The sequence below is a fragment of the Uranotaenia lowii genome, chromosome 2 (genome assembly GCF_029784155.1).
Source record: "Uranotaenia lowii strain MFRU-FL chromosome 2, ASM2978415v1, whole genome shotgun sequence".
In the NCBI taxonomy this organism is placed as follows: Eukaryota; Metazoa; Arthropoda; class Insecta; order Diptera; family Culicidae; genus Uranotaenia; species Uranotaenia lowii.
Window position 1 is genome coordinate 408,727,931 of NC_073692.1, and position 72,089 is coordinate 408,800,019.

The 72,089-nt window shown below is 38.4% G+C and overlaps 4 protein-coding genes across 5 annotated transcripts in view; 1 reads left to right on the forward strand and 3 right to left on the reverse strand.

Annotated features, from left to right (window-relative positions):
* Nucleotides 1-1,819: 1,819 nt before the first annotated feature.
* LOC129746088 (uncharacterized) lies at nt 1,820-50,519 on the reverse strand. The gene is made up of 5 exons (XM_055739549.1): nt 49,766-50,519; nt 5,567-5,761; nt 4,444-5,503; nt 4,223-4,371; nt 1,820-4,114 (listed from the first exon to the last, which is right to left on the reverse strand). Exons 1-5 carry the CDS (start codon nt 50,012-50,014, stop codon nt 3,992-3,994), a joined length of 1,776 nt encoding a protein of 591 aa, XP_055595524.1. The 5' UTR covers nt 50,015-50,519; the 3' UTR covers nt 1,820-3,991.
* A 3,771-nt stretch (nt 50,520-54,290) lies between these two features.
* On the reverse strand, nt 54,291-56,913 carry LOC129745475 (cysteine--tRNA ligase, cytoplasmic). 2 transcript variants are annotated; one of them, XM_055738580.1, is made up of 4 exons: nt 56,773-56,913; nt 55,921-56,695; nt 54,921-55,856; nt 54,291-54,855 (listed from the first exon to the last, which is right to left on the reverse strand). In XM_055738580.1, exons 2-4 carry the CDS (start codon nt 56,692-56,694, stop codon nt 54,358-54,360), a joined length of 2,208 nt encoding a protein of 735 aa, XP_055594555.1. In that variant the 5' UTR covers nt 56,695; nt 56,773-56,913; the 3' UTR covers nt 54,291-54,357. The 2 variants fall into 2 exon arrangements, with proteins under 2 accessions (XP_055594555.1, XP_055594556.1); XM_055738581.1 differs by having other exon boundaries at nt 55,921-56,718; nt 56,773-56,902.
* A 4,198-nt stretch (nt 56,914-61,111) lies between these two features.
* On the forward strand, nt 61,112-63,251 carry LOC129745361 (eukaryotic translation initiation factor 3 subunit M). Its single transcript, XM_055738387.1, has 4 exons — nt 61,112-61,269; nt 61,388-61,671; nt 61,739-62,220; nt 62,321-63,251. The coding sequence occupies exons 1-4, from the start codon at nt 61,225-61,227 to the stop codon at nt 62,653-62,655; spliced, it is 1,146 nt and encodes a 381-aa protein (XP_055594362.1). The 5' UTR covers nt 61,112-61,224; the 3' UTR covers nt 62,656-63,251.
* Nucleotides 63,252-72,031: 8,780 nt separating this feature from the next.
* The window catches only part of LOC129743378 (uncharacterized), a 726-nt gene continuing 668 nt past the window's right edge, over nt 72,032-72,089 (reverse strand). Inside the window, exon 1 of the mRNA XM_055735373.1 lies at nt 72,032-72,089. This exon is cut by the window's right edge and continues 668 nt beyond it. Within this exon, the coding sequence (XP_055591348.1) occupies nt 72,032-72,089 (58 nt within the window).

Genomic DNA, 72,089 nt, shown 5'->3' on the forward strand with positions numbered 1-72,089 from the left:
CACTTTTTATCGTTTTCATGCTCGTTTTCACGATAAGTAGTGCACTGGTAGTGCACCATAAAGTTGACGGTGGAACACTCTGAAAATATTTGGTGTTGCTTGCGCTCTCACCAATACTATCATGAATTTTGAAAACACGTGCTTCCCGATGTAAACAAATATCAGCTGGTTGGTTTATTTCTATACCGCAAAAATTGTGTTCGAGCTGTTTTTTTCTCTTTTCATCCCCAAGAACGGAAACTTGTTCCGGATTCAATACCAGTGTCGTTTCCAACAGAGGCGGAGAATTTCACCTGGATGGCACGTTCCAAAGCAAACAACGCTCCCAAGAAGAAATGTGTCCAGAAGGCTTGCTGCAATCGGCTCCAGGCGATGCCGAAAAACAGCAGCAAATCAGAGTGCAATAAGGCCAACCCAAAGATCTAGTGGAATCGCCCAAACCGAAAAGTATTCTTGTTCGGGAGGGTCCTATAAGTTGGTCTTCACAGAAAGAAGCGTTCAGCTGCATCGAAGCTACTCTGCTACCAGCCAGCTTCGAGCTGTGCCTTAGGGTGACGATGCTCGGTTGCGCCAAGTCCCGGATTCCCACCCGTTGCCCTTCAAAAACGGTAGTTCGATACTACACCCGCATTGGGAGCTTAAATTTCGTTAGTTTCGGTCTGTTAGCAAAATTTTCTTCCCCGACTTCCGCGATCCGAGTTCCAAGATTTTTTTTTTGTAATCTTAAATGGAAATAGGTACTCGAACGAAGGATTTGCGAGAAATAAACGTTCAAAATACCGGAACCTTCAAGCTGGGGTAACTGCAGTCTAGCAGCAGCAAACATAGACCGCCCAGAATCAGCCGGTATTGCAGTTCATCAGAGCCAAAGGCGAATCTACTAAGCAAAATAAATCTGAAATCTTAACAATTCAACATAATACATAAATTCATGCTAAAATTTTCATATTGTTTAAAAGACAATTATCAACTAAAGTAAATTTCATTTCAATTTTCGAAGTAAAACGAAAACAAAATACCAGCTGTAATGGATTTTTGACAGCTTGATGTTTTTTGTTGACACTGCCGATTTCACGCACACCTACAAAGGTGAGTGCAAAACTCGATTCATGCTCGTTTTCAGCGTGGATGGTGCAAAACTTTCGGGTGGTGAAAACGAATACGGTATAAAATAATTCAATGGGATGTGTTTCTTGGATTATAAACTATGCATTCTGGTCGTTAAACTTAACAGATATTGTGTATAGTTGAAAATATTTGTACATTAAACTCAAGTGACTCGAAAAAATGCTGATGGCGTTCAGTTCGGTCTGGTCGAATCCCGACCATTTAATTGACTAAAAGTTTTTTTTTTAATAGGGGCGACTAAAAGTTTGTTATTTTGTTTTGTTTACATTTCATTTTCTTCTTGACAGTTCTCTCTGGTGTCCTTGTTGACATCTGGTGGCTCAACCAAAAAACATAAAATTGATTCAAAACGGTCGTCGGGACTTTACACACTTTTCAAGGCTTAGCTTGTACATCAGTTCATCAGTGATTTTAGCTCAGAGTGTCCAGATTTTACAGACTCACAAAATTAGGCGATAAAATCAATATTCATGTATCTAATATGATCCCTAAAAACAAGTCTCAGCAACCAAAATCGCAGTCCAAGTTACCTAGTGTGGACTAGGCTTTAGGAAACCGTAAGTTTCAACATATCATATCATATCAAAAAGGAGTTATGGAACAAAGAAAAAAAGTGCCCCTAGATACCCCACTCTCTCCTATAAATTTCTCAATTTTTCTATAATTTATTATACGAACAACGGTCAACCGGTTTTTAATTTTCAAATAAACATACATATATGTATTTCTTTGTCTTGTCCACCGGCACATGATGCGCGTTCGCCAAACACGTATTGATGCTCTATCAGTATCAAAAAAGACACAATTTCTCTCATGTTGATGATCACAATCTAGGTAGTACTTTTTAAACTTGTTTGTTCAATTTTCCTCTCTCTTACTTCCTCTCTACAATGTAGGTTGTTTGCTAGACTCCAATGAAACAGAAAAAAACCACATCCGAACTGCTTTCTCAGAAGGATTTTCGACAGTTAATTTTTGTTAGTTTGTTGTTACAATGTGTGAATGTCGATGCTCTCGACCTAGTGAATTCAACATCATTACCTTTTAGCGGTTATTACTGTTCACTGATAATGATAATAACACATCAAATAGCGGTTAATCGTTGCTCTGTTTTTTTTTTTATTCATTCCGATCAACTTCTCGTATCATGTCGACTCGTTTCAATATTTAACTTTATCAAGTACCTAGTAGTTTCCAAATTGCTTTGCTTTCAATTAATTTCTTTTTTAGTGTTGATGCCAACCGTTGGTCCGTTTTTCTCATATTTTATAGCTTCGTAGAACTTTAGAAATCTACTCAAAGATTGAATTGGTGGTCGCCGATCACTGGTTGGGTTGGAAGTATGTAGTACTTATGAGTAGTATATATTTGATATAATCCGGGTTAGTATTCATGGATTTGTATTGTTGCAGTTAGAACCAACTTTACATGTTTATAATATTTGGAGGTAGTTTAATAACTGAATGGATTCATTTATTTAGGACATATTGATTTTTTTCAAAAATGGAAAATCGAAGGTTGAAATTGTCTATTAAATTTCAAAGCTTATACTTTGCTCGAAGAAATCTGTGATAATTGTAAGCTGGTAAATAGTGAATTAACGAATTCAATATTAACAAAGCAAACGAATGATAGGAATTGTTTGACATCCTTATAAACCTCTTTCCTGTTGATATTTTTCACAACGTCTTATAGTGTAGCTTATATTGTTTTGCAACTAGCATTTCGCTCTAAGTTTGCTTGATAGAAATCCAACATATCATCGATAACTCTTGGTTTGATTGCATGCTTCATTGATTCGAACATAGTTTCTGCGAATGCAAAAATTGGAAAGCAATTGTTTATTCATTACAGCTTCATGCTTAAGATTAAAAATGTTACCATCATATCGTCGAATCTATATTCTACGCTCCTTGACGCCCACATATGACGCCAACGCTATTTTACTCGGTGTAAGTATATGTCGTAATACAATACAAATATGGGCAAATTGTGCTCCTCCTACTTTTCTTAATGACTACAGACGTAGCCTGATGAAAACTTTTCTGACAATCTTGCGTCGTTAAAAAGGTGAATAAACGTACAATCTTAAAACAGTATGAGATATAAGAATAGTTTCAAACTTTTTACTGACCTTCCGAAATGCTTTGAGGAAAACAATTCTAATTTAATCGAATCGACACTTATTGGTTATATAATCAAAGAAAATGGAAAAAAGAACAGAAACTAAACACTAGAATCTACTCCCATGGGAAGCTCGTTAGCGCGGCTGGCTTTGGAGCCGCATTATTTAAAGTGCAAAGTCGTTAGTGAAAAAGTTAAACGTGTGCCCATTTTTGTCCAAGTATCCTACTACTCCTTCAAATGGACTTTCAGTTGTTCTTCTTTGCAATGAGAGCCAGACAGCAGAAATTCGGAAACTTCTGGTAAAATTTTGAATGCTAACAATTCTCACTTAAACATTTTAAGAGAATCTTTTGCCTTACAAACTAAGAGAGGATTAAAAAACAAAAAAAAAACCTAATAGTGGTCCATCATAAGCTCAGTTAATAGTAATGATTAAAATTATCTGCATAAAGGTTAATCGTAAGAATCATAATAACTGAACGCAAATGAAACGTTCAATTGCTTGCGCAGCTTAACACAGCCAGATGAAGTTGTTGTTGTTGTTGTTGCTGTTCTTGTGTTGGAATAATCCCAAGTTAGATTTCAAGAACAGAGTTTGATAAAAAAAAAAAGTGGCTGTCCGTCCTGCCAGAGGTCACAGCTAGCTGGTGACATTCATTCGCGCATGACACAAACTTACTGTCATCGGTGTATTTCTTCTGTAAATTTTCCAGTACCTACTAGAAAACCTGCAGCTTTAGATTTGAGTGGTAAATCGTTGAATCTGAGGTCTCGGTAGATCGCCGAAAACGGTGTCCCCGTGTACGCTTCGGGCCAGAGCCTTAATACTAGCCGCGATGTCCACGTTGTCCTCATTCATCTAAAAAAATTTAAAATTTAAAATTAAAATATTTAAGAAACCGATGAGAGTAAAATTCAACATTCAGGTGTTTTGACATTTTTTCCACGAACATCAAAATCCACTTACCTCATCGAAATCTTCTTCGTTGGCACGGTACTGCGCCATGACCTGGGGCATCGAGATGGGCAAACTCTTGGCAATGGAAGCACTGTTCTGGCGGCCGAGTTGGCGCGATGGAATGTGCATTCCGTCATCATTATTGTTTCCAATGGATTCTGGAAAAAATCAATAATTTTGTTTAGGATAAGATCTACCTCATTTGATGTTAGGAAAAGCTTTTTGCATACCATCGAATCCGAATTCCTCCTCATCGGACAGCGTGGTCGAGAGCGGCGACCGGTTGTTGTCGTTCTCCATACCGTCGATGTCGAACATGCAGTCGGATTCGAACGAATTGGTGGCCGCCAGCCGTTGTTGTTGTTGCTGCTGCTGCGTCATGCCCAGCATCACCGTGGATGTCGAGTTTGTACTGGAATGTTGCTGTTTGTAGCTGCTGCTGATGCTGCTACCGTTGTTGATGGCACCTCGAGTGTTGTTCATACTTATGATAGTGTTATTGTTGTTGCTGAAGCTTATATTTGTCCTATTATAGAGAGATCGGCTTCCGGCGATGGTGGTTGTCATTTTCGTCGATTGTGGCGAAAGCGATGACGATGCAGACTGATTTTGATCCACCGGGGTCATCGAGGAAGCATGTTGAGTATGGTTATGTGGGTGCCTTAGATTGGCACTGACTGATGTCCGGATGCCGCCGTTGTTGGGCGTTGTCGTCATCGGTGGACTATTACCGGTGGACATTGGTTGATATTCCGGAGTAGGTGGGGGTGTTTCTAGCTGACTTCCGGTTGCAGCGACATTCGGGACACTGGTAGCCATCGGACTAACGCTGCCACTGACGATCGAATTGGACCTGACGGCAGTGATCGGTTTAGCCGATCCCACACCCTGTGGGATGTCTTTGTCCCCGCTATTGCTGCTACTGCTGCCACTCCGATGCAGCGGTAGCTTCTGATGTTCAGGTACTCTAGTAACTAGTTTCGAAAGGATTAGACAATCCTGTTCTGCGCGTTCTCTCTTCAGTTTGAGCACAGCAAATTCTTGCTCAGTAAAGCGGTGGATCCGCTCGTTGGCCGCTTCCGTTTCACGCTCCATGTAGGCACGAAGAAGATGCACAAACGTTTGCTGATGCTTATTCTCACCACTGAGGGTAGTGGCCTGTCCAAGCGCTTTGGCTTTGTTCGCCTGCGTCAAATCGCTATAGTTGAGACTTGAACCGTTCAAAACCAAACCAAACACCGGAGAATAGTTGTCCTCCGCCATTCGGGCATTCATTTGGCTTTCGGTGATCTGAAAAACAAAAATACATTAAATTAATTTTAATCGATACAAACTTGAAAAAATGAATCATACCACTAAATTCGAATTGACCAAACAGTTCAGCAGCGACGAAGGCGAATCTTCGGTGCTGTTCGATACGTTCCGAGCATAGACGTAACAGTCGCAGTTCCGGCACTGGCTAAGATCCCACTCGTCAAACAACCGTACCTTCCGCTGCAGGCCATCGAATTGAATCTGCACTCGGGCGAACGCTAGCGGACCGAGGGCCTGTGTGTGGGGCAAGAAAAAACAAGAATCATGGTGTTAATAAACTGTAACAATACGAGAGAACCCTTAACAATCGATTCATTATTATCGAGGTGTAAAATGCATCGGACGACGGGCCCGCGCAAGTGCGCAGTAGCAACTACCCGACTTGTGCGATCAGGTGAACGCCAAGAGTTTTGCAAATGGGGTCAGCGTATTGTCGTTCCTTTTGTTAATGTACTGCCTTTTTCTAACTCGTTAGAACTGGATTCGATACTTAGTGTTTATATTTTTCTTGTGACTTAGTTCCAGCAACTTCGATCGGAACGGATGGTCAAACGAAGCTTGGAATCTTCCAGCAACTATATCTTTGCTGAACGGTGATCAGATGTTGCGTTGGGTGTGAATAAATCGATCAACAAATCTATCAGACGGTTTAAGAAAAATAGGTTGCATTTTTGTTGCCAGATGGAACCTTCGTGTAGTATAATGTACCTGTATTTTATATTATCAATGACAGTATACAATTTTTATGAGGTTCCTGTGAATGTTTGGATCCGGTTCGAAGGACCAAATATTCGATAACTATGTACAGGTCGATAGTAGCAACATGCTTCTAATTCCAGCATGGTTATACGAAGGAAAGTTTTTATTTTTATTTTCAAAGCTGCTTGATTTTTGAAATTCTGATAATTTAATAAGGAAATGTATTATAGACAGAATCAGATCATTAGATTTGATTTATTTTTTCAAATTATCTTACCAAATACGTAAAGGTGTCTTAAATATAAGCCAAAGTTTGGATTAGGTGCTCATATAATTCTCTTAAAAATTTTGCTTCGATGCATTGAAATTCACCGACCACTATATATTAATGATTTCAGACATTTCTAAAACAGTCACAATTATTGAAAAAATCTTGGACATCATTATAAACATATAAAGTAACTCTTAGAAATGTAATCGGTTAAATTGGTTTTTATTGATACATATTTGCATAACCTAGTTTACCATTTGCACTCGTGTTCATGTTGGTTTTCTTTCCAGCGACAGAAACAGAAAGAAAACGACAAACCCATCTAGTTTTATTGAATTTGCACTTCTGTATGAATTGCAATAATTAATTTAACGAAACATAACAACTTCGACGACAAAGCGGAAGTTAGTTGCTGTTTTCTTGTTTTTTTTTCTTTCTCGTATCATGCACTTTTTATCTTCCCCTGTAATATCAAAACAATAAAATCAATTCTCAACTGGCTGCTAAAATAAACAGTTATTTACAGTTTTAATTTAACGACAGTAGCAGCGATAAGCATCAGGTCCGTACCCTGGGTTCCCATGGGTAACGGCGGCGGTGTGCATGCTTGTGATAATGATGGTTTACTATCATTGTCCTGAGAGGGTCGTTGCACACATCTTGTCAAGCTTGGATCATAATATGACTCAAATTAGAAGGCGTGATGGACACCTTTATTTAAATTAAATTAGCGGTAGGTTCAATGGTGTCCAAATTTTTCATGATCCATGCTGATAAGATGAATGGGAGTTGAAACACTTGCCCTCCCTTCCGTTGAACAATGGGAAAATTTTGTAGTGAAAATATCACATTTTGCCGTCATAAAGTGATACTTTTCAATAGGGCATAATCTGTTTGGTAAGGTAGTTAGCTAGTTTAGTTTCATAGAATTAGGATGTTTCAAGTATTGATAGGTTAGGTAATGGTATTCGCCTCCCCAATGCTCTAGAAAGTGTGCATTTGCGGTTTTGTGAATTTCGTTGGCTTATTCTTAAATCAAGCATTTTACAAGAACTAGGGGCTCATTGGACGGGAATGCTGTTTTGACAAATATGATATTTCAGTTTGTAATAAACTTTCGACATTTGTTTTGATTTATTTATTTACTTTTGGTAGATCTATACATTTTTCGGTTAGGATTGAAATTCATAAATCGAAGTTTAAAATAGAAAATATGATTTCGATAAGCAAGAATGAGTAGATAGTTTAGATCATTTATTTCGGGCATTTAAAAACAGGCACACGGTTTATTTGAATTGAACCCCTATCGTGTAGATTGAGTATAAAAGTTTGTTTGAGTAGTTGACCACAATTAGTGACAAGGTTTTAAGGAACAGCACTGTTATTTTCCTGTACCGTTGATAAGTTGACGATATAAATAAAGCTATTGCTATTTAAGCTTACAGTTCATTGTTGATGAGTTTAAGAGACACCTTTTCTAGATTCTGTTTTTATGATATCCTAATTGAGTTATCGAATAACCGTGTAGTCGCGTAGAATCAATCACTTGAATATATCTTTTACTTAGCAAATCTATGATTATTTCTAAATCAAACTAGGAAGAATCCAAATTTATGGAAACGAGTAAGGTAGATGACAGGTAGGGAAAATTCAACTACGGTAAGATAGTGAACCCTTCTGACAATGATATCGAGGCGTTAGCATATGATATCATATTATTTGATACCATACTGCTATTGCTCGGTTGAATTGAAGGTTGGGTTAACTCGAAGTTCATATGGGGCCCACCAACCGTCCTAGTCCGTCGAGCACTATCTTAACGCTTCCCTAAACTGGTGCTTCAGAACCCTCGGGCTCTGTTGCCGCTATCCTTTTCTAAGCTATTCTACTCTCATTTAAAATTTTCCTCTTCTGTCCCCCGTTCTGTTTTTCCTTTCCGGGTCAGCCAGGCGCTCATAAACCCATAAACAAAAAAAAAAAAAAAAAAAAAGTAGCAGCGATAAGCATCAGGTCATACATATGTAGCTATACACACATTCATAGCTCACAGCAGCAGCTGGTCAACAACGAACGGCCAAACAACTTTTTCAACAACATGCAATACCCACTTCCACTTTAAATGTATGAAACGAGACAAACAACAGAAGAACTATAGATAGATAGGCAGATACCTCCTAAAGCCAAGTACCCATTCAGTAGGTACGTAGTAGCTGTATTTAGTTTGCTGATTCTAGCTGGATTTCCATAACGACGACGATATTCTTTTTAGCCGGGACAGCCAGCAGCGTGCTAAAATCAACACCCCAAGTGTCACTTACTACTCCCAGGATGGCTCAATATGAAACCTACTCGCCAATTCTGTTGCTGAATTTGCATTTGATATTAAACCCGGCAGAAGAGGGTGCATTTGCTTATTGTTCGATTCTCCATTTTTCCTATCAATGATGTCACCTGAGATTCGATAAACACCTGTTCATGTTACGCCTCTCCGATTGCTGGGAACATCAAACTGAACTGTAACAGTAAAAGCAAACTACAGTAACGAAATTGGTGCTCGCACAGTTAAAATTCAATTTGACTTAAGACTTTTGAAACATCATCTCTCGGTTACAAATTTTAAATTACCAAAGAACTGAGTGCCTATCATTTACCACGGAGAAATCGAACTTGTTCTTACCGAGGGTGTTTAATGGCAGAAAAAAAAACACCTGTCTGATTCAGTCGGGCAATAAAAGGTATAATTTTGTCCTATCAGCACCTTCCGTAGACGACCGTTCCAGACAACGTGGTGTCTGATAGCCAAGTTTCGAGTGTTACAGTGGAGTAGGGTTGAGAGCGACTAAAGTTAGGTACAACTTCAGCTAATCCGGTTCAAAAAACAACAAGATCGGCTAGTTCTATCGCATTGAATATGTTTTTTGCCTTTCTTAAAGAAAGGTATAGTTATCGATCGATCCGGAGATCATTATTTAATTATGGGTCTTATCAAAATGAATTTTATCTTAAAAAATGGATTTTTTTCTCTTCAATCTATAAAAAAAATAGTTTGAATTTATTTTATTCATAATAAATATCATAAAATGATCACTCCAAAAAGTGTGTCAATTTGGCTTGCTAGCAATATCCAGCAAATCACTAATCAAGATGATCAAAATTATGACGTCATAGGCACAACAGGCGATTGGTTCGCTTTATTGGTGTATAATTTCTTTTTTTTTATTTGTTTGCGCATATATTACACGACTTATGCATAAGACCACTATGGTCCAACTTGGCTCTGTATGTTTTCTATATTACAATGGTATTGTATTCAGATATTGTTTGTTGATCAATCTATTTTTAGAATTCGAGTCTACTTTATCGGTAGCTATTATTTGTAGTCCATTGGCTATGTGCCCTATCTTCTTCTGATTACTCCGTGGAGTTTACAATTGTTTTGTCATTCGTTATCATCATTATCTTGAGTATGAGTTTTCTTCGCGGTTATTATGGGCGAGGCCCGATTGTGTTCTTGTGTTTATACTCCGAGGGAGTTTACAATGGTCTGTTTTCTTGGCCGAAGCCTTCATCTAATTCTGTTTTTTACTCATAAGAGTTTACAATTTCTTGTTTTCGTCCGGAGACATTCATAATTCTTGTGGTTTTATCCGAAGACCTTTATTCTGTTAAGCCTTAAGTTAACTTAACTTAAGACTAACTTTTTGTTAGGGGGGGTGAGGAATCGAACCTCTCATCGTCTGATTGAAAATCTGACCGGCTAGCTGACTGAGTTAACCAATGTATAATTTCCCGTGAGTAAACGAGGGAAGAGTCTTCAAGAAAATGACAAAGTTGTCAAGATTGCAATTTAGCACTTTTATTAACATTCGGTTTGTATCCCCGGTTCAAAATTAGGGGCTGAAGCCCCGTTTTATAATAAAAAGAACTGGATTTCATCAAGGGGTACAACGCCGAAGTTGATTTTTCCTGGGAATATAACATTTTTAGGTCATTCTTCCCTAACACCGAAGTTAAATAAGTCAACCATAGAGACTTGATTCTCACATCGTATGCTACGATAGCGATTGTAATTTCCAGACTTCGGCGAACGCTATAATCGTAAGCACAGATCGCTCTTAGAAGGGGAAAAAGATCCACACCATTTCATCTCCTAACCAGCGTTGCCACATAAAAATCTGTATATTCAAGCTAAAAAATCTATTTCTAGAGTTTGTTTTGATTAGGTCGTATAAACGAATATAAACAAAATTGGGTTATTGGCTGCAAATGATTTAAAAACATGTATTCTATGTCTGGTTAAAACTTGGTTTCATTTAATGAATGAGTAACTTTTAAAACATGATTTGAATTTAAGACGTATGATGACTGTTTTCATTTTCGAGTGCAATTTGGTTTTTGCGACGTTTCGTACTGCACTGGTTTGTCGTGCAAAACAAAGGACGCAAAATATCAGTTTGGCGTGTTGGTTTATGCGTCATTGTGTATTGTTTACAAAATTTTCGGTGGTTTCTTCTGTGGGCTGAATTTACATGAAAAGTTTAGGAATATCAAAAGAAAATCGTTTGCTGGAGTAATTTTAGATTTCTTAGCATGATGGATGGCCTTAATTTGTCGCTTTGTAAGTACAATGTAGGCTTCTATTGCGACTGTGAAAATAAATGCCAATTTTCTTATTTAGAAAGGTGATAGCGAAAGATGCGTATCACGCACGCAATGAACGGTCGGCGGAAACACAGATAGTGGCCAGCAATATTAAGCCAAATTCCCAGTGGATAGTCTCATACAGTACCGTTCATAATTGTTTAGAAATTGGAAGCACGCGCACTGTCACTTCGACTTTGAACTTCCATAGCTTTTTACTCTGATGATATTTTTTGATCAAAATTTCTGCGTTAGATAGATCAACTATCACACTATTATATCACAAAATTTGAGCTTTCTGGAGTTTGTGTGGCCTGAGATACAGTAATTTTACGAAAATCGGGCTTTTTGTACTTTTCTCATTCAAACTGCAATATCTCATAAACTTCGCTATGCTTTCCTTTGAAATTTTGCAGAGTGATTGTTTGAAATATAAAGTTAGCATGTCTGAAATTTTTGAAAAGTTCTAGCGATGGGATCAAAAGTTACGCGAGGTACAATATTTCAGGCATGAACCTAGAAATGCGATTTCTATAGAATTATGGACGATTCCTTAGAACAATATTTTTCAATCTACAAATCGGTCAAAAAATGACTGAAAATAGCATTAAAGAAAAGACAAAATTGAATAGATGATCCATTTGTGTTTAGAAATCAGAATCTCACGATATTCAATTGAGTTTTTGATTGAAATAGATTTACTGGTTGTTTAACATAAAATATGATTTTTCTATGGAAACATTCGTCCAAAATTCTATAGAAATCGCATTTCTAGGTTCATGCCTGAAATATTGTACCTCGCGTAACTTTTAATCCCATCGCTAGAACTTTTCAAAAATTTCAGACATGCTAACTCTATATTTCAACAATCACTCTGCAAAATTTCAAAAGAAAGCATAGCGTAGTTTATGAGATATTGCAGTTTTAATGAGAAAAGTACAAAAAGTCCGATTTTCGTAAAATTACTGTATCTCAGGCCACACAAACTCCAGAAAGCTCAAATTTTGTGATATAATAGTGTGATAGTTGATCTATCTTACGCAGAAAATTTTATCAGAAAATATCATCAGAGTAAAAAGCTATGGAAGTTCAAAGTCGAAGTGACAGTGCGCGTGCTTCCAATTTCTATACAATTATGAACGGTACTGTATCTGAGATATCAATGACAGCTTACTTCCAGGTATCGTCGTACTATTTATTACCTATGATTTTTAGCGTTACTTTACAAGCATTTCCAAATGAGTGTGCGAAGGATGAGATCAAATCAATCGATTTCAAAGATGAAACTTATCGATTTACAAAAAGACGTTGACGCCAAATCAGTAATGCAAAAGGTCGCAAGAACTTGTGCACTACCAAGAACATTCCTAACACACATTTAAGTTATCGAGCATATTCTTCTTCTCTCTCTGAATTGGCTACCGAGTCCACAAGCGTTTATGAGCCTTATTCTTAAAATGGGAATTTTAAAGATAATTCAAAACTTCAACCGTTATTTTCTCGAAACACATCAAGTGGCTCATACGCCCTAATCAAAACAAACTCTAGATTTAATCTTTATAGAATCTCAAAAATCTGTATCGTTCATTTGGATGTAGAATGTATCAAAAAGGTAGGAATGAATGATGAAGCTTTTTGGAACATGAATTTTTAATTCAAGCTCAATAAGAAAATTGGGTTTAGGCTAAGGTTACTAGATTGCCCGGATTTATCCTGGTTTGCCCGCATATTTAAAACAATTTTTTTGAAAACTTCCAGCCCAGTTGCCTGGATTTCATTTAAAAAAGCCCGGATTTGCTAAATAAACCGAAAAAAGCAAACTGTGCGGTACATTTTTTCATGTTGATTTTTTAGTTTTCGTTTAGTTTTTTATCTTTGCTTCCAAAACGAAATTTGTTGAGCAAGTTTTATAAAAATAACCATGAAAAGTTTGTTTGGAAGCCTTAAACACGATTTGAAATCTGCTGAAGATTTTTGCTGAAATTTTTTTGTCAAGTATTTTTTTCCTGATTTTTGTTGAGTTATTCCTGGGTTTTGACCAAATTTGTTTGACAATTTCGTTCGACAATTTTTAAATGAAATGACTGGATTTTGCCAGGTTTTTAGAAAAAAATAGCCCAGATCTGTCCGGCCCGGATAAGTGCTGATTTGGTTTTTATAGGCCAATTTCATACACTTGTTTGGCCTTCTAAAGCATGTTTGGCCAAGATTTCCATCAAACGAGCCTCATTTTGAAGCTTGTGGACAGCAGAATACGTTTTTATTTTGAAACACTTTCGCATCTTAATTGGATATGCCTGTGGGAAGATTGTTGACTGCTAGCGAAATCTGTTATAGTAAAGTATAGTTATAGTAAAGTGTATTAAATCTGTATGAATCCGCATACAGTTCCAAATATGGTTCCAAAAATCTGTTTATGTGGTAATGCTGCTCCTCATATGCCGTTCGTGCTCAGGAGGATTTTCTCTGAGAAGGAACGACAGGAAAGAATTTGAAAAAAAATCCAGAAAAATGCTACTCATTCGTCTCGAGCTTTAAGCTCTAAGGCTAGTCATTTCGTTCTCTTTTCTCTTCCTCTATTCACATCTTAAGCCCGGTTTACATTTCTTGTGAACTCGGACGCGAACGTGAACGTGAACTCACCACAGTGAAAAAATATTCCGCAGTGGAATGTCAAACCAGTCAAATCTCCCAAATTGGCAACAAGTTTGTTCAATGACAGACCGAAATTGGTTTCGATCGGTAAATGATAGATCATTCAACCAATGTTTTGATCGATATAGTCGAACCGGTGTTCAAATTAAAATTCAAATTTCTTAAGAAATATATAAAGAACCAAAATTATAACCTATTATTCTTCAAGCCATATTCATCTTTGAAAACGATTGATTTAAAAAAAAAATAATCTAAAAGTCTTTATCCGTGAATACAATGAATTAAAATTTGAATTACGAATTTTGAGTACTCTCAAAAAATTTTTATCGATCAAAGAGTAACTAGCTTAAGCGATTTGTTTCTTTTGAAAAACTTATTGAAAAAACGTTATGAATAACTTATGCAAAATAGCCAATTTTTTGTCCTTAATTAAAAACTTTTTAAAAAAAGTATATCAAAATTACTTTTTAATAAAATGAAACAATCGAAAAATTATTATAAAATTCAAATGCATCGGTTTACTTTTGCTCATGATTTTGCTGCTTTTCAGTTTTTTTAAACATTATTTTTGAAAAATTTCACGAGTTTTCCAATCATTTCCATCCTTTTCTGAAGCACACATTTGAACAGAGCTGATTCTACTTTTTTTTTATTTCAATGAACTCTGGCTATTCGCATGGTTCTTGTTTACATTAGTTCGTTGAGAAACTCCTCCACCAGGTACAATTAAATGGTACCCAAGCGAGTTTTTAACATGAAAAAAAAAATTATCTAATGCAACTCATTTCAAACTCGTAGTATTTTTAAGCCTTTCATTGCCTTCTAATGTGCCTGCAATTTAAAAACTTATTTGTATGGAGCAAAAAAATTTTCCGTCATCGGTGAAATTTTTTTCAGAATGCACATTGCCATTCGGACGTGAAAATGAACGCGGAATTTATATTCACCACTCTTGTTCGTTTTCCGTTTTCACGTTCGCTCAGTGCGTTTACACTTCGAGCGGAATGTCAGTGAACGCGGAAAAAATATTTCGCAGTGAAAATCGGGGGAATTGAAATAAAATTAATATTAAAGGGCTTTGAACAAGGAAATCAGTTCAAAAATAATCGTTCAACCATTCCGCATCTATTCCACCTAGTTTCGCAGCCATGAAATGCAGCATAGTCGAGTTTTTGAAGAATATAAGTTTTTTCATATTCACGTTCAAAAGAACTGTAAATGCACCTTTAACAAAAAAAAAACAGGCGGGATTTCAATAGCAAGAAAAGCACCAATTTTTGAGACGCATTGTACCACTTAGTAGTTATCAATTTTTATTCAAAAAATATTTTAAATTCAAGAAGAAGATCTAAAAATTAATTCTACTTGCTTTTTTCGAGATCTCTGAAGGAAAAAGCCATAGTAAAATGAAATATAAATTCATCGAAAATTTTAACCTTTTTGTTTACATTTTTTCCTACTAAAAAAACGTCAAAGATTTTTCTGGCGGATCGAATCGAGCATTGTTTAGGCCCAAGCATTCAATTGCAAAATGAAAAAAATGACACAAATAACACGAATGACAAAAATGACAATAACGAAAAAAAATTTCTTTTATCAATTATGTCAATTTTGTGTATAATGTCAGTTTTACCAATTTTGTCTATTTTGTTGGTTTTGTCAAATAAGTTAATTTTATCAAATTGGTCAATTTGGTTAGTTTTGTTGGTTTTGTCTTTTTCTTTAAATTTAGTCAATTTGGTGATTTAAAACAAATGCATTTTATTATTTTTTTTAAATTGATGAATTCTGTCACAGTCGTCTTTTTTGTCAATTTCGTCAGTTTTGTCATTGATGTTTATTTTGTCAATTTGGTAATGTTAATGTTAATGTAATGTTATGTTAATTTTGTTATTTTTTATCTTATTTTGTCAACCTTTGTTGTTCTGTTTCAAATTTTCTCAAATTGGCCAATTTTAACAAAAAATCATGCAATTTACGAAAGTGAAAAAATAAAAATATAAAATTGACAAAACTGTCAATACTAACAAAATTGGCAAAAAATACAAAATTGAAAACTTAACTAAATTGACAAAATGCTAAAACGACAAAATTGAAATTATTGACAAAATTTTCAAAATTGTCATAATTATCAAAATTTAAAAAATCATTTTACTCCAGCGATTGTAATTTTACCCAACTATGTTTTCAATATACTCGTTTTCTTCACCTCAGAGATTAAACACGTTAAATTTTTTAGGTATCACTTTTTTAAAAGTAGGTATTCTTAATTTTTATTTTTAAGTTATCATTTGCTGTATCTCCTAAAAGAGTTCACTGAGATTATACTTATTTAAAAAAAAATCATAGGATATTCTAGGATCCAGTAATTAAAAAATCACCATTGAATTGCAAATCAAGTTATTTATATGAAAATTATGATAAATTGAAACAGAAAGTTAATAATTGAACATGTTTGCAAATTTCATCAAACTTAGCATGCTTCATAAATAAAACAATAGTTTTGTAGATTTTGTTTCGTTCCGGCATAAACTTTCATCTTGAACGATTACAACTCTTTTCGAAAACTGATCAGTTTTTTGTCGAAAAGTAAAAAAATGCTGCAGCGAATTTCTATTTGCCTCACTCAGGTCATATGTATGTAGTGTCTTCGGTAAAGTTACCTCAAAAACCGTTGGCTACAACTTTGTCTAATCACTAGTCACTAATCACTAATCGTACTTCCATAGCCAGAACTTATGTCTGAGTCCCAAAGAATAATAAAATTGTCTTATTATTCTTCTTGCCTTTGTTCATGTCTTTGATTATTTTAACATAAATATATCAAAATGATCAAAAACACATAGGGTTGGGCCTACAATGGAGCAGAGAACGCAGAGACATCTGGAACACAGGAACAGGAAGAAACGTGGACCACTAGTACCATACAAAATTTGACAAATTTGGTCAATTTAAAAAAGTGCACTGGAAAGCGGTACAAATCTCGCGTGAGCAGTTTTATTACAAAAAAATACAAAAAACTGACATAAATTAGTCGCAATTTTTTCCCATTTAGAATATTTGAGGTCTGGAAAACATATTCTATATATGAGATTCTAATTTTAAAGTTGTTTTGATAACTTTTGCAACAGTTTTCTGTGATTTTTAAGATGGTTCATATGACGTAATGAAATCTCGATAGATCAATCAAAAGACCTTCGGAACAACAGATGTCCATCAGATCAGATCAAAGTCTATCTTCAACTTCTATTAGGTTTCTTCATTTTTCAGTTCACTGACCCGTAGGTAGGTAGGTAGGTATTTAAAAATTTCAATCCATAAACAAATCTTGGAAAATCAAAATGCGAACAGCTGTTTCACTTCGTGCAAACATCCTCACCGAATCTGCGCAAGCTAGAGGGAAAAAAATCAGTAAATTTCAAACAAACAACAAAACACACTTACGTAAACTGCCGATATTGGTGTAGTGGAGTGGAATCGTCAAAACGAATTCAAATTTTCATGACAGAGAAAAAAAATTAACAAAAACATCCGTTCATGACCAGCTTGCTTGGCTTCTTGTTTGTCACTCGATTACGGTGTCTTTCGCACTCTGGTTGTTTTTTTTCTGACGTTTGCTCCCTCCCCCTTCCGAATCGGATCGAAAATACGGCAGAACTGCTTGCTTGAACTGTCCAATTGACCAATCGGTCGCGAAAGGTTCAAGGTTGGCAAAACGCGGGGAAATTGCCAAACTCAACGAGAATGTTATTTACGTTTTTAGTTGATTTTTCTTTCCTTTAATTTATTTTTATCTTTTGTGTTTAGATAAGGAAACATAGGATTGATGTATGGATCAATAACCTCATTTGATAAGGTAACGGGTTGTGATTTTTGCTTTCTCCAGAAAGTCGTTCAATGTTCAAACAAATAGGATGGTTAGAACTTTCGCAGAAACCTATGTTGTTTTCAACAACACGTGTAGCTATTAGAGTTTTCTGTAATTTGAGATTCTGATCTTTTTTTTTAAAAAATATTAGTTCAATACATGAGCTTTTGAACTACCTACTTCAACCTTATCAAAATTTTAAAGTAAGACACACGGAAAATAAAAAAAAAGGTAAAATTAACCTTTTTGCGAGGTGAATTTTTTCCACCCCTCTTTCGAGGTAAATTTTACCTTTTTTTCATTCACCTAGCAAAAAGGTAAATTTTACCTTTTTTCAATTCACCTAGCAAAAAGGTAGATTTTACCATTTTCTCATTCACCTAGCTAAATAGTAAATAATACCGTTTTCCCATTCACTGATTTAAAAGGTAAATGCTAGTTTGTTTGATTGGTTTCTTCAATTAAATTAATTTAAAAAAAAAAACACAATTCATGAAAAATGGTATTTATTTGAAATAAATAAGGACTGTTACCTAATATTTATTTTTGAAATATATCACCGTGTTCTTCAAAAAATGTTGAGGCAAGTCCAAGCTTGTCAGGTCCGGCTTTTCCGGAATAATATCTGAAGGCTGACGGGAATACAACACGAAGCTCTTTGGGCCGATCTGAAACAAAAGCAAAGTATTATGAAGAGAACAAGCACAACTAAATGAAATCTTAGAAAACACTTACCATTTTGTTCCGATTTTCACATATTGTGCACGAAGCAAAACTTGTTCCTAAACGGCAAAACAGCTTAACCTCAATAAACGGATTCGTCAAATAGTTACTTTTTTTCGAGATGATTTGTACCGATTTGTTTAGCTCAATCCAGGTCAACTTCACCTCGCTACGAGGTAAGTTTTACCTTATTTGGATTTACCTTTCTTTCTAGGTGGATTATACTTTTTGATTCAGCTCAATTCAGGTGAACTTCACCTCGCTACGAGGTAAAATTTACCTTTTTTGGATTCACATTTTTTCTCGGTGAATTGTACCTTTTTTCATTCTTCGTTTCAGGTATATTTTACCTCGCTGTGAGGTGAGTTTCACCTCGAAAAGGTAGAAGTTACCTTTTTGGCTTTTGCGAGCGTTCACCTTTGCTGTCTCGGTAAATTTTACCTTTTTATTATTTTCCGTGCAGGATTGCACAGCTCAAAGCTGAAAGCAAAGAAGCGTAATAAATGAAAAAGTTTTATGACATAAAACTTACGGCGGAGCCAAAAAGCTTCCTATTATATGGCGACCGTTGAAAATTTATTTATCAAGTTGTAACGAGATCGAACACTGAATAATTAAAATTTTCCCAATCCCTTTTTAGACAATTTCTTGCTCAATTTGACCAAATCGAACATCAGTCCCAAACAGCACGTTTTCAGAAAGAAAGTTCTGTTCAGAACCGCATGCTAACTAACCATATCGGCGGGCAGCCGTACGACACCAAAACAGAGACGGTGCGCGGATGCGATGATCGTCACGACGACGTCAAAATTAGAATACATGGCAGCATCATCCCATTACCAACAACCAGTCTTTACCAGATGATAGCAGAGAAAGGGGATCATCAGTTGGGTCAGCAGAGATATTGAGCTATATTTAATTCGGTTTGATCATCCCGCGCTACCGTAACGTAGCGACGATTCTGGTTTCGAACGGTTTGCTGAAGATGGGTTTGATAACGTCCATTGACGTGCAACCAACCGATTTAATAGAGTTGCGTACGGATGCAAAAAAAAGGAAATGAGGCATCTAGTTTCTTAAGTTGCAAATAACAAAAAAAAATGGATGGTTTCTTCGATAGATTGAAAAAAAAACAGTCTACATTTCTGCAACTTTCTAGAAGTCTAAACAAACCAGCTGGAAATCAGATCAATTCTACAGAGTTGTGTCTTTCGGATTTGACATCTGTGACAGCTGCAGCTGATAAGGCCATTACATAGTTGCACTTTCTGAAGTCCAACTATTCGACCAGGCAGGGGTGAATTCCACCCAGGACGACTGTGCGGTAATTAGCGATCGAAATATGGCAAATCATCATTCATGCTAATCGTAGCGGCCGCCGCTAATGTGTATTCAAGTTTGCACGAGTCCACTGATAAGGAGGAAAGGGTGGTGATTCAATCATCATAGTTCGAGCCGATTGCGGATTGAGGTCAGTTCGATGAATCAACGAATGCAATATCGTGCACTTTTTAATTTCGAAAATTTCTATCGCACTGTTTTGTATTTCTGCTACGGTAATAATCGAGAACCTGGAACGAAATAATCAACAGCAGGAAGTAAACGTCTGTGGAAAATAGAATAAAAAAAGCGGTACAGAATGTGAGCCTTATTTGTACACTTCATAAACAGTTATATAAAGACGGTTAGAGTAAGGTTGCCAGAATGCCCGGTTTTTTTCCGGGTTTGCCCGGATATTGAATACCAAATTTGGGAACAGTCCAGCTCGGCCCGGTTTCCCGGATTTCATTTAAAAAATGCCCGGATTTATTCACTTTATTTGGCAATCCAACCAGTAAAAAAACCAAATTGTGTTGTAAAAATTCAAAAAAGAAATTTTATGTGCAAATTCTATAAACAATCATAAAAAGTTTTTTGGAAGCCTAAAATACAATTTAAAATTGGATTTTTGGCCGTCAATTTGAAATGCCCGGATTTTGCCAGGTTTACATATAAAATTGTCCAGATTTGTTTTGCCCTGATACGCGCAAAACAAATTCAGGCAACCTTAGGTTAGAGTCCCAATGCTTGTTTACCTGTATCCCAAGTTTTTTTTTAATAAAACGGCAATTTTACGTTTTACTTTTAAAATAGCTAATTTTACACGTTTTACACAATAAGCAAAAAAACACACAGTTTTCGCAATTAGCACGGTATCTGGAAGAAAATATTTCTTTTCAACGGCAAAAACTTTGAAATTTTTGAAGTTGAAGGAAGCTTAACTCTGATGCCTGAAAGGTGAGACATGAGACATAGGACATGGGACTTGAAACATGAGACATAGAAACATGAGACTTGAGACATGAAACATGAAAAACTTTGCTACTTGAGACTTCAGGGATAAAAAAGGGACATAAGACCTGAAAAACATGAGATATAAGACATAAAAAGTAAGATATGAGGAAGGTCTCCCTTCTCTGGTCTCGTCACAGGTTCCATGTCTCATTTCTCATGTCACCTCATGCGACTCATAAACAGGGCTAGAAGCGACCATGCGGTAAAAAAGTAGGTCAAAATAGTTACTTTGAAGTAAAATTAGGGTAAAATTAGTGACCAGATCAAGGCAAAAACTAACTAAAACAAATCGTTTTTTGGAAGGCTGTTGGTCTCACTTGTAGCAAAGCAATATGTTGGACAAAAGAAAAACATTTTAAATGAGCTTAGATAATCAAAGAATAGCGACCGCAAAATCCTAAAGTTCTAAACAAACAATGGGAGGGAACCAAAAGATCGTACTGTAAAGACTAGGACAACTTAGCCCGACAAAAACTTCGAGTTTATCCATTTTTCTTTGGAAAAAAAACCCACAAATTTTGAAAATTATATTGAAAAAAGTTAACAATTCGAAATAAATTTACAGAAACCAGAATTTTCAACAAAATTTTTATATGTGAGAAATCTAAAAATGCAAAAAAAAAAACAGCACATGTTAAACAAAAAGTTTAAAAAATTTACTTGAAATTGAGTTAAGATTTACATTTATAGAAATTTCATTTCATGAAAGAGTCATGAAATTAAAAATTGGGAGGACCTCATGAAAAAGTGACAAACAATGATAGAGGTTTGAAAAAAGCTTGACTTAAGATGATAATAACACAAAAAGGTTAAATAATTTTACGAGACTAATCTTCAAGGTAGAATATAATTTTTCAAATTTGAAACTAACTCAAAAAGAATTTACTTACAAACATGGAACATTTCCTAAGAGATTCACTGCAAACTTTATTGCATGATTTACATATCAATCATTAGAAAGATTTACTAGAAAAAAAAATGTTCAAAAAGTAAGGAATTTTAAAAAAATATTGATAAATGATTTAACACGACAATTTAACAAATCCAAGAAACACCTCAGAAATATTGTATCCATCCAAGAAACACCTATAGGAATATTGTAGAAAATATATCAGTAAACCTCTTAAAAGGTACACAAACTACTGAAAGTTATCGAAAACTTCAAAAAGGGTTTGAAATCTTTGTATATCTACCAATCTTTCAAATGATTCGAAAATGTCTAGAAATAAGGGAACTTAGAAATGAAATATCTGATATTTTCGATTCAATTGAGTCACTTAGAGCATTGAATGCATGGAATGTTTCCTGCCATGTGATTTAGTGCACTGTACAGATTTTGATTGTCTTTTTTTTAAATTAAGTTGAGAATTATTTTTAACAAATTCAAGCTTTAAAAGTCATAACACTTCAAATCTTGGTTAAACATGCACAGCAAAAAAAGTGTTGCGATATTACATCAAAAACGTGCACATAACTTGAGTCGCAAATGCTACCTAATATTACATCGTTTTGATTTAAAAAATCACATCGTTAAGATGTAAAAAAATTGTATTTGAAAATGTATCGTAGTAGACAAAAACATAAACGTAGAGCATCAAAACGATGTAAAAATTTCGATGCGATATTTATGAGGGAAGATGATATTATTGTATGAAGTTGTCGTTGTACTTTCCGAAATATGTGCAAGTTCACAATTATTAGAGGTCTGATGAACTCTTTGCTTTCAAATGATCAAATTGAAGGAGTGAGAAAATGGCTTAATGCTTAAAAATCACAAATGGTCAATGTGGTCACAAATGATACTCTGAAAGATTTTATGTTTAAAATTTAATGGGGCATTTTCAGAGGAGTGAATCTTCAATAAAACTACAAAAATGATTTATTCAGATTGAAATTTATTAAAGAAAATCGTTTAAAAAGAGAGCGAGTTAATTTAATCGTTTTAGCGAGAATTTCTTTGAAACCAACGTTCACAATCACGTCTTATATCTCATCAATCGGAGATTTTCTTTAACACTTGATGGTCTGTTCGGTACGCGACGAGCAAATCGAATGTTTAATTTTATTTCCACAACAGATTCCGGCAATGTCCTCACTGTCGAAATTATCAGCAATCCGTAGACTCGTCTTTGCTCTTTTAACTCAGGATTTTAATTTGTTTTCTCATATAAGCATGTATGACATGAAGGGAGGAACGGGTTGATGCTTTGAGCCTTCAGAAGGATTCAATTCAGTTTATGCACCTGGAAGCAGAAGAAAAAAAAAATAATCCAAACACTTACCCTCCGTCTGTTTATTTACTTTTTCTCACACTCCTGGTACATTATTTCTATCAAGTAATTGTCCTTAAAACAAAAAAATATGAACAATAAAATATATCAACGGATTTGCTTAAAAATTTAAAACAAATTGATATTTCTTACCAGGTAATCGGTTACTTCAGAGTCTCAGAAACCTCTCCAACGTTTTTGATATGAAATTTTTTTTCGTTGACAGATATGAGTTGCTTTGATGTTATTACATTCAATGATGTGATATTACACTAACAGACATCTTAAAATTGTGCACATCGTTTGGATGTAATAACATGACAATTTTATAATATAACAACATAAATTCAAATTATTACATCATATGGCTTACATCTGCTAGAATTACATCGTCCATCGTTATAATTTTTTTTGCTGTGTGTTGTAATAGTGTCACTTGAAGAAATATTTTATCTTGACACGAATGCCAAAACGTTGGTAAAGTGTCACAAATAAACAAAAAACTAAATATTTTTATGCGAAAAACTATTTTCGTTTAAATACTAATTGTCATCCATATAATGTTAATGTTTAAGTGTAAGCGATATATCAAAGCAAAACAAAACAATAATCTTCCTTACTGAGTCCGAGCCATTATTCTATCAATTTATGTCATGTGATTTACCATAGTAATCGAAAGGAAAGAAAAGGAACCCGTCAATTAATAAACGAATACTGTAATAATAAAATAATGAATACATACCACTAACGTTTTTAAGGTTTTTAAAGAGTAGAAAAGGTTTAAAAAATAATCTCAGTTGTAAGGAAATTATATACAAAATAGTGACTTTAGGGACCAAATTTCAAAAAAAGTAACTTCTGAGTGACAAAGTGACAAAGTTACTAAAAAGTGACCAACTTCTAGCCCTGCATAAATACCGCCATACATTATGCAAAAAATTTACGTTAATTAGAGAAGAAATCGCAAAATCGAGAAATGTGGGGTAATGTACGAATGCTTTGAGTTCTCGTGTCATTCAGCTTTCAGCTTCCAGACCTTCCTAAGACTCAGATATCAGGTTACACGTCTTATTAGACTGAGTCGATTTGGGGTCATTCTTGAATTTCATAAACCCTGGGATCTAAAGAGCTACGTTTTGGTTCAACACTCATCCATGATGTTTTTTGCAGAATTTTAAAGTAACGTTTACATGAGCTTAAAACTTTAAACGGTAAAGGGCGAACACGAAATTATTGCAACACATTCAACAGGGCATACACAGCAAAAAAATTCTAAAAGTATACGCAATCTAAAATACGAGTGATCTACTTTTTGACCAGTGTAATTCAAAACTGATGTAATTTTACACTCTTTTTGATCTATTTTTGAATCGCTGGTATAAACTTAATTTTGTATGATGTATGTTTACACGCCCTGATCTAAAAAATATATCTCAATATAAAATTACATCAAAAAAAATGTAAACACGACAGATCCATTGTTTTCCTTTTTTTTCGTGGCATAAATTGTTCTGTTTTTATCCGAGATGGTGGTTTATTGTACAAAAAGAATAAAATTCGCTTCCGCAGTTAATTTTGTATTAAAACCGAACCAAATTCTTTCAGAATTACATTAAAAAATGGTAGGTTATAGTTATAGACGAAATAAAAAAAAATGGAACTTAAAATTTTCTTTCGATTGCAGGAATTGCAGTTGGTTCAAGAGCCGAATCAATGTTGAATGTTTCTAATGTTTAGGGGATTCCGATTACTATGCTGTTCCGGAAGGATTCAAGAATGCTGCCTGACGCTGATCGGCAAAGCATCGCCCTGCTGGGGATCATCGGACACAACCACAATTCCAGCTGCCAATGATGGTGGATGTTTTTTGAGTTTGCAGTGTATCGGCAATATATGTTAAATAAAATGACACATGTGGCGTATTTATTCATAAACAACACCCAAAATCTGATTATTTAAAAAAGATTTGTAATATTAACCGTAATATGTTTTGAAATTTACATCATTGTGTATTTTTACACGACGGTTTATGTCATCCGTTTTCGTGCATTGTTTTCGATCTAAATTTACACGCCTCAAAAATTACATTGTTGAGAAAAATACACCGTGGTAGAATTTTATATCAAAATCGATGTTCCGTTTTCGTGCATCGTTTTCGATCTAAATTTACACGATTTTTTCTTGCTGTGTAGCTTTTTTACCATTGGGTAAAAATCAACCAAATTTTGCACACTTTTTCATTGATGTGTATTGTTTACATGCTGTCAAATTCGAAGTCGTGTTTTTCTATTGAACGAAAATGGAGGTGGACCAATGCAAGTCGAGAAAACAAATTCACCTAGACACCTGAAATTTTCTGACCTGTCGCAGCGGCAGTTGAGAAAAATATTAACATCCACCATTCAACCGTCTCCAGAGTGTTGAAGCGATTCCAGGAGCACTTGACGTTGAACCACGGCAAAGGAGCTGGAAGAAAACCGGGACCGGGGAACAAAAAGACGGAGGGAAAGGTGAAGCGAATGATTAAAGCAAATCCCAACGTCTCAATTGAGTCTTAAGTCGTGATTTGGCTAAAAAGATCGGCATGTCGCTGAGCTACGTCCAGAAAGCAAGAAGAGAGCTGGACTACATACATACAAGGTTCAGAACTTCCCAAACCGCGATGAGCGGCAACAATCGACGGCTGAAACTCGGGCATGGAAGCTCTACGAGAAGATGCTGACAAAATATGGCTGCTGTGTGATGGACGACGAAACGTGTATGAAAGCCGATTTTAAGCAAATTTGGAGGTTGGAGTTTTTCACCGGCAAAAGCAAGTTCGATGTGGACGACAAATTTAAGAAGAAGAAAATGTCGAAATTCGCCTCCAAATATCTCGTTTGCCAGGCCATCTGCTCTTGCGGACTTAAATGTATGTATAAAACTACCCTGAAATTTTGGTTTGATTCTAAACATTATAAGAAAATTGGCATGACATTTTCGGTGTCGCAATAATTTCGTGTTTGCCCTTTATGTGACAAATCTTGGTGTATTATCAACAGTACTGAACCGATTTTCATAAGGACTAAGCTTCCACATATAGTTTATTATTTTGAACAAAGATAGAGATTGTTCCTTTGCGAATAATCATATTCTACTTTATCCACTAGTTTTAACCACAGTGAACAGACGTACAAGCTAGCCCACGTACAGCTAGCTGCATCCGATTTCAATTCGTACCGTCCAATAGCGATGTTGTCTTGCATTCGCATTCGGAAGTTGATGGAGAAAATGATTTTGTTCCGATTGGATAAATAGATGGAAACAAACGGTCTCCTTTCAGATTTGGGTTTCGCAGGGGCAAAGGGACGAACGATTGTCTTGCTTTGCTGTCTTCAGAGATACAAATGGCGTACGCAAAACTTGAGCAAATGGCATCAGTGTTTCTAGACATAAAGGGAGCTTTTGATGCAGTCTCAATAGAGGTGTTGTCAGACAAGTTGCACTCCCGGGGTCTGCCTCCTCTTTTGAACAACATCTTATACAGCTTGCTCTGTGAGAAACATTTGAACTTTGCTCACGGAGATATTGCAGTCAGAAGAACCTCTTACATGGGCCTCCCGTAGGGTTCATGTTTGAGTCCACTTTTGTACAACTTTTACGTAAGTGACATCGACAGCTGTCTCTCTGAAGGCTGCACTCTAAGACAACTTGCAGATGATAGCGTAGTGTCTGTCACAGGACCTACTGAGTTTCATCTGCACAGACCTTTACAAGATACTTTAGACAGATTATCAACCTGGGCTTTGGGGCTTGGGATTGAGTTTTCTACACATAAAACGGAGATGGTTGTTTTCTCTAAGAAACGTAGACCTGCTCAACCTAAGCTTCAACTCCTAGGCAGACCGATCACTCAATCGAGGTGTTTTAAGTGTCTTGGGGTTTGGTTTGATTCCAAGTGTACCTGGAGAGCCCACATTGAGTATCTCAAAGGAAAATGCCAACAGAGAATCAATTTCCTCCGATCAATCACTGGCACCTGGTGGGGAACCCATCCAGAAGACCTTTTAAAATTGTATCGAACAACTATTCTCTCAGTGATGGAGTATGGTAGCTTCTGTTTCCAGTCAGCTGCCAAAACTCATCTCATAAAGCTCGAGCGTATCCAATATCGTTGTCTCCGCATCGCTTTGGGCTGTATGCCCTCAACGCATAACATGAGTCTTGAAGTTTTGGCAGGCATACTCCCACTAAAAGATCGATTCAATTTATTATCACTCCGGTTCCTCATCAGGTGTGAAGTCATGAACCCATTGGTGACTGTAAATTTTGAAAGGCTACTTGAGCAAAATTTTCAAACTAGATTTATGTCTGTATACCATGTCTTCATGTCCATGCAGGTAAATCCTTCTTCGTACTCTCCAACTCGTGTTATCATCCCAGACTACGACAACTCCTCTGTCCAGTTTGATTTGTCTATGCAGCAAGAAATTCGTGGAATCCCTGATTTGCATCGTCCACTTTCGATTCCAAGAATTTTATATAGACACGTCGATGCTGACAAAATGTACTTTACCGACGGGTCTCTAATAGAGGAATCAACCGGATTTGGTGTTTTTAACGAAATAGCTAGCGCCTCATATAGCCTCCATTCTCCATGCTCTGTATACATTGCAGAGTTATCAGCCATTTATTGGGCATTGGATAGCGTCGCTTCACGGCCAGCAGGACACTACTATATTATAACGGACAGTCTCAGCTCTGTTGAAGCAATCCGTTCAATAAGACCGGGAAAGTACTCACCATATTTCCTCGGGAAGATACGGGATATTCTGAGTTCTTTATCAAGACGTTGCTTTGCCATCACCTTTGTTTGGGTCCCCTCACATAGTTCGATAATGGGCAATGAGAGGGCAGACTCTCTGGCAAAAGTGGGGGCGTTAGAAGGCGACACGTATCACCGTGAAATCGTCTTCAACGAATTTTACTTCTTGGTTCGAAGAAACTCTCTTGTCAACTGGCAGCGCAAATGGGACGAGGATGAGTTGGGTCGGTGGCTCCACTCGATTATCCCAAAGGTAAGCCTTAAACCCTGGTTTAATAGATTGAATCTGAGTCGGGATTTTATTCGTATATTTTCTCGTCTCATGTCCAATCATTATTCCTTAGACGCGGTACTCTATCGTTTTGACATTGCTGGCAGCAATTTGTGTGGTTGAGGCCAAGGTTACCATGACATCGAGCATATTGTCTGGTCGTGTGAGGTCCATCTTGTCGCCAGAACGAATTTATTAGACTTCCTTCGGGCCCGAGGAAAACCACCTAACGTTCCAGTGAGAGACGTGCTAGCTGTGCTAGACTTGGACTACATGTTCGAAATTTAACTTTTTCTAAAAGCTATCGATCTCCGTCTATAATTCTTTTTATTTTCATATTTCCCTTTCTATCTTCTTTGTCTTTAAACAAAAAGTGTTACGATAAGCAAACAATTGTAAAAACAAAATCAAGGAGTTTGGCTCCTTAAAACCTGAAGGTACGAGCCGTGTCAAATAAAGATCTACAAAAAAAAAGAGCTCTAAGTACGAATTATGAAAATTGTCAGTTTCAAAGGTTGATACCGTAATTGGGATTATAAACAAAGCTGAAAAAACGTTAAATTTCTCATCATCAATTGATGAATTGGGAATGACTCATCAAACAAAACTGTCATATTTTTGCTATACCTACATGAAATATCTAATTGTCTGAAAACGCTGAAATAATCTCAAATGTAGCTACAATTGCAATTAAAAGAACACTCTTAAAAAGACCTCTCTAATGATACTAAATAGGGTTTCCGATCGTTCTTTACAAAAAGAACGCTATATCCTTCGCTATATCCTTCGCATATAGCTTAAAAAAATTGGTTCCCAGCATGAGTAGAGTCTTTTTCGCGTTTTGTTATTTGTATGCTGTCGACATGCTGGGAACAGTAGCGTCCATTACCAGGGGACTCAATTGAGTTTTTTGGTGTGGGGGAGTGTGGCGGGCAATTTAAAGGTAAAAAAAAAATCGTCTCTCCATTTCAATAACAATCGGACGTATTTTTGAAAGAAAACATTTTTTCATCTCTTTATCATAAGTTTTAAACCAGTTATCATTAAGTGTCAGTAAGACTCAATTTGTGAATCAAAATAATTTTTTTTTGTAGTTTTTAGGTATTTTTGGTATAACCACATGTGGTCTGTGACACCGAGAGTTTTTGCTGTTTTTAAAGCATCCATCTTATTATCCAAAACTTTATCAATTTGAAGGTTTTTTTATTTCATTTTCTTAACGAGTTATCTTTGTTCAAAAACACTCACTTTGACTTTGAGATCAATTTCTGAATGCCAGTAGAAACCTAGCCAAATTCATCTAAAACATAAGAGAACAGGCATCAAGGCGATTCAAAAATTGTATAATTTTTTAAAATTTGTTCAGTAGTTTTATTATAGAGCAAACGAAATCAGAAATCCTGGTCTTTATGACTCTAACCGGTTAATCGCATGTGTTTTTGATGAGTTACTTCCTATACGGAGGATCGGCGCAAGAACATTAAGTAAGTCTTTACTATGCTTCGGGGCATATAGACCTTAACCCAGAAGGAAGGCAAGAGGAAGAAAATATTGTAAGCATCAATATGTAGCTTCGAATTTCAAGGTTTTTATTAAATTTAAATTTGTTCACGTGTCTGTTTACTTTCTCAACTCATGAATCTAAGAAAAGATGAATGTATAACTATCAGAACATCCCTTTTAGATGACATGATTGATATCTATCAAGCGTTAGTTTGATCAAATAAGCTACCAACCTTACTTTGTTGCAAGAATGTGTTTACTCTTCAATTTGATTGAAATAAAACGGCGCTAACACTTTCGATAAACCCTCCCCCGGTCACACTCGCTTAGCTTCAAAAGTTCAAATATAAATATAGGTCGGTTGATGATAGACACCTTTAGGTTGCGTGTGGTTAGTCGCTGACGAGCTGAAGCCGGTTGAACGAATTGACCATCATCATCTGGCTGAAAGTTTATTAACTATACACACTAACTAACCACAAGAGTTAGGTGTTCACTCCCTCGACTGTGCTGTCGATGTCCGCAGCAGGACCGTACAGTATACAGCTGACACGGGGAAACCACGACGTTCTACGCCATTGGCTATTTTTAGCGAATAGTCAAGAATTTTGTTATTCCGATTATGAATGGCATTGAAGCGCGCTCGATACAGAGACACTTGATACGTTGTTTTCTCTCCAAAGGGGGACCACTAATGTCTTTCCGTCCGAAACAGCAGTGCTGCCTGCTCCACAACGAACGTCATTAATCCAGGCGACAATGTCACGCTGACTTCCGCGGGGTTTAAACCCATATATTTCCACAGGCGTCCGGCAGACGATTTCGACTTTTTAAAAATATCCCTCACTTCCTAGGGAATCTGTAAGGCGAAAAAACAAACCGGCCGGCGCGGCTCCCATTTGGCGGATTGGATGTTGTTGTTTGGTCCAGTCGAAAACCAAACCGAGCCGAACCAAACGCTGATGATGTTCACGATAAGCGAGCGCTAAAAGGCATCGGCCGGTCACAGTCGTGCATCAAGCACATGGCATCGGCAGTCAAAATACTTCACGATCCATTTGAGGCCTTGCGCTGATATACTACTTATTACGGTCTCGCACTCCACTCTTCCGCGCAGTATTCCGGCCCAGCAGCTTGTGGGTTTAGCTTTGGTAGAAAATTGACAAACGAAAATGTTAACAAGTGCAATTAAACTGTTTTATCAATAGGCGGCGCCGTAACGTGATTTGAGATGTTTGTGACGAATATTTACAAATTTATCTTAAAACACGAATAATTAGAACATAATCGATAAAGCAAGCAAAACAATCTTGCTAAGCTATCCCATAAATACTGTTCTATTTTCAATGGGTAAGAGAATTACTATATTAAGCCAAGTCCACACTAGGAAACTTGAACTGCGATTTTTGTTTTGAGACGAACTTTGTTGTCTGTTGTTGGAAACACAAGAGAGTCTCAGTGTCTCCCGAATAAAATACCTCTGGTGGAAGACAGCAAAGTTTAACGAGAAAATCTTCGTCGAAGTTTGGGGGAGCCGAAAACCTAACGAGCGTAATCGCGCGCTTGCGATGTGACAATCACACTCCGACTTGCTCAATCAGGTAGGTTTTGCCGCCGTACCGTGCGATATCGAGTGTAAATGTGCATAGTGCGATGATCGACGACCGACATAGCTTCAAAAATCAAAACTCATGTTGAGTACGTATACAAGAACGGCTATGGTTTCTCCCATATGGATCTTATCGAACACCTCGGTGAACCGAAGCAGCATTACCTCTTAAATCCTGCGATACGGTGGAACGACCCTGGACAAGCAGTGTAAATTTTGGAGACAGAGCGCTATGCAGAGACTGATGAGCCTGCGGGTTTTCTACGGAAAACGGACGACATCTCCGATAGCGGATTGTTGTGTTATGCTCATCCAACTGCTCGCCACAGTAGCGATCGAGAAGGTGGAAGTAGGATGCGATGCTAAGAGCTCACCACAAGACCGGGATAGTGCTGATCACAAACCTGATTTCAACACAATCAGGGATGATTGGATTATGTCCAAGCGTGTTATCAAGTAGCTACACCTGCAAAAGATCCGCTTCAGCAGAAGAAGGGCGTGACGTGACCACGTCCATTTTGCGGTACGAAGCGGCAGCCTTAAGCAGGCAGTGTAATCTACAGAAGCTCTGTAGCGTGCAGCGGCTGATGAATCTGTTCGGTATCAGCGCATACCGAACAGTGTCCTCGGAGGCTGCTGATGTTGTGGAGGGGATCATGCCCATCTCGGTCTTGTTAGAGATGGTCGTAGATGGTTAGTAGATGGTCTCCTCGGCCATCCAAAGTAGCAAAAGGAGGATCCTGGCAAGTGTGACCACATCGATCTTATGGTATGGAGCAGCGGCCTGGAGGCAGGCCCTGGGAAGAAACTGTAACCTGCAGCGACTTAGCAGCGTTCAGCGGCTGATGAACCTGCGGGTTATCAGCGGATACCGGACCTGGTCGTCCGAAGCCGCATGTGTAGTAGCGGTTGTCATGCCCATCTCGGTTTTGCTTGAGGAGGATGTCATTGCTACGACAACAAAGACACGTCCAATGTACTAGACCTCGCCAATGAGGACTCGATGTCCAACTGGCAGCAGCTGTTGGACAGCTCAACGAGAGGAAGGTGGACCCATCGTCTGATCCCGCACATCGGGAGCTGGATCGGAAGAAGGCACGGTGAAGTGGACTTCTATATGGCGCAATTCCTGACTGGTCATGGATGCTTCATGAAGTACCACTACCGGTTTGGACATGTGGCCTCGCCATATTGCCCAGATTGTGGTGGAGAAGAAGAAACACCCGAGCATGTGGTGTTTGTCTGTCCGAGGTTTGCGGCGGCACGTACTTCCATATTTGCCGCCTGTGGGCCCGACACGACAGCAGATAACGTTGTACAGAGGATGTGTGCGGATTCCAATACTTGGCATGCGGTCAGCGATGGGTTCTACCGGATCATGACTGCCCTGCAGAGGAGCTGGAACCAACGGCAGTCCGCGAACGGTGTAGGATGACTCCATCGGCGGGGAGCATCTTAGTAGTGTGCGTCCGATCTCTTGATTGAAGCTACAAAGATAAGACAATACCTTCTGCGTAGCGGATGCCGTGGATGCGCCGCGTTCGAGCGTAGGATGCTCCACCTTCGGGGAGTATCCGAGTAGGGCGGTTCTCAACGACAGAAGCTGCAGGGATAAGACTTGAGCTTTTTCGCAGTGGAAATCGTTGGGAAAGGGGTATTCACGTTCGGGGAATACCCACGGGTAGAGTGGCTCTCGACGCCGAGTGAGCCATTCGAGTCGGAGTAGGATGACGTTTTCGTCGGGAATCATCCGAGTCGTTGCGTGTGTCGTGACCAGGGAATCCAAAAATCGTTATCCTCCGATAGAATTTGCCGACCAAAAAAACCCGTGAGAGAGATACCTAGCGCTTATCAACTTCAATTTTGCTCTCGATAAGTTGTGCTTTCCGATTCAAATTTATCGTCTCTTGTAACGTTAAGGATAAGCAACAACAATTTGCTGGCACCGCAGGAGGACACCAACAATTGCTTGATGCACAAGGTGCCGGGCAGACACGGCCGGTAGACGCACCAACAAAAATACCAACAATTCCACGGGGCGCACATCGAGAAATCTGATGCCTACTAGAGCAAAGTTCGAACGAGTTATCTTGATCGGCATTGGAAAGGGAAGAGAAGTCATCACGTTCTCATATTTATCGCTAAGTGTTACACAAGTGATAAACAAGTTATCATTATCAGATCGGTTCGATTTGCTTCCCTGGCCGTGACAGGCGCGAGTCTAGGATAAGCTGCTCTCGATCAGGCCCACGACGGGCAAGGTGGCAAACCTCGAACCCTGAAGATAAGAGGTCGGGCCTCGAGTCGCTAGAGGAGAGGTCGGGCCTCAAACCTTCAGGTGGAGAGGTTTGTGTGGTCAACCCCGAGTCTTTATGATAAGGGGTCTGGTCTCGAGTCGTAAGAGGAGGGATCAGACCCCTTACCAACAAGAGGGGGGGTACAAGTGGTCACCTCGAGTCATTACGAGGAGAGGTCAGATTTCAAGTCGTGCAGAGGAGAGGTAAACCTCGAGTCGATGCGAGGAGGGGTCGGATCTCGAGTCGTTAAAGGAGAGATCAGGCCTCAAGTCGCGAAGAGAAGGTTTGTGTGGGAATCTCGAGTTATTGCGAGGAGATTTCGGTTCTCAAGTCGTTAGAGGAGAGTTCAGGCGTTGAGTCGTAAGGATGAGAGGTTTTGCTTAAAGTTGTCTCGTTAATGAGTATTGCCTTGGAGCGCATTAGCGCGAATAGACCTTCCACTATTGAAGCATAGTGTACTAAACAGTTCGAGGTGGGAACCAGGTCTGCGGCCCCAGGTGTAGTTTAGGGAGTAGGGGGTATACACGGAGTATATCATGAATCTTCCCATTGTACCCATGGACCCAGAGTAGCAAACTGGGGGGACGCGGTGGCTCGCCGTGCCTTGAAATACAATCCGTAAACCGGGATTTACTACCTGTGGTTACCAACTAAAAAAAAAAGAGGAAGATATCTTCTGCTATGAGCAAAGGTACATGTCCGATGTGCGGGAACATGCCAGAGAGGCCTCGAAGTCCAACTGGCAGCACCAGTGGGACGGCTCGGAACGCAGCCGGTGGAGCCATTGCTTGATCCCTAACGTCGGATTTTGGATGGATCGGAAACATGGAGAGGTGGATTTCTGCATGACGCAGTTCTTGATTGGTCACGGATGCTTCATGCAGTATCCCCATGCCCAACCTTGTAAGACTAGCCACTAGTCAGTCGGCAGGCGTCCTAGAGATTCCCTAATCAATCCCTAGGGTCGGCAAGCTTACTGATAAAATGCAAAATGCAGAGAATTTCCGGAGGAAGAAACAACTCCACCTTCTAGCTTAAACTTAATTTTATTGGGAAGCACAATCCAAGCTTAATTCCACCACTTTAAATAAACAACAACGGGTAGATATCTGACCTGTGTTACGGCTACCACCTGGTACTGGTCCTCGGCTGGTCCGACCCTGGGTTCGGTGAGGTCGAACTCGCTCCAACGGCATCGACGCGGCGAAGTAGCTGGCGGCGTTCTAGGTTAGCGACCAGCGGCAGATGCGGAGCAGTCGACGGGTAAGTCGCAGTGTACCTGGCCCCACCTTGGGTGCTGAACCAGGCACGGAGATGTCGAAAGGCGAGGCTGTCGCAGGGTAAGCTAAGTGTACCTGGCCCCACCTTGGGTGCTGAACCAGGCACGAAGATGTCGGAAGGCGAGGCTGTCGCAGGGTAAGTTGAGCGTACCTGGCCCCACCTTGGGTGCTGAACCAGGCACGGAAGTGTGTCGGCCGGATCAAGTTCGCAAGTGAGAAACTCACCCGAACTAGTGACGGAATGATGCGGCGAAACCAACGGCTGGTTTAAATCCGGAAGCGATGGGGTTGCCTTTCTTGTAACGGCGAACGTACCCTCCAAAGCGGCAACGGTTTAAGTGCGGATTCTTTTGTGGGTTCGTAATGAATCCGATTGAACGGCGACGACTCAGCGGTGGATTGAAATTTCATCCAAAAAAAAGCGGTCCTAAATATAGGGTCCAAATATCAGATGATGTCGATGGCGAGAGCAAAATGGCGAATTTTTACCTGCTGTCCTAATATGTGATTTCACACAACTTATCACAATATTCTATTTTCTTCTATAGTTCTTTCGCCAACGTTCAAATTTGAAATGACGATGGCCGTTCATATAACGGGCTTTGGACAGCAGGCAATCGTTGCTCTCGCCTCGCGCCTTTTTTGCCTCGTCTAATTCCATTCGCCTCTCTTTATTTCAATTCGCCTTTTCGCTCTGCTGGGTAGCTTGCGGTCTCTAGTGGTGAGTAGTGGAACTGGTGCTCATGGCTGCGTGCTTTTCGTGGAAGTTTTCGCCTTCCAGAGGAATAGTTCAACCCCCAAAATATTCACTGCATATAAAACTACAAACTACGAACAAAATCGCTGAGACCTCTTTCGAGAGACTAGCAACGCTTACAACCTGCGGTGACACAGTTGAGACACCAGAGTACGTAGTGTTCAACTGTACAAGTTCGAAGAGGTGCGACAGCCGACAACATCGTGCGGAGGATGTGTGAGGATACCAATACAGAGGAGTTAGAACCAGTACCAGTCCGCGATCGGATTAGGGTGACTCTTTCGCTGGGAGCATCTGGGTAGAGTGCGTCCGAATCTAGCAACATACAAAGATAAGACTTTACTTTCTGCGTATGCCGAGCTGCCTGGTACATCGCGTGCGTATATAGGACATCTCCACCGTTACCGTCACGGAGTATCCGAGTAGATGCGTCCTCTGTAACGGAGGCTGCGGGGATAACACATGACCTTCTTCGCAGTCGAGCTCGTAGGGGGAAGAGTAGGGGGGTAGGGTCGGATGACCACGGCGGGCAAAAAGCCTTGGGTTGCCAGCTAATCGAAGAAGGAAGACCGGACCAGGGTCGGAGTATAATGCCCTTTCCGATGGGGGGCTTCGAGAAGTGTGCGTCTGATCCTAACAGTAAAGCATACAAAGATAAGACTTTACCTTCTGCGTATGCCGAACTGCTAGATACGTCGAGAAAGTTGTGAAGGATACCTCCACCGCCACGGAGTATCCTAGTAAAACGCGCTCTCTACGATCTCCTTCGCAGTCTAACTCCTAGGAAGAGTATTGACGCTGCGGAATACTCTCAGGTAGATGGACTTCACGTCGTCGGCGGGTGAGTCACTTAGGGAAGAATGCCACCTAGTGGTAAATTCCTGGCAAAAAAAAAAAAAAAAAAAAAAAAAAAAAAAAAAAAAAAAAAAAAAAAAAAAAAAAAAAAAAAAAAAAAAAAAAAAGGGTGAGTCACTCGAGTCGGTGTAGGATGACGTCTTCGCCGGGAATCAACCGAGTAGTAAACCCCGGACGTGTGCAGTGAAAGGCACGTGTCCAGGACAAGCAGTGCAATGGATGGACGAAACTTAATAGAGGATCATTCCACTTCTGGGGTGTATCCAAGTAGAGTCTTTTTCTAAGATTGTAACTGTAGGGAAAAGGCGTGACCTTCTGGTGTTTTGGTAAATCCTATTTACGGATTGCATTCCAAGACGCGGCAAGTCACCACGTCCCCCAGTTTTCTACTCTGGGTAAATGAGTGCAATTGGTCGACTCTCGATGCTTTGTACCCCTAAGCCATTATGTCCACCTGGGGCCTCTGGTCATAATTTCCATCCGGACCTGCAACTAGTTCTATACCTGCGATGGGAGATCATACTCGCGCACCTACTGACTTTCTGAAATACCATCGGAGTGGAGTGGTTCTCGAGACAAAGATGACGTCTTCAACGGGAATAATCCGAGTCGTTCAATCCTGGGCCTTAGATGTCCACGTATACACTTTAAGCGACAAGGACCTTGAGTCGTCGGGAGAAAAGGAGAGCGTTTACTTGCTGCTAAACCAATGTGTATTGTAAAATCGAGCATTGTAAACAGCGATATCAAAGAAGCGATTTAAAAGAAGAATAAATTGGAAAACATCTTAAAGCGTTTAGTTCTAAAAAAAACTTGTGGACTTATTTATTTTATTTTTGGATAACAACGCGATGATAGTTTTCTTTTTCATAACAAGATATAGTTTAAATTGCTTAAAATATATAAGACGGAAAAAATCTACAACGTTTCCAAGGTCTAACGTTAAACTGTATCAACAACCCATACCCAGCCCCTACCCCCCCTTACCCCTTTTTTTTACGAAAAACAACAACCTTTCGGTACATATTTGCACAGATTCACTGATATAACCAGTTACGTCGTTACGTGTTACCCTGGCTGGAGTCTCGCGGTGTATCAAAACAATGTAACAAGCATGTTATTGAATGGAACGGTAAATATTTACCTCGCCCGCTCCGGGATTGATAAGAGATTGTTCCCGTAGCTTTCCCTAGGACGACGTGGTAACACATATTCCCACCCGTAGGGCGATCGAATGTTTCCGAGGTTGAAATAAACAACTGGTCATCTTTGGAACAGTGTAATATGCGATTTTGCTTTTGTGAAATTCCCTTTCGATGGAATTTTTAAGAATGTCAGTTTTTCTAGTATTTTCCGGATCTTTTTTCTGAGTTACATGGCTCTAACCCAGGGGTGAGCAACGCGCGGCCCGCGGGCCGCTTGCGGCCCTCGAGACATGTTTGTGCGGCCCGCGAAGCAAGTTTCAAATTAATTTTTTTTCTGTTTTTGTTAATTATCATAAAAAAGCAGTGACAACTAACCAAAAAAAAAAAACTAAAAAAACAAAATTTCCAGCTGCATTTGCCCCATAGTTATCCAAATTGTTGACTTTTTGTAGGATTTAAGCTTTTCATTGAGTTCTTATGAAGGCATGGATGCAAAAAACGTAATATTGGTTTAGTCTTTCAAACAAAGTTAAAATTGTATGAAAATGTGAAATATTTTTGTTCTTGATTATTGACGGAAATAAGGAAAGTTTTGTAATGAAGACTGGGTGAACGATTATAGATTTCTTATCGACTTGACTCAGAAATTCTGATTTCTCGACTACAATAATATCTGTAATTCTGTGATTCAACTAAAAAAGTTTGTAACAACTACACAGGAGGGCTGCATTTTTGGTGCCTATGATTCAATAACTGATTTTATAAGATTTTGATGTCCTGAATTCAAAACATTTAACAGATATTGTCTATTACTTGCGTGTGGAAGTTTTTAAATTGATCAGTTTTAAGTATAATCGATCTTTCATAAATGACAAACCAATAAACCTCCATAAAAATTAAAACTGACTTTCAATAATTTACTACCCTTCATTCAATCAAGGACTCAGATATTGCCTAAATATTCATGTATCCAAGATATAATGCTTTCAAAAATTTATTTCTACTTACAATTTATAGAACGAATATGAGACGGAATACTATGTAAATAAATGAAATAATTACAATCTATAGAAATTCAAAAAAAAAATAATTAAACTTCTTCTCACATCACTAAATAAGTTCATTGAATATTGGATATTAAAATTTTAATTCATTCAACAATGGCTTGTTCATCCCGAAGTTCGTTAAAGACTGCGAAATGATTTGACTTACGGTTTTAAAAATATCAAAGATTTAATTTAGTTTAATTTTTCTATAAAACTACGTCAACATTCATTTTTTCGCAGGATTGAAAAAAATAACAAAATGAAAACTTCCATAACTTTTTTCTCAAAATTCAAAATTACTCGCGGTCTCTGAGAAAGTTGATCATTGAGTAGATTTGAATAATTAATGTTTGTATTTTAAAGTTTTGTCAAAAGAGTACGCAAATTAAATAACTAATTTTTTAACCTAGTTTTTAAAGTTATCTCGAAATCTAGTGCTGACAATAAAAATGATATTTGGACTCAGCAACTCCAAATAAGTAAAAATAAGTTTTGAGATTCCTTGCACCTCGGGAAATGAGAATTTTGTTGTCTGGTGTAATGCTTTTTTCAGAAATTTCATGGGCAAATCAAGCTTGTTGAAAATTGATTAAATTAATTTGATTGAATTGAGTCATTTTACTTCAAAATAAGCAATCCACATTACCAAGATTTTCATAGTTCAACCTTAGAAAGCCCATACCATGAGTTACTGAATTAAATTAAGAAAATTTATGAAATTTGTAAAAAATTTCTAGAATCAAAAATGTAAACTGTAACACTTTTTCGAAAACTTTTTCGAAAATGGGCACAGAAAAAATTCGCTATGGTCAAGCTCCATGAAACTTTTTAATGGAAGTGATGACGAAAAATACCATCGCATATCGGTTCGAAAAAAACTGGTTTTTTTTCAGAAAAATCTTTTTACGAATCTTCGAAAGACTTTCGAAAATTTTTGTTTTTAACAAGTTCGTCGCCACGCTCATTCTGACAGTTTTACTAGCCAGCCCCAAAAATTTTGCGGAGCAAGGAAGTAAAGAGGAAAAATTCCAAAATTTGAAATGTGTTGCTAAACTGAGCAGGTAAAGCGTTTTTTAATAAAAGAAATGGAAGCAAATGATGTTTGCTTTTTGTAAAAATAGAATCTTCGCTCAACATTTCAAATCTTTAAAAACATTCAAATTATTGAAAAATGATCCGGTTTGAGTGATGAAACTAAAAAAACGTTTAATTCTACCAATTATTATTAACTAAATTTTATTTTTAATGCGGCCCGCTGAAAGAATTTCATATTAAAAGTGGCCCGTTGCTTCAAAAGGTTGCTCACCCCTGCTCTAACCAAATCTCTAGTCAGATTTCAACTAGCAATCCATATTTCTACTGTTCCAACGCGACTATCATCAGCTTGAGGTTTTTTAAACAATTTAATATTAGTGTTCAGGATCGATTCTTATGGCATTCATTGAAACTTTTCTCGATTTGTCTGTCTGTTTCCTATAGACTCTGATACTACTGGCTGATTTGCATGAAACTTGGCAAGTGGGAACCCCTTTTTCCATTAGAAGTAGAAGGTGATCTCCCAAACAAAAAACATTTTGGCACAACTCGAAAACTGTACAAGCTGATGACACCCAATTTAGCATAGGAGGATATTTGGGTGACCGAAATGTTTCTATGACTATTTGAGACCTCTCCCTGCTTCCAGTGGGTTGATAGGAGGGGGGCTCCTATACAAGGATTCAAGCATAGATCGACATATTCTTTAAGAGGCGAAACAGGAAAGAGAAGAGAGGCTTTTATACATTTTTTTTGTATAGCTCGAGATCTTGTGAACCAAGTGGAAGTTAATGTTTCATGTGACACTGATATCAAACATATTATAATCAACATTGGTAACTCTCAGCATGCTTCATATACTTCAGCAAAGACATTTATATCAGCACCACCTCCTGGAGAAAGTTCTTACTAGAAGGAATTTTTAAGCATCGAGATACTGAGGGAACTCTGAACCTCTCTGAACATTCTTTCCATCAACCGTGGGTTCGCGTCTTAACTACAAAAGTTCGTGTTTGAACTTGCATTTCTATAGCCTAGTCCACACTAGGAGACGGTTCGTCTCGAGACGGCCTCAGCGTCTCCCATTTTCTTCGGGAGACAATGAGACCGTCTCAGGTTTCCAACAACAACAACAGACAACAAAGTTCGTCTCATAACAAAAATCGCAGTTCATGTTGCCTAGTGTGGACTAGGCTTATGACCACGCAGAAAATTTTGTTTATGTTTTATTTTCAACATAGGGATTTCAGCCTACTCCAACTTTTCTTCGTGTAGCAAAGTATGTTGCTATGGTTCTCAATTTGTGTTGTTTTCTGCCGAATGGAAAAAAGGTCCCGACTGACGGAGTATGCTAATAAATCTACAATTTGAGATTCGAATGTCATTTGAATTGGAACAATTATAATTGTTAAGTGACAAGAATATTAGAATTAGAAATCAATAATTATTGATGGAAATTTCACTTTTTGGACAATACATACTAAATATTTTATAAAAGAAATTATAAGAAGGCAACAATTTATTTAGTAGATTGATCTTAAAATCTACTCTACAATATGATTTGAGATTTATTGATGACCACATCATCACTCAGAATCAAAACAACCCAAAAATAAGAACGCCAGCGCATCAAAACAAAGTTCGCCTGGCGTTCTTGATTTTGGGCTGTTGTCAATACACCAAAATCAAAGTTCGAAGCTCGAACTGACCACCCCAAAAAAATTTCCCTTTATTTTCAGTTAGTTTTTTTCTTGTAAGCAAAACAAAGTCAGTCGCATCGAATAGAATCTCTGGTAAAATGCTTTGAATTTGACGAAATTTAATCATGCTTTATTCATTTTAATTTATAGATTTCCAGAAAACGATTATTCATCGATTATTTTTAAAAAACATCTACCCAGAACATTATCATTATCATGCCTCCAGCGAATTTCCGGAAGGAACCGGAAAGAAGCGGAGGACGATCTGGAACAATTGCAGCAGCAACCTACTAAAACGGGAGCGTCGGATAGCACTATGCTAGGAAGTCTCAAGGTTGTGAGGACACGTGACGTTCCTAAACGGTACCAATCGCCAGTTTTCGACATGACATATGAATTCGGCTGTTCTGCATATCAATCGCAGCCGTGGATACTATCCACTGGATAGTCAACGCTAGTGACGATTGCAGCCTGGTTTTCCTTCCGGGTGCATTCTACAGGTCAGACCCATTGATTTTTAAAGTAAAATGTAAGCTTTAACTTCCGTTCTTTATGACGGCAGCAGAACTCTGTAATTCCCGATCGAATTCATTGAGAATTGCTCCGGGATAAATCAAGCTCGGGTTTCTTGAATTACCATTTTCGAAAACTTCTGCCGAGGTCAGTCAATTTAGAAAAAAGTATTATTGAAATGAATTTGCGGCTTTATCGGTGAGGGTTAAAGAGTTGAAATGAAAGACGGATAGAAGATCAGAAGAAAATTCTAAGGTGGTGAAAAGAGCGAAGAGCATTTGAAATAGAAGCTTGACCACATACTAAATTCTTTGTCCCACACCAATTAACTGTATTGAAGAAGTAGTACCCAATAGAGAAGGCACTACATTTTTCGATACAGTTAATTATGGATGGTTCGACCGCCATGTGAGTGTGCACATGTGCCGAACGGACAAAAAATTTAGCATGTGGTTGCTCTGTTAAGTCTTCTATTGTGCGATATCGTTCCATCGATGGCTAGGTAGATTTCTTATTTTCGTTTTGTGCGGATGTTCCAACTGGATTGAGTTGTCGCATACGGTCAACGGTCAGATGGAATCGATGGAACGATATCGCACAATAGAAGACTTAACAGAGCAACCACATGCTAAATTTTTTGTCCGTTCGGCACATGTGCACACTCATATGGCGGTCGAACCATCCATAATTAACTATTTTTTTTTTATTTATTTATTTATTTATTTATTTATTTTTTTTTTTTTTTTTTTTTTTTTTTTTTTTTTTTTTTTTTTTTTTTGGTTCCCCCATCGGTAGCAAGGTCCTGCCTATGGCTGTGTGGCTTGGCCTTCGAATTTCTTCTAGGGCTTCCACGGTCCGATGGTTCGTCGAAGGAAGGCATCCAACCCTCAGAAACCTACAATGGCCGGCTACCCGTGCCGCTTGCAATGATTTCTTCAGGTCATCCCCAGATGCATTCCTTCTAAAAATATACAATGGTAATAAAATATCTGCAGGAAAGGAAAATTACTTGAAATATTTATTGAATATACAGTTTAATCAGATAAACAATTTTCGTTAATAAAAGGATACGGACCTGAAATAAAAGTTGTTATTATGCCTGTTTATATAAATGTGTATAAAGTTGTATATTCATCTATGAAATGGTGCCAAATACTATACAATAACAAAACATTGAACAATTTACGAATGTTCAACATTGTTTATCCATCTATTGCTAAGATGAAAAAATAAATTTTATTTTGACCAAATGGATCTCAAATCTGCTACAATCAAAGGGGTATAATAGTTAAATTCAAAATTCCAAAATAAATAATCGATTGTGATAATTGAAAATGTATGCTAGGGAATGAAACAGAATCTGTTATCTGTTGATGACGACATACTGAGATACTGCGACACACAATTTTGATTATTTAAAATTGTTACCTATTCCAAAAAAAACATATGGGTACAGAATGTATTCAAAATCAATAAAAAATGAATTTAACAACCGACTTAGTGAAAAGGACGATCAAAATCCAAATATTAGAAAATAGAAATTTTACTCTCATAATCCACCCACTTTCAACCAAACGCAAACGGATCAGAAAAAAAAATCGAAGCAGGCCGCGGAAAACAAACGCTTCACCAAGTAACAAATTCATTCACGCCCACATGTTAAAACCTACGGAGCATCCTTTAAAAATCAATTCACTAACACACCCAAACTAATCACACGAAATAAGGCGCCATATTGTCTGATTTTGGAAAGGATTAATAAATATGTACCTAAAACCAATTTCAAAATAATCTTCTAAAAGTAATATTATGCTTTTGTGCGTAGGAAGATAGAAAAGAGAAATAAAGAGAGGCAATAACATGGAAGTTCCTCACCGGGTTTTTGGTTCCCCCCAAACAGCTTCCATCGATGCTTCTTGCTGACATGCTCGGACATGTTGGAGCGGGAAATCAGTTTTCACTTAATCACTTCACATTCTTCAATTTTAGGATCGATAAAGTTCACTCGATTTTAAAAACACGATTTACTGTTTACCGACGCGAAACCTTCCCATTTCTACCACGACGAAAACGAAAAAGCATCAGTAGGTACACCGATCAAAAAACGCGCCCGCATCTGACGAGAGAACGCGAGCAACTGTTTTGTTTTTAGAGCTGTGTTTTGACGTTTAAAACGTCACTTTTTCGAGTAATGAATAACATCAATCGGTAGATTTTAATAAAATCTACAAAACGCATATTTTGTCATTTTGGTACGATGTTTCAGTCAAGAGATGTTGTATTTTAAAAATGAAGAATTTTTCAAAATCTTGTGAAAAAGAAGGGAGGGTCCTGGAACGAGAGGTGGGCGGATCATTCTCAAAAATTGAGGATTTGTTTTGTAGGCCTCAGAAAGTCTATCGGCCAAGTTTGGCGAATTTTTGATAAGATTTTTTTTCTCGCTGTGCACACTTGACATGGAATGACCCAAATGTAAAAAGAGGTTGGATTTCAGTTCAATAAATAGGATCTTCTATAAATTTGTCAAAAGACTGAACTTGAAAGTTTAAATAAGCAAATTGTTGTTGGTTTATCGAACGATTCCTTATACTTTAATCTTTGTATTTTCTTTAGCTGTATTGTGTTGTACCAATTGTTTTTTGACACAGCTTTGACTAATTGAAGATAAAACTCAAGAAAATTTTCGCTTTAAGACAAAATTCTAATCGAAGGTCATATTATAAACTTCATTGTTCTTCATTGTTCTTAACTTAAGAACAAATGTTATTATCTTGAGTTATACAATATTGTCTTGTAGAATAAGTAATATGGTTTAACTATTAGTTTAAAAAAATAACAAGTGTATTTTGACACGAATGCCAAAACGTGTACGAAAAAAAAATAAAATTGTATTTAATTTAATACTTGTTAAGGCATAACATTTTTCAGTTCTTTTGTTGTTCAAGAGTGAAGTCGTTTAAGGAAATCATTGGTAAAAATAATAGTTTTTTTTTGTTTTGTGTTTCCATTTTTTGATTGATACGAGAAATAAAAAAAAGTTGATTTTGGTCCCATTACTTACGTTTTTTTTTGCGAGGAATGATTATATGTTAGAAAAAATTTCGGAAAAGAAAAGATGTTTAAAAATCATTAGTAATTTTGCAATTCTTGCATTTATGTAAATATTTATATGAGGTCTTATTTATTGAGGGACAGAAGGCTAAGATTAAAAACAAACTTCAGGAAGAAGAAAATATTGTTATAGAGAGTTACAATTTTTGGCTTCATCTCTCATGCCATTCAAAATAATTTTATATTAGTCGTTTGTAATGTATCGCCAAAAAGTTTTAATTCCATTTTCGTATCTTGTATTCAACTACTTTGTTTACTTATTGAATTTTTTACATGAGCCAGGAACAAATAAAAATACAGCTACAAATAAACTTAAATACATACCTGCATTGTGAAATTTATCAATGTTTTTCAAATTTCAGACAATTTTAAAACAGGTTGATACTATTTTTTTTTTAATTTTCCTTTGGCCTCATTAGGAGAATATAGGAGTTTCATTAGGAAAATTATTAATGTCAGGAGACTAGGAGCATAGGTCTCAAGTGGTTTCATCGCCTACCAAGGAGATTTTCCATGCCACATAACCTTCCCCCCAATCATTCAACGTGAAGATTTGTGGAGGGATGGCGTACAGCCGGCCTCCGCCAAACATATCTCCACATGTTCTGCACTTCCCTTCCTCCTATCGACTACATGGACTTGGCCGGCTTCGTTATTGGTTCATTTACGAACCATCCATAATTAACTGTATCGAAAAATGTAGTGCCTTCTCTATTGGGTACTACTTCTTCAATACAGTTAATTGGTGTGGGACAAAGAATTTAGTATGTGGTCAAGCTTCTATTTCAAATGCTCTTCGCTCTTTTCACCACCTTAGAATTTTCTTCTGATCTTCTATCCGTCTTTCATTTCAACTCTTTAACCCTCACCGATAAAGCCGCAAATTCATTTCATAAAACAAATTCACGGTGATTTCTCCTCTTAAAATAATAAAAATAATTCGGCTATAAAAATCAATTACAAAACATCGTTCCGATAATCGAAAATAGTTAGGCCAAGATTTCTGACCGTTGACCGTATGCGACAACTCAATCCAGTTGGAACATCCGCACAAAACGAAAATAAGAAATCTACCTAGCCATCGATGGAACGATATCGCACAATAGAAGACTTAACAGAGCAACCACATGCTAAATTTTTTGTCCGTTCGGCACATGTGCACACTCACATGGCGGTCGAACCATCCATAATTAACTGTATCGAAAAATGTAGTGCCTTCTCTATTGGGTACTACTTCTTCAATACAGTTAATTGGTGTGGGACAAAGAATTTAGTATGTGGTCAAGCTTCTATTTCAAATGCTCTTCGCTCTTTTCACCACCTTAGAATTTTCTTCTGATCTTCTATCCGTCTTTCATTTCAACTCTTTAACCCTCACCGATAAAGCCGCAAATTCATTTCATAAAACAAATTCACGGTGATTTCTCCTCTTAAAGTATTATTGAAAATAAAATTAAAAATGGAATTATGAAAAAAAATATTGTCTTTACTAAAATTTTATAATCCCTTTTGATATTTGGTGCATCAAATGAAAAAATCCCAAAAAAAATCCCTGCCGCATGACATGCCCCAAAATTAAGTTGCAAAAATGACGTTTATTCTCAAGTTTGGGAAAACCCCCTCGAAGTCATTTTCGTCGGGAGCCAGTTTCATCCGATTTTGCGGCATTTCAACTTGGTTTTGGGTTGTACCGGCCTAGAGTGATCATCATTGTTATTATTATTATTATTATTATTTTTTTTATTATTATTATTATTATTATTATTATTATTATTATTATTATTATTATTATTATTATTATTATTATTATCTGGAGCACGTTTGGTGAATGGAAATCAGCATTTCTCTAAAATAATTAAATTGGTAAAGGAAAAAAATTCTTCGTGTAGAATTAGCTCTTTTTAATACTTTTCATTTAGGCACATCTGATTTTTTGAAAACTCCAAAACATGTTGAAACGATAAATCAAAATCATATTTTGAGTATAAAATTTATTAACGAAGTCAACTTACTTATCATGAAAGATATGATGAAAAAAATAGTAGATATACTTGTGTTGTATTCCCGCATAGATGAGGATTGTAACCAAACGATTTCTTAAATAGTCAAACGACGATTTCATGAAGCGTAAAAAAACCTTTAGCAAACGATTATTCGAGCTGTGAAATACATTAGTTGAACCGTGAACTCCAAATTCACAGTATTTCTAATATGTCGTTAGGTTATGTAATTGTTAAAAACTGTTAAATCAGTTGTATGGAAGAGCTGTTCTACATGCAGTCCAGTTAAGGTTGAAAACTCGATTGTGGAAAATGTATTTTGATCATCGGATTGTAATCGTTATAGTTATTTCGAGGAGCTCTCATGCCTAAACATTTACACAAATAGTTCTCTAACGATTTGACTTTACTTTATTCCAACGTTATTCAAACCGTTTAAGGGATCGTTCGTGAAAAGAGCACGTACACAAACGCAATTTGTCTAATGTATATCTATATGGGAGATTTTCGGATAAAAATGGCCGATCTTTTCTTATTTTATCATTTTATTAAATTTTAATATTGCCGCCCAATTTGATTCAGTGCATTTTTGTTGTGCTTCCTTCTGGTGAATATTTCAATAAGCATGTCCTGTAGAACGTCCCTGGGTTCCGGCACAAAGCAATCCATTGGACGGATTCGAACTTTGGGGATCCCAGTAGCGTAACCTGAAACATAAAAAATGCGATTATCGGATTTGTTTTAAAAGATTTTTATTTCCACTTACCTGAAACACACAATGTCATGGTCCTTTTAATTTCTTTCAGATTTCAGTACTCTAGCTCTCGCAGGTTTAGTAAAAATTCAATTTTCCGTGCCGCCCTAAAACAAAATCCTCCCGGCGCAGCAAAACAAAAATGAAACGTTTGCGTCAGTGGTGCCAGGTTGAATGTTTTATCAATATGTTTATAGATATGGAGATGCGAAATTTTTAGTTAAATATTTTAAATGATCAGGATGAATATGGGTAGAGAACTAAGAATGTTTTAGAAATATTAATGAGTATTGATTCAAATGAGGAATTCCGTTTAATTCAAATCAATGTTTTGGATCGAGATTGAAATACACCATGTAAAAGTAAATTCGATGTTTATATGAAATTGGTTTGCGTCTAAGTAGCTCGCACGTATATAAAACAATCATAGTTTACAAGAAAATCTTTTTAAAAAAACTATTGCTGATGGTAAAATCATCAACGAAAACCACAAACACCATCGGAACTCCAAGCTCTATTTCCAACTGGATTCCATTATTGTTTTCGAAACGCTACAGAGTCATATCACTTATCAGAATATAAAAATTATTTAAGAGATATTTTTATAAGTTCATACTGTTTTTTTGCAAAACTGTCTGGCATCTCTGACCGGCGTTTCGCTCATTTTTGACAGAAGTCATGGACGGTTTGGTTAACGGTTCGAGATCGGTTTTACGATTACAGAAATATTGAAGGAAATCGTTCGTACCATTGTATCGCCTTTCCAGATACCATCACTTTTTCACATGAAGGTTCATGTTTCGTTTTTATCATTTAAATCTGTCATCGAAGTAAAGTTTAATAGAACAGCTACGTTTACAGAGAGAATCACTTTTTCTGAAGCTGTTGAGGAATCGTATAGACCGTTTGAGATATAGTTTTTTAGTATGCGGGTTTAGAATAATTGTCAGATCGGGACACAAAGTTTTGGTGATAATGAGCTTAACAGTTTTCGCCAGAAGCTTTCCAAATTTAGTCTAAGGCCACTTAGGTCTTCTCGATAGCATTTATTCATGTTCGTAAGAACTTTTCTCACATGGAGGCGCGTTTCATGTGTCCTACAAGTTTCTGGGAAGTGAGGAATATTCCTACTATTATTATATTTGCTGATATGTTTAGTTATAATTTTGCATAACTAAAAAACTTATAAAGAAAGTAAATACAGAGTTATATGTTATTTCAGATTTAAAACAATGTTAAAATAACTCAATTCAGAACACCTTTTAAAAATATTTAAAAAAATATTTCTTCAGATTAATGGCTATTTTCTTTTTTCCGGGATTTCCCTTATTCTTTAAATTAAAGTTAATCATTTTAGTACATATGTATTGCAATTCGAAACCCATGTTGCAGTTCCCTTTTAAAGCGGTTTTTTCTGAATCATGTTGGATTTTTCATATGAAATGTTGTACGAACAAATCAAAGTTGACATCATTTTCACAAATTTCATAAATGTTTGTAAATTGAAGCCAAACACATTGGATTAGCTAGTAGCAAAATAGCATTGGGCTAGTAGCAAGCCTCCTTTCGGCATTTTAGCTATCAAGAGATCAATCATTATAGCTTAATCAAAATAGGCTTTATCCAATTAAGATAAAGATTGATAAATGCAAATACCTATCATGTTATTTCAAATCTATCTGTTGACATTTCGGTCCTACGAGTTCACTTCATCTATTTGTTATGTTTTACTTATCCAATCATTTATTTTTGACTTAGGTAATGCATTTTGAGAATTTATTTTATTCTTTTATCGAATACAGTTTGGTTTCCTTAACCTTATGTTGTGCAAAAGAAGGCTATCGTTACTCAATAAAAATTACAACTGCCTACAATAAATTCCTGTCCTGATCCCTTTAAAAAATACCGCAAGTCACACCTTATTTTTAATTTTGTAAGTATTTCGAGTTAATTGTTTTGTAATCTTTTCTGTACGTTTATAACCTTGAGGCATGAAAATCTCGGAATATAAACGTAAATATAACAATAAATAATACACACAACAAAATAAGACCATCATTTGCCAACAGAACAGTAAACAACACAACTAGCACTCACCTCTTTGAAAAATAGAAAATGGTCGTCGCTGGGTGTCGTATTATTTGCTGCTGCTGCTGCTGCCACTGTTGTTGTACTTGTTGTTGTTGCTGCTGCTTTTGCCAATGATTCCGGCTGTTCCGCCGGCGAAGATCCGACCAAGTGGGACCGTTTGGTGAGATACTTTTCGAAATCGAACCGAGCCGCAGATTCCAATTCCGGTTCCACCAACTTCACTACGATATTTAAGCACTTGCAGCTGATGGACATTTTCTTATTGCGCTCTCGGCCAGGGAAACTTCTTTCTTTTCCTGCAAGATTTTTCACCCCGATCGAACTTAATGGCCAACAACTTCCGCTTTCTTCGGTAGCCTGCTGTAATATTTCTCGATTTTTCGTTTCACAGATATCCTCCAACCATTGAACTGCTCTTTTAAGCAAACTTTCGATTGATTGACCTTGTTTAAATTTCACTTTAAGCACTTTCAAATTTGATTTTCTTCCTCGAGAGCAGCCAAAAAAATAATTAACTTTGCTGCTGAATTCGGAGATTTCACTTTTTTTTGCAAGCTTGAAAAGGAACCGAACAAATCAAAGGCAACTGAGTTTTCTAGAGACACTGCCTGTGGAAGAATCTCGGATGTTTTAAAAATGATAATGATATTCAAAACTACACTATATTATGGTAAACCCAGCACAACTTGCGACTCCAGCTTACTACGATCTAATCCTATCCGCTATCTCAAACACAACAAAATACGCGACTCGTTCGACGTCCTCCAATCGAAAGGTAAAACCTGGGTTGCCAGGTGCCCAGATTTGTCTGTAAAACCAAGACTTTTGACCCTTCGTCCAGATATTGGTCAGACACAGATTTTGCCCAGATTTTTCCTGAGAGTGCCCAGATTTTACAGACTTTCAAAATCGAGTGATGAAAGCTATATTCATGTATCGAATTTGATCCGTAAGCGCCATATTAGACTGAAATCTCACTTGTATTGATTGATATTTGACCAATCATTTATTAAACTTTTTTTTAATAAGATCGATATGGTACCACTGACCATACTGACTGGACAGTCGATTTCGTTTTTTGGATAATTTACGTACTCTGGAATCGATAGTACGCAATATCGATTCCAGAGTGCGCATCGATCGATTTGAAGAAATGCTATCCCAGTTAGAAAGTGCCACCCGACTTTCGCAAAAAAACAGGCAGTTCAGACGATAAAATCGTGCAAAACAGGTACATTTTTCCTACAGGGCATTTCTATCGGAAAAATTGTAGGTTCGCCACCTGCCGTCGGTATTGCGAACCTGCTAAATTTGACGAAAAAAAAAATAGCCAGAAAATGATCGAATTTTTGTTCTAAGTGTCCTGTCAGTATGATCAGTGATGGTACGTGGAGCGAAACAGTAACAGAAACAATTTGTTATACAGTTATTAACTCGAAAATAACCAGAACCCCTCCCCCCCCCCCCCCGCTCACACGCATTACTAAAAAAAAATCGGTATCAAATTTATGATCTTTCTTGTGCACAGACATACACAGACTTTTTTTTTAAATTGCCCAGATTTTTTATCCCCAACACCTGGCATCCCTGGGTAAAACTCGCATTCGCGTTCGGCCAGCTTCAGGGGTGCCAGGTGTCTTGATTTTTCAGGATTTGTACTGATTTTTGAGCGAGTCCTGATTTTTGAAGTACGCTTGAATTTGTTCTGATTTTTTTTAAATAGTCTTGATTTGCACTGATTCTCAAAAAAGTGAATAAATTATAACTAAATTTATTGTTAATTGATCTGACGAGCGACGACGACGACGAAACGAATCTGATATGATTAAAATGGTGTTTTTTTCGTTTAAACTGCAGGCCAGGCAATGTACTGCATTTATTAAAGCCTCTACAGATTCATTATTTCGCCTTCATTTATGCAATTTATCAGAGTGATTCTAATAATTAGTGGTGTCCTGAAAAATCCTGATTTTGTTCTTATTCATGGTGTCCTGATTTTGGTCAAAACCACCTGGCATCCGTGAATAAGTTGAAAGTGTGTGCGTGAAAGCAGCAACCTCTTTACCAACGGTGTTTCAAAATGAAAATATTTTGAGGATTTTATTCTAAATTTTGTAACAGCTTATTCGATTTGTTTTGCAAATAAATTCTAAGATGGAACGAACAAAAACTGCGTTGAAATAGGTAAAAGACATAAATAAAAAAAAAATTACCAAATTGGTAAAATTTAAAAAGAAAAAAAAAGTTATAGAAATTCAAAAAAAATCTCGGTTTTTTCAGTTTGATCTCATTTATATTTTTTCCATTTTTGTCATTTTAGTTATTTCAATCATTTCATCAAATGTGTATTATAATGCGTAATCTTATTATTTTAATAAAATTTGCATTTGAATCAATCTTCGCAAAGTTTTGGCTTGTGAAAAAGTTTAATTGCATCTTGAGCCGATAATTTTTAAAATTTTTATAAATTTTGCTTTTTCTTAAATTTTGGTCATTTTTGCAAAAAAAAGGTCTTATTTATGAACAAATTATATATGGAAAATCTATATTTTCAGCCACCGTCTTTTTGACATTTTCTTTGTTTTTGTTCTCGCATCTTTCTATTCAAGGCTTTTCGCACACGCTCTTTTTTTTAAACTCAAAATTAAGTATGACCGAGGTTCAAAACATAGTTCGATTCTATGAACTTAAAGTTAAGTACCCTTTTTTCCTCCTTGCGATGGATCAAAACGGAGTTTGAACTGCGAACTCAAAATTGATCCCTTTTTTTTCCTTCGGCGAAGGATCAAAGCTGAGTTCGACCTTATGAACTAAAAATTGAACTCTCTTTGTTGGACTGAAAACACTTAGCGAGTTCAGTCCGAACCGGAACAGCAACCAACGAACACGTCGCAAAATTATGTCGTTCCGGAACAATTACCGGAAGACTATGAAGGAACTTCATAATGGAATGCATGTTCACCGTGTCAGCGTAAAATTCTGTCCGTCATTGTCATCATATGGTGAGCGGCTTGGAATGTCCGGAAACTTCCGGATGTTGTTTACTTCCCGTGGGAAGTAACATTCGGAAGTTTTCTTTGACCGGGAATGTCAAAACTTTCCCCCGCTCTGTAATTGCAATGCAATGTACCGGAACAGCAACATCCGGGTACAACAAATTTTAATCATCCTTTAATTCCCTGAAAATCAGCTACCCTCGAAAAAAAGGATAAATCCGAGTTCGGCTGCCGAACTTAGTATTGAGTATGCCTATCAGAACTTAGTTTTGCTATTGCCCAGTCAAACTCAAAGTTGAGGGAAGCCACCGAAGTGCTGTTTTGAGCCAAAACTACTTAATTTTGAGTTTAAAAAAAAGAGCGTGCAGGACTCACACTAAAGCCTGTTCAACAGCCAATTGAAATCGGTTTCAATCGATTTCGATTGGTAAATTGTTGTTCACTCAGCCAATGTTGTGATCGAAACTAATCCAATTGACGTTCAATGAAGCCAATCGAAGTCGATCGAAACCAATCGAAATCGATCAAGCTCGAGAGCAGGATTCGTTTCTATCGGTTTCAATTACACTAACACACATGTAGTTGCTTGCTGTCAAAAACAGCTGGTTTGGTTTGTTGTGACTAATTTTTGATTGTTTCTTTGGGAGCGGTGTTCTTTGTGGGGTGCTGGAGTCGTTGCTGTGCCAGTTAGCTAAGTCGGTGGTGCAGTGCTAGCCATGCTGAGGTGGTACTGTGCTGAGTCGGTGGTGCTGTGCTAGCCATGCTGAGGTGGTACTGTGCTGAGTCGGTGGTGCTGTGCTGAATCGGTGGTGCTGTGCTGAGTCGGTGGTGCTGTACTGAGTCGGTGGTGCTGTGCTAGCCATGCTGATTCGTTGGTGCTGTGGCAGTCATGCTGAGGCTGTGGTGCTAATGACTTGGGGCAGGTCCGTCGGGCTGGTGTCATGTTTATTAAGAATCGATAAATCATTAAAAAAAAGGTTTTTTTTTTCATTTAATAAAAACATCAGTACAGTAACAGACGATTGCTGTTATAATTTTCATTATTAAATAAAGCCCGAAATCTCCAAGTACACAGTTGTATAAGAAAATGACAGCAAAAGCAGCGCGTTAGTATTAGTGTCTGTCTGTTCATTCAGCAGCCTGATAGAAATCAATCGAAGTCAATTGGAAAAACAGCTGATCAACTGTCAATCCGTTTCAATTGATTTCGATTGAGTTTTGTTGAACACACCTCTAATGTAATGCCTGTTTGGAGGCTGAAGGAAAATTATTTACTTTTACTTCAGGAAATTTGATAAAACTCAATACCTGACAAAGAATGATTCTTCGATTAATAACGTACAATATGAACTTTTCTTAAATTAGGAATTCGTTACATGACAATGGAAAAACAAATTTTAACGATAAAGCGATTGCAGCCTCAATCGGGTTATAAAAGTAAAAACTCAAATTTTAATATTAAAACTTGAATAGTTCGATTAATTTCAAACGATTTCTTTTTTCAAATAATTTTATTGTAATAATTAAAATATGATTAAATTATAACTATGTTAAATTGCGTAATGCAGCATCATTGTTTAAATGAAGAAAAAGGCAAACTTTTCAAGCCTTCAACGAATCCAAATACTCCTGATAGCGTTTCTCCTGTTGCTGTTGCAGTTTTTGCAGCTTTTTCAGCTGACCCTTGCTAACTTCCTTTCCCTCGGCGTCCAACGTTGGCAGGCCCTTATCATCGAAGGCCGAATATTTATCGGTTTCCGAGCGGAACATATCCAGGGGGTTAATTTTACGTTGCGCATCTTTGGCGGCCTGAGCTGCGGCTGCTTCGGCCTTTTTGCGTTCCTTTTCGGCTGCTTTGCGCGCTTCCTCCGCCCGTTTGGCTTCTTTTTCTTTCAGTAGGACTTCTCGGTCGACCAGTTTCAGGGCCGATGGATGGCCTTCGCGATCCTCTAGGCGGACTCCGAGGTTGGGAAGTATGTCGTCCCGAATTTGATCGCACAGTTGTAGAATTTCGGTGGCTTTGAGAGCGCGAGCTTGTTCCCGGACCGAGGTACGGAAGTCTGATAAGACCGATAGGTAGGGCATAACGGTTTGCTCGAGCTAAAATAGGAAATGTTTTGATGAGAATAAGACTGATTGTTATTTTAAGGGTGACAAAAACTTACATCCCCAGAATCGGAACCGCCACCAACTGGGAAACCGATACCTCCACGAGGTCCTTGAATGGCACCGAAAACGTGCAACATGTCGGTTATGTAGCTGGCAATTCTTCGTAAAAGTAAGGCATTTAGCTTTGCTTTGTGATCTCGAATGTAAACGTTACTGTGCGACACCAAATCCCTCAGAGCATCCAGCGCCGTTCGAGTGTCAATGTTGTCGCATAGGGCTTCGTGGACCGCTTCTTTTGCCGTAGCCAACTTCTGTTGAAGGTCTCCTTCTACAGAGGTCCATTCATTGAACTGATCTCGCGGTTGTCCTGAAACGACGTGCCTCGTCAAATCCTTTACATTCAGGAAGAATTCATTCAAAAATCGCTCATATTGAACTGCCATTTCCATTGTATTATCGGAATAATCCAAAGTGTCCTTCCAGGAGTGCAACAAAAACGCCAATCTCAACTGAGTTGCAGTGTGCTTCTGCAACGCCTGTTGGATTGTTACGAAGTTCTTCAACGATTTAGACATCTTGCAACCTGCTATGGTTAAATGACCGGTATGCAAGAAATATTTTACCCACTCCGAACTATTATCGTGGGCCTCACTCTGAGCCAGCTCATTGTCGTGATGGGGGAACTTCAGATCCACGCCACCCGTGTGAATGTCCAAATAATCTCCGCAAATGTCGGAAGCCATAGCCGAGCATTCAATGTGCCAACCTGGTCGACCACGACCCCAAGGACTGTCCCACCAGGGTTCACCGGCTTTGCTACTCTTCCACAGCGCGAAATCATTCGGCGATCGTTTTTCCGACAGCCGGTCTTCAGCTATGCTTAGGTCACCTTCACCCTCCTGTAGCGACTTGGCATCCCCGTAGGCTTCCGGAACCAGTTTGGCGTAGTAATGCTTCTCCCTCCGGTCAAATCCAGCCACGTCGAAGTAAACCTGTCCAGGATAAAATGCTATCAATGAAAATAGATTTATTCAGATGAAAAAACTGTTAGCTTACCGAACCATTGGCTTCGTAGGCCAACCCATTTTCTATGATCCGTTGAATGTAGGTCACAATCTGAGGTACGTATTCGCTCACCCGAGTCAGTACATCCGGCGCCAGAACGTTCAACGCCTTCATGTCCTTGTGGAATTCGTCCTCCCAGAAGCGAGGCAAGGTTTCGAAGATGGAATTCTCACTGACATTCCCTCCTTCTCTCCGGTCCAGCCAATCGGAAAGCGGATCCCTAGAGTCATCCAAGAATTGTTGCTGCGCCAGGTCTAGCTTTTCCTTATCGTTACTTTTGACTGCCAGAGTCAAATTGTCCACCGACGCAGTCAGCTTCTCCAGCATCCGTTCCATCATGGCTTTCTTGTCCGGATCGTTCGCTTTGGCTAAATTTCCGCGGAATGCATCCATCACCTCCCGGTTATCTTCCAGCAATCGTTCCAGAGACGAGACATTCCCCACATATCGATCGTACAGATAGTTTTGCCGAGCCCGCTTAATAATTTTATCGTCGATGTCTGTTATGTTCATCACATACAGAACATTGTACCCGAAATAATCGGTCAGCACCCTCCGAAGGATATCGAAACTGATGTAAGATCTTGCGTGACCCATATGGGAAGCATCATAGACCGTAGGACCACAACTGTACCACTTCACGTTACGCCCATCTTTCGGAACGAATAGTTCTTTCTGCCGGGTGAGACTGTTGTACAACTTCAACTTTGGATCGTTCCGAGCCGATACCGGAGTTTGCCACGTCGGTTGAACACGTTTCGCCATTCTGAAGATTGAAAACACAAAGGCCTGATATCAGTTCAAAACACAACGTTAACTTATCACTTTATAGCATCAACTTACCTTGAAAATAGAGGATCAAAATTAGATACTTTTAAACCGAAATCTAGCCAAACTAAGCGCGGAAATTTCGTTCCAATCGATATGCGCTTAGGATTAGTCACTAAAACCTGGAGCGACAGTCAACAAAAATCGCATCCGCATGCATGCAAGTTTGACAAATGCTCGGGATATGCGTCAATTGATGTTTGTCGCCCCAGAAGTCAGAGATCGAGAACGTCGGTGTCGATAAAAAAAGCATTGTTCAGAACAAAATTTGTTATTGGTTGACTTGATACTGTGGGCTATTAGAAATTTTTGTTTCAAAAATTTGAGATATTACCCAAGAGCCCGAATACAAAAATACTGTTACCAAACAGTCACTATAATAGTTATAAAACTATTCGGGACAGCGTAAAATAACTTTTAGAAAACGATATCTGACATCGTAAAAAACATTCCACTAATTGTGAATTCCAAAACGACGGTCTGTGGAATATGGCGTTAAGTTATGTTACTGTTTAAAACTGTTAAAACAATTGTATGGAGAAACTGTTCTGCAAACAGTTGAGATAAAGTTCAAAAACCGCTCAGGGAAAACATATTCTTGCCATCAAACTGTTTATGTTAGAGTCATTCTTAAAGTTCACTTGTAACTGAACATTTACAGTAATAATTATAAAACGATCTGATATGACGTTCTTCCAACATTATCCGTACCGTATTCTGAATCGTAAACGGGAATGGAGCACGCACACATACAAAAAATTCTCATTTTTGTGAAAAATAAAAAGTGGCGATTTTTAGATTTTATAAATCTTTATTTTATCAACTTTAATTATGTACACCATACTATCGACCTGATATTTGAAAAATATAATTACCCATCAACTTTCAACCAACACCGGGGTTGAAACAGTGGTGGAATGGAAAAAGATCCTCCTGCAGCGGCGGGTGCGCAATTTAGAACCATGTCTTTGCCGTCTTTATACCCTCTCGACTCGGACTGATATCTTCTTATCGCTCCTTCACCAGGACGAGGTCTAATTTCCGACACACGTTGGATCAGCTGCTGGATCCCGAAGTCAGGATTGCTCCTTCCAGAGTGAAATTGCTCCTCCAGCTCCTCCAGCGGATATGTTTCTGAAATAAAAAAAAACCTTTCTAAAATTTGTTGATGTTAATATTTGTATGTGGAATTTACCTGTTACAAACATCGCTGGCTTTTTTCTTGTCTGTCCTGCGATAATCACGACGGCTACCGATTCCCTTCAGTCGACAGCCAAACGGTGGAGATTTGCTGCTGGAACGGCACACAGGACTTCTTGGGGGAACGCGCGCGGAAAACGTTTGTTGTTTTTTATGTTGTCGACAGGGATGCCAACGAGACTGATTTATAAATATTGTACTGATATGAAATAAAAATGTGAAAATAAAAAAGAGTAATTAGTAGCTATTAGAAACAGGTTAATTTCAAGGACATAGAGTATAAAACTTTTATTGAAAACTTTTTAAACGAAAGTAGAGGTGATATTCCCTAAACTCAAACAATAATGAGTTCTACATAGTTGGGTTAATTTTTATTTCATCTTTTTATCGCCTCATGAGAGGAAAGTCTTCAAAAAGATCAAACCTAAATAATCTTTGTTCGTTAAAAAGGTTAGAATATATAGATGTGTGAATTAAGCATATTTAAGAAACAAAAAGTTTTTTTTTAAGGAAGCGATATTAAACTCAACTAAAAGCTTATTGTGGATAGCATGGTGTGTAAAATCTAGAACAATATCATAAGCTTTATAAGAAATTGTAACTTTGTATCTATCATTTGACCACCATGCACTATAATGCTGCTTGTTATCGACTCAATAATCGAAAAAAAAATTTTTTCGTTCAAAAGATTTTTCTTAAATCTGTGCTGAGTTTATTTTTTTCAAATCGTCTGGCATCTCTGACCAGCATTTTGGTTATTTTTGACATGAGTTTGAGAGACGTCATGAACGCTTTGCGTTATGATTCGAGAACAGTTTTACGTCTATTAATAAAATTGAAGTAAATCGTTAAAAAATTCATTCACCTTTCCAGATACCATCACTTATTCACAATGACGTTAATTTGAAGCTCTTATCGTTTTCGAAGTAAAGTTTAAAATAATAGCTACGTTTACAGAGACAATCACTTTTTCTGGAGCCGTAGATGTATCGTAGTGACTATAGGCCCGTTCAACAGCCAATTGAAATTGGTTTCAATCGATTTCGATTGGTAAATTGTTGTTCACTCAGCCAATGTTTTGGTCGGAACTTATCCAATTGACGTTCAATGAAGCCAATCGGAATCGATCGAAACCAATCGAAATCGATCAAGCCCAAGAGCAGGATTCATTTCTATCGGTTTCTATCGCACTAACACAAATGCAGTTGTTTACTGTCAAAAAACAGCTGATTCGGTTTGGTTTTTAATTTTCAAAATTGAAACTGATGTCATTCGTTAGTGTGATTCGTACAAATGAAACTGGAGTCAATCGGTGCAGCGTCGGTGTTGCTGTGCCAGTGATGTTGTGTAAGAGGTGCTGTGCTGGTGGTGCAGGTGGTGTGGTGTCATTTGATTCGGTGTTCTCTGTCGGGTGCTGAGTCGGTGATGCTGTGCCATTCGTGCTATGTCGGTGGTGCTGTGCCACTCGTGCTAAGTTGGTGGTGCTGTGCCACTCGTGCTAAGTCGGTGGTGCTGCCAGTCGTGCTGTGTCGGTGGTGCTAGTGTTGGAATGGTGTCTAGCAATTGCTAGAGACAAAAACAGCTGTTTCGTTTCTGTGGACCGTGCAGGTGCTAGTGAAAGTGGTGTCGGTCTATGTCTCGTCGGCAGTTATGTGTCAGAGGTGCTGTGTCAGTGATGTAGTTTTAGTAGCATTATTCAATGCAGTTGCTGCACCGAAGCAAAAGTGAAATTTAATACAATAAGGTTAAAATAAATAAATACATATTTTGAACAACAGAAGAAATTTATTTTTAATTACAATATTTCCATATTCCTAAAGTCATAATACAATATTAATTATGGAGGTGCACATTTTTGAAAAATATCCGGTGAACCGGTAAAAATGACATATTTCGTTAACTTAAATATTTGAAAAAAAGCTGCAAATTATGTTTTCCTATTTCTGAGATTATTTGGCCCTTCTGTAGCCTAGAATGGCTCCACCACTCCTCAACCGGAACCAAGCCTGGATGGTAGACATCTTTTAATTATCGAGGTGATTGGGGACCTAAACAAAAACAATAATTACTTTTTCTCATAACCTACTAAAATAAAAAAATAAAATACAAACCTTTTTCTGTTTTAAAATTCTTGTGCCTCTGATAAACTTCCATCAGTGGCTTTCGGATTTGTTTTTATCTGCCTACCGACTTGTTTTGGCAGCAGTCATCCATCTCTAAGGAATATCATGCCCAGAACCGTTTTTGTACTGGAAAACGAAAACCACGTCAGTTAAATAACGATGACAAACGAAGTTATCGGAGAAAATAATCTGTCTGAAATTCTTGAAATATGGCGAACACAATGGGTATGTTTGATTTGAGTTTATTTGCCTAAAACTTTTTGCATTATGCTTAAAGAATCTCGAAACCTCAAAAAGCACAGCTGAATAAGAAAATGACAACAAACATAGCGTGTTAGTATTAGTGAATGGCTGTTCAATCAACAGCCTAATAGAAATCGATCGAAGTCAATTGAAAAAACAGCTGATCAACTGTCAATCCATTTCAATTGATTTCGATTGGGTTTCGTTGAACACACCCTATTTGAAATACAGTTTTTTAGTATGCGGGAGGCTAAAGAAAACAAAAATTCCCGTACCAATTCAGCAAAAAAGTATAGGAAGAAGTAAAATGAAACGAGTGAAACACGTAAAGAGGCAACATGACGTCTGCTTATACTCGAGGCTTTTTTTTATCCGTTAATAAAAAGTTTACGGCTCGGAAATATCATTCAGGAGATCCCGAATAGAAAAACATCATGAAAAGACCATGAATTTCATTTTCACGCAACCATAAATATTATGGTTGAAGCTATACAAATCATGGTAGATAAAACCTTGAATGCACTGTCAACTTCATATTTTTTGACAGTAATATTCAAGATTATGGCAAAAATTACCATGAGAAAATGGGGTTGTTAAGCAACTTAACAATGAAAAAAACAACATCTTTTTAGGGTGTTTCCAATGAAATTAATTTTGGATTGTTTAATAATTAAATAAAACAGGTTTTTCTAACAAAAACAAAGTTTGTTAAAACCGAATGATCCACGTTTACACGGGCTCTCAATAGTACAACAGTGTGCGTGAGAACTCACGCCGTTTCGCGTCGTGCAGCTGGCAAACGTCAAACGACGCACGGTCCTTTTCGGGTTGTTTCCCATTTTTCGCGACGTGTTGCGGTCAGTCCAGTTGAAGCCGAAAGTCCGGATTTCCCAGCGTAAAAATGCAAGGACCAGCCGTTTTTATCGATGCCGAGATCGAAGATCAGGTAGGTTACGCTGGGGCGGTGAAATTTTTAAGTAATTTGATTTATTTGACTGTTAATTGGTGGTTTTTGTGAGTCACGATTTCAATGAGGTTATGTTTACGTTTCTTTTCCTTGTCAGGCCCAAGAGCTCCGGAAGTTTTTCAAAAAACTTGGGGCGGAAATCAGCGAGGACAAGTCTTCCAAGGGAATCGAAGACGATTTGCACAAAATCATCGGCGTCTGCGATGTGTGCTTCAAGGAGGGTGCCGGCCATTCGGTGGAAGAAATCGATGCGGTTCTGAATTCGGTTGTGTCGATTATCGTTTCCATTCCGCTGGAACGGGGCGAAAATCTGATTCTGGCTTTCTGCGAGAAAATGACCAAGGCCCAGGAACCGGCTCTGGCTCGCGTTTGCCTACAATCGTGAGTATTCTTTGAATTTTATGGTGAAAGGATATGATTAGTGATGAATAACTTTGTTTCGTTTCAGTTTGTGGCGTCTGTTCAGCAACCTGGAACCGACTTCCCCGCTGAGATATCATGTGTACTACCACCTGATTCAGGTTGCCAAGCAGTGCGATCAGGTAAAGGAAGTCTTCTCCGGAGTCGATCAGTTGAAGGCTCAATTTACTCAGTGTCCGCCATCGAATGAGCAGATGCAAAAGTTGTACCGACTGTTGCATGACGTCCTCAAGGATACGAACAGTGAGCTGGCCTCGAAGGTCATGATCGAGCTGCTCGGAACGTACACGGCTGAAAATGCCAGCTACGCCCGGGAGGATGCCATGAAATGTATCGTGACGGCCCTCGCCGATCCGAACACATTCCTGCTGGATCCGTTGCTTTCGCTGAAGCCAGTCCGGTTCCTCGAGGGAGAGCTCATTCATGATCTGCTATCGGTGTTCGTGTCTGAGAAGCTACCGAGCTATTTGCAGTTCTACAAGAACCACAAGGAGTTTGTCAATTCACAGGGTAATATCTCAATCTTCAATAATGTACTTACTTAACATTTGTATAGCATATTTTCACAAGACTTTTCAATAAAACATTTTAACCTTTTCTCCAATTCTAGGTCTGAACCACGAGCAGAACATCAAAAAGATGCGACTGCTCTCGTTCATGCAGCTGGCCGAAAGCAATCCGGCCATGAGCTTCCAGCAGCTGCAAGACGAGCTCCAAATCGGCGAGAACGATGTGGAACCGTTTATTATCGAGGTGCTGAAGACTAAGCTGGTCCGGGCCAGGATGGACCAGAAAACACGCACCGTGCACATCTCCAGCACCATGCATCGGACGTTCGGACGGCCTCAGTGGCAACAGCTGCGCGATCTGCTTCACTCGTGGAAGGCTAATCTTACCTTAGTTCAGGAAAACATGAAAACCGTTGCCGAAGCCCAGGTGCAGTAAAAGTTTGCTGAGATTAGAGTGTCATTTCTGTGGTTCATTAGAAAATTAAAAACGCTAAACCGAGAAGCCAATCAAGAGACATTTTAAAGAGACTTCAGTTCGGAAAACCGATCGAAACAAAGTGACGTGAGCAGTGTTTATACTGTGAACAAAAATCCTCCCGACTGGTTTTTCTTTTCATACAAGAAAAGAGAAACATCCCCGAAACATTTTTAATCAAAAGTAGGGGAACTGGGCGAATAAAGTTTCGCAAGCGGTCGGGAGCTGTGCGCAAGATTAAGTTAAACCTTAGGAGCAGAAACAAGTGAAACAAAAATATAGGGGACGCCACCACAAGACTTTCCTCTCTTTTGGGGGTAAGTTGAAGGTGGCCGGTCTCCCAAACTAGTTGGGGTTAAGATATCACCGGGGTGGGTTTCGTTCACTTTTTAAAATTGTCATAATACAGTTTCTGTCGCTTGGATTCTGTTTTTTCGCATTTTCTAAAGGAATTATTTGATATTTTTCTTTCACAAAGCTAGGTTGTATTTAATTTGTTGAAAATAATTTTGCCACCCATTATCAATATATTCATTTTATCTATGAACGAAACAAAACTATTTGTTTAAATTCAAACGGGAAGAGAAATCCAGATTGCAACTTCAAATAAAAAAGATGAAAAGGCGACCTCAATGAATTCCACAACGCTAAGGCTAAGGCACAAATAGTATTTGAGTGCTCAATTCGAGGTGTATTGAAAAAATGCTCAATTTCAAGACTCGCAAGATGCGACTAAACTGAAGGAACAAATGCGATTGAAGAGCGCAAAAGAGTTAACTTCGCTTGAGAGAAAGCATTCGGAATGTCTTGTTTTCTGATGCGAAAAATTTAAATTAACAATATCAAACAAACATGAGGCTGGTCAGATCACATAAGCAGACGAAAGTAACTCGCTGAACAGGCTTCAAATACGAAAGGCGCTCAAGAACAAAGTTTGGTCTTTGAAGTACAATACAAGATGCTACATTGACGATCCTGCCAAATGCGCTCTCGATCTTGGAAAATAGATTTATTTTTTTTTTGTGTTCTGAGAAAAAAAGTGGTGTTCAAGGCTGGTTTTCAGAACAGCATCATGTAATCCTGCATCTAGTTTGAGCTCATGGTCAGGTGAAGATATGAAAGCTGATTCGGAACCAATTAGCCATCATGCCAACCGATGCACAATCAGAAGCCTATTTGTCTGCAAAAAGGTTATGAGCTTATCAAGCTAGTAGGAACCAAATAGAGCACAGAAGCAGAATTCAGTTGCCAAACGACGTGTCCAGAAGTATTGGAACAAGGATCTTTTGAAGCCCGAAGGATTCGTCATCATGAGCGACGACGAAACGTACGAGCAGATGGCTTTTGGGTAGTTTTCAAAACAAAAGATGTTTTAAAATAACTGATTGCGGTCGAGGTGAGTTTGGGTAAATTCGAGTTCGTTTTTTGCCGAAAAAAATACTAGAATGTATATTGAGTAATTGTGCTGCCGCTGCCGGCAAGACGAATCGAGAAAAACGGCTTTAAAGATTTTTATTAATTTTCGTGGATTTAGCTTAGCAGAAGTTGAAATGGAAAGGTCACTCGGGATGCAGCAAAACTGTCCAAGCTAGATGAGTTATCCGAATTCAAATTAGAGATTTAATTAAAAATGACAATGGTTTTTTTAAATATTCTTTTTGAAATTGTATAAAATACTTTCACTCAAAAGTATTCAGTTTCAGTTTTGATTTTTTGATTATTGATTTTTTTAATACTATATCATTACTGTCGTATTATAGTCGTACTGATATTTGATACCTAAGATTTACGCCATTAATGGCACTCTACGATTTAATCGAAAAAATTTCAATTTGATCGCAAGCAAGAACACCGAGAAAGTCGAGATTTAAAAGGATACCATTTCGATACCTTTTTATCAATTGCAGCAGTTTAGGCGTTTTTTCGGCGGAGAAATGTGCACATTTGAAGTCTAGTTCATTTAGCTTTTTCAAATCTCTACTCTAACTTAGGGTAACCATATCCCGTAACACCAAAAAATATACTCTTCGAGATCATTTATCCAAAAAGTCAGAAGAAACGTAAAACAGTAGAACCCCGCTTATCTGAACTCCAGTTTTCTGAGCTCCCGCTTTATCCCAGCCATCGAGCTTAGCGCCCGGGTGGTATGCAAAAGAATATACAGTAGAACGCCGCTTACCCGATAAGTGAAACCTCGAATCAATCGGAATACATTGACTAACCCTATTCTTTTGATCTAGTATTGCATATCATCCAGGCGCATAGCTCGGGTCTTGCATAGATTTTATTTTCTATTGACGTTTCTCGCATGTTTAGACTTTAAACTTACAAAAAACATCGATTTTATAGCTTAACAAGATATTGCGATGATTAAACACATTTTTACATAGATTTTGTATAAAAATGGTGGCTTGGATAACGCGGAAGCCTGGATAACCGGAGCTCGGATAAGCAGGGTTCTACTGTACATACATATTTCGTGTTATCTGAGGTGGCACCGGGATATTTCAATTCAATCAAATATTACCAATGTCTTGGACGTTATGTGACTTACATAACATAAAAAAATCTTTTAAAATATTCTTGTACTATACCTAAATGTCTTGTGCATATTGATTACAATGTGCAATTAAAAGGCGGTCATGGTTTATAATGACTAAAAATGCATGTTCATTAAAACAAGATGTTACAGTAATTTGTGGTAAGCTGTATTCCTTTCTTAGATTTAGCATAAGATGTGAAATAACATTCAGGAGGCACTGCTTAGTTGATAACATCGAGGTAATCGTCACGTACCGAAGCAGCATCGCCTTAGCTCCAGCAGCGTGTTCTATACTCGTTTCAATTCTGTTCAACTGATTGTTTTGACATGATCTGTCCATATCTGATAGGTATTGCCAAGGGCCTTGAGAACAATTTTGGTACATTTTGAATCTTTTTTTGTGCGGGTTTGAAAAATTAATGACCCGCAAGTGAGTGGAGACGCGTGTGTGACGAGTTCTTTATCAAAAAATTAGATTCGTCCCAAAAACGCCAAAACCCAGAAGCAAGGCTTTTAATCCAAAAGACTCGAAACGCCGGCAGAATTGACAATGATTTTTTTTCTGTGTGAATCTCCGCCCTCCTCCATTGACTACTCTTTCTGCTTCCGAGAAAAGAGATTCCGTCACAAAAAAGAAAAAAAAAATCACACGCCAAAAACCAAGTCAACTTTATTATTACATTAGCGCTGTAAGGTAAAAACATTGTAATTCCAGATTCCAGTAGTAAATATTTTATGGTTTCCTTTTTTACACACGTTAACATGGTTTTAGCTTTTTGACGAGCGACGTCGTCGTCGTCGTCGCCCCGCTTCTTTGATTTACCCCCCCACGGCAGCATCGCATCGGCTGGGTTTCTTTACGTGATACTTGTTGGCTAATAGTCCTTCTCAGGCGTAGCCTTGGCCAACTTTGTTCGGTCCAAAGAATTGAATAGAACAAATTTTTCACATTTCTATGCTAATAAAGTGACACTCTCCTCAAGTCTTGTTGGTCCTGGTGTTTGCTTTATCAGTCTCAGATAGAGTGCTAGACTTGGCTGATACACCGAGCTATACCTACCAAGTCTGCACGTGAGTGCGCTGTGTGTGGTGCATACCTACCGGGCGCTATCCACCCCTAATATACCTTTCGAGAGGCAGCGTGCGCGGAGTGAAACGAAACATTCTAATTCCGTTGCTTTAACAGAGTGAAGGTGAAACTTTATTCATATATCTTCCCGGATCACACTGGGATGGAAAGATGGCAAAAATGTAACCTATTTCTTTTCAATGAAAATGTATTTGATACATACATAACATAAATATGGATGGTCATACTCAACATAAGTGTCATTCCATCTTTACCTTTTATATTGCGATCTCGAGTAGTTAACACGTTTATTGTAGTCCTTAGAGTTTTAATAAACAAGTAGAATTTTAAACTATAAAATAGTGTTTTACTACGTCCACACAAAGATATCGCAACAATGGCGACGAGTATTTTTTTTTTAATCCGTGCTAAATTGTGCGTAGTCCGTCGTTTAACGCGTCATGACAACTCCTACGGTACCAGGTTCGGTGGGCAACCAGCAGCCGCAGAGCATGACCGAGGCCATTATGCAGATTTTGTCCAACCAGCAAAGTCTCATGACGAAAATGTCGGAACAATTGGTCTCAACTCAGCAGACGATCCAAAGTCTGTCACGTGACGAAGTCTTGTTGGATTCGTTTTCCAGTAATATGGCCGAGTTCACGTACGATAAGGAAGGCGGACATACTTTCGTTGCTTGGTTTTCGCGATACATTGATCTTTTTGATCGCGATGCTTCCAAGCTAGACGACGCAGCAAAAGTACGACTCCTTCTGAGGAAGTTGAGTCCCCCCGACCATGAGCGGTGTAGAAGTTTCATACTACCCAAGCTTTCCAAGGACTTTTCATTCGCGGAGACAGTGGAAAAGCTGAAATCTTTGTTTGGAGCGTCTATCTCTTCGTTCCGGAGGCGCTACAATTGCCTGCAGACTTGAAAAGAGGAGAGTGAAGATTAATTGGCATATTCCTGCTGTGTGAATAAAGCTTGTGTTGATTTCAAGCTAACCGAATTACAAGAAGAACAATTCAAGTGTCTTATTTTTGTGTGTGGCTTGAAATCAACCGCTGACACTGAGATCCATATGAGGCTTATAATTTATAAGTTATAAATAAACTGAACGAATATGTGAACTTAACGTTACAACAAGTTGTCGAACAGTGTAACAGCCTAGTGAACCTCAGACAAGATACGGTCTTAGTGGAAACGGCTCCAGCAGTGAAAGTGGTGGCCCAGAAAAAAGTGGCCGAAAAGCAAAACCAGCACCCGAAGAACAACAATAACGTGCATCCAAGAACTCCGTGCTGGTCTTGCGGGGGCATGCACTATCACAAAGACTGTCGCTTCCGTGAGCACAAGTGAAAACAGTGTGAAAAAATGGGACTCCGCGAAGGATATTGTACGTGCTTTTCTTCGAACGTTTCGTCGTCTGTGTCCGGGAGAAATAAGAAGAACAACAGAAGTGTATCAACAAAAACATTGAGTGTGAACCAACTTACCACCGGACGCAAATTTGTGAACGTAAAAGTGAATAGTGTACCATTACGGTTGCAATTGGTCACAGGATCGGACATCTTAATCATCTCCCACCGATCCTGGATCAAAATTGGCCGTCCGAAGATCCAGCAAGCAGATAGCAGTGCCAAAACAGCGTCCGGAGGGGCGCTCAATCACAGTTCCAGATCACAGTCAACGGAACCACAAAGAGCGGTCGGTGTTACATCGCTTCGACTAACGTCAACCTCGATATTTTCGGCATCGACTGGCTTGACTTGTTTGGATTGTGGGACAATCCGATCAGCACTCTTTGCAACAAGGTCGACGTTCAGCCATCCCAGAGCTTGACTACTCTGCGAACACGGTTTCCAACGTTTTCACGGACAAGATGGGCCTGTGCAACAAATCTCCAGTCATCTAGTGCTCTGGGGTGATCCAAAGCCGGTATTCCGACCGAAACGCCCGGTTGCTTATAGTATGGAGAGTGTCGTCGAAGAGGAACTTCATCGGCTCGAGAAATTGGGAATCATCAAGGAGGTCAATTTTTCCGATCCGAATGGAACCGTGCGAATCTGCGCGGATTTCTCGACCGGCCTCAACAGCGTTCTCGAACCGAATCACTACCCATTGCCTCTTCCGGACAACATTTTTGCGAGAATGGTTGGCTGTCGGATTTTCAGCCATATCGACTTATCCGACGCTTATCTGCAGGTTCCGGTGGACAAGGCAAGCCAGCAGCTACTCACCATCAACACGCACAAGGGCTTATTCTGGTACACAAGGCTCTCGCCAGGCATCCGGTCCGCTCCTGGTGCGTTTCAGCAGCTGGTTGAGACCATGCTAGCAGGCCTAGCATCTACATCCGGGTACCTCGACGACATTCTGGTGGGTGGCAGGAACGAGGAAGAACACCAGCACAAGCTTTTCTCGTTTCTACAGCGGTCGGAAGAATTCGGGTTGTGGGAGACGGAAGCGATCGGAAACGAGATAGACGAATTTGCGTAAAAAAGAAATCGGACTTCACGAGCGAAAATTATAACGTGTTTATTTTTCCTTTTCTCCACTTACAATGTTCTCTCTATACTCTCCACATTTCTGACGTTCTATCGTTGTACTCTCCAAAGGGGTGAGTCATAAACTAAACCCCACAGGCGCCCCCCCAGTTACACCAAAAATCGGACTCTACGTCCGGATCGGGTAACTACTGTAGGATTTTTTTCAACTGGATGTTGTACAATATTTTGATTACATGTAAATGCAGGCTTAATTCTATCCACAGAGATTGTACGCTTTTTTCCAGAAACCATGATGTCAAAATGTTTGTCGTTACGGTTCACCACCTGGTACGGTCCATCATACGGTTGCTGTAAAGAACGCCGAGCTCCATCGACACGAACGAACACGTGGGTGCACGTATTCAGGCCACTATGCATGAAAACCGCAGACTTCGAATGATGGTTAGTAGTCGGTGCACGCATATTAGAAAAGTACTGGTGCAGCTGTTTTGAAAACTCCGATCGATCGACATCAACTACAGGAGGATCAAAAAATTCACCAGGAAGACGTAAAGGTTGACCATAGACGAGTTCCGCGGAGGAACACTTGAGATCTTCGCGATATGCACTCCTCAAGCCCAGCATGACTAACGGCAAGTTTTCACTCCACTTTACTCCTTTCTTACACATCAAAGCAGCTTTAAAGGTGCGATGGAAGCGCTCTACCATGCCGTTAGCCTGAGGATGATACGCAGTCGTGCGTATGTGATGGGATCCCAGGATGAAAGCTAACTCTCGAAACAAGTCGGACTCGAACTGGCGACCTTGATCAGATGTTATTGTCTCAGGAGTACCAAACCTCGAAATCCAACTGGATGTTAACGCCTTGGCCACGGTTGGAGCTGTCATATCAGCTAGGGGTGTAGCTTCTGGCCACCGTGCGAAACGATCTATGATGGTCAGCACATATCGTTTATCGTTTGAAGGAGGAAGTGGTCCTACCAAATCGATGTGGATGTGGCGAAATCTGGCTTTCGGAGGATCGAATGTTCCCAGAGGTGCGACGGTATGGCGACTAGTTTTGGAAAGCTGGCAATCTACGCACGCTCGGACGTACCGGTTAATGTCTCGATTCATGGACGCCCATACGAATCTATCGCCAATCAGTCTTCGGGTTGCTTTTGCTCCAGTGTGGGCAAGTCCATGAAAGTGCTGCATTATCGCCATGCGATGCTTCTCTGAAACGAAAGGACGGAAGCGGTTTTTAAAAGAAACATCACAGTAAATTGGGTTAGTAACATTAGGAATGGATATTTTTTCCATCTTTAACGAGGACGACGCTATCAAAGTTTCAAGTTCCTTGTCGTTGGTTTGATCCTCAGCAAGTGCAGAAAGGTCGATAACAGCAAGCGATTCAACTCTCGACAGAGCGTCAGCTACTGTGTTTATCTGGCCACTGATGTGACGGATGTCTGTAGTGAACATTGATATATAACGCAGATATCTGTCCTCGTGTGGTAGCCTGCTGGTAGAATTCGAGTTCAGGGCATACGTGAGCGGTTTGTGATCCGTGAAGATCGAAAACTTGCGTCCTTCCAAAAAGTACCGAAAATACTTAACAGCCATCTTCATTGCTGTAAGTTCTCGACCAAATGTTGAATAGTTTTTCTGGGAATCCGAAAACTTTTCTGAATAGAAGCCGAGAGGTTGCCACGATGAACCCGAACGTTGCTGCAACACTGCCCCTGCTGCAACGTTTGATGCGTCAATCATCAGTGCTAATTCCTTTGTTGAATCTGGATAATGCAGAAGAGCAGATTCCGCCAGCGACTGTTTACAGCGGTTGAAAGCTGCTTCGGATGATTCATCCCACTGAATTTTTCTGCCGTCATTCTTTTTGTTTCCGGGTATCAACCTACGCAAATCTAATTGCTTATCTACTGCCTTGGGAATGAAACGCTTATAAACATTGATTAATGCCAAAAATCTACGAAGCTCCTTAACTGTTGACGGACGTTCATAATTCGTAATAGCATGAACTCTACATGGCAGCGGTTTTATGCCATCGCTACTTAATTGGTAACCCAGAAATTCTACTTTTTTTTGAGCAAATGTGCTTTTTGCGACGTTAATGACTAATCCCCATTTCTTCAATCGGTCAAAAACTATTCGAACATGCTCTTTGTGTTCATTTCGATTTTGGGACGCAATGCAAATATCGTCGATGAAAACCACCACAAATTCAAGATCGCTGAATATTTTGTTCATAAACCTTTGAAAAGTTTGACTTGCATTACACAAGCCAAACTGCATTCTTTTGAATTCGTAGAGACCAAAAGGTGTAATTACAGCCGTTTTTGGAATATCAGTTTCCTCCACCGGAATTTGATGATAGGCCCTTTCTAAGTCTAAGGTAGTGAAAATATTCTTACCTTGGAACGACTGAAGCAGATCATGTACATGGGGCACGGGGTAACGATCAGGAACGGTCACTTGATTTAGTCGACGGTAGTCTCCAACAAATCGCCACTGACCGTTTTTCTTGGAAACACAATGCAGTGGACTGGCCCAACAGCTGCTTGATGGTCGACAAATGCCAAGCTCGGTCATGAGAGCAAATTCTGCCTTGGCAGCTTTGAGCTTTTCTGGATGCATCCGCCTCACTTTCGATGCTACTGGAGGACCTTTGGTGACGATATGATGGGTGACGTCATGCTCGATTTTCGCACGTAATGTTGAGGGAAGGGTTATTTCCCGATATTCCTTAAGAAGCTCGTGGAAAGGATGATTTAGGCTTACCGTTGTGATGGTATGAATGTCTGCTGTCATCACGTTACCAGAGGACCGCAAGTTGGTCTTGACGTCGATAAGAGTTTTATTCTTCAGGTCAACGAGGAGCCCAAAATGGGCCAAAAAGTCTGCTCCAATGATCGCATGACTTACATCTGACACCAAAAAATTCCAGGTAAATCGTCTCCTCAGTCCCAAGTCGGTCGTGAGAAATTTCGTTGAAAAAGTTTTTATTTTCGAACCATTTGCCGCATGAAGTAAGAAGGGAATCGGTTCGGAAAGTTTCTCTTGTTTCGAAGCAGGAACGATTGACACGTCTGACCCGGTGTCGATGAGGAAACGTTGACCGCTGGTTTTGTCGATTATTTTGAGACGCCGGCTTGAAAAAACTTCACCCACCTCAGCCGACTCAGGTGAGTTGAAAGTTAGTTTTTTGAAGAGTAGTTTCACGGTTCTTTGCAGCGCTGAGCCTGCTGGCCGTACTTCCGGTGGTACCAACAAATA

Excerpts from the sequence above, each read along its gene's own strand:
- LOC129746088 (XM_055739549.1), bottom strand. The coding sequence starts at position 50,014 with ATGTCCATCAGCTGCAAGTGCTTAAATATCGTAGTGAAGTTGGTGGAA. Across the intron at positions 5,504-5,566 it reads TGGTCAATTCGAATTTAGTG|ATCACCGAAAGCCAAATGAA; the intron begins GTATGATTCATT and ends TTTGTTTTTCAG. Across the intron at positions 4,372-4,443 it reads GGAGGAATTCGGATTCGATG|AATCCATTGGAAACAATAAT; the intron begins GTATGCAAAAAG and ends GATTTTTTCCAG.
- LOC129745475 (XM_055738580.1), bottom strand. The coding sequence starts at position 56,694 with ATGGCGAAACGTGTTCAACCGACGTGGCAAACTCCGGTATCGGCTCGG. Across the intron at positions 55,857-55,920 it reads CCTACGAAGCCAATGGTTCG|GTTTACTTCGACGTGGCTGG; the intron begins GTAAGCTAACAG and ends TATCCTGGACAG. Across the intron at positions 54,856-54,920 it reads GCGGTTCCGATTCTGGGGAT|CTCGAGCAAACCGTTATGCC; the intron begins GTAAGTTTTTGT and ends TTCCTATTTTAG.
- LOC129745361 (XM_055738387.1), top strand. The coding sequence starts at position 61,225 with ATGCAAGGACCAGCCGTTTTTATCGATGCCGAGATCGAAGATCAG. Across the intron at positions 61,270-61,387 it reads ATGCCGAGATCGAAGATCAG|GCCCAAGAGCTCCGGAAGTT; the intron begins GTAGGTTACGCT and ends TTTCCTTGTCAG. Across the intron at positions 61,672-61,738 it reads GCTCGCGTTTGCCTACAATC|TTTGTGGCGTCTGTTCAGCA; the intron begins GTGAGTATTCTT and ends GTTTCGTTTCAG.